General features: G+C 48.2%; 2 protein-coding genes across 2 annotated transcripts; both read left to right on the top strand.

The window, feature by feature from the left end:
- The first annotated feature begins 12,887 nt into the window (after positions 1 to 12,887).
- LOC148454493 (ficolin-2-like) lies at positions 12,888 to 28,943 on the top strand. Its single transcript, XM_088460915.1, has 9 exons — positions 12,888 to 12,957; positions 14,062 to 14,154; positions 14,799 to 14,843; positions 17,755 to 17,790; positions 19,709 to 19,747; positions 21,761 to 21,888; positions 23,871 to 24,000; positions 26,271 to 26,405; positions 28,628 to 28,943. Exons 1-9 carry the CDS (start codon positions 12,888 to 12,890, stop codon positions 28,882 to 28,884), a joined length of 933 nt encoding a protein of 310 aa, XP_088317041.1. The 3' UTR covers positions 28,885 to 28,943.
- A 14,249-nt stretch (positions 28,944 to 43,192) lies between these two features.
- On the top strand, positions 43,193 to 70,199 carry LOC148454492 (uncharacterized). Its single transcript, XM_088460913.1, has 12 exons — positions 43,193 to 43,229; positions 46,728 to 46,807; positions 47,248 to 47,472; positions 52,114 to 52,321; positions 54,352 to 54,535; positions 55,618 to 55,718; positions 55,844 to 56,038; positions 58,822 to 59,061; positions 61,304 to 61,411; positions 64,231 to 64,403; positions 66,632 to 66,855; positions 69,665 to 70,199. The coding sequence occupies exons 1-12, from the start codon at positions 43,193 to 43,195 to the stop codon at positions 70,197 to 70,199; spliced, it is 2,310 nt and encodes a 769-aa protein (XP_088317039.1).
- The last annotated feature ends 1,890 nt before the right edge of the window (positions 70,200 to 72,089 follow it).

Here is a 72,089-nt window from a genome sequence, read left to right as displayed (position 1 = left end):
GCCACACCATAACCCATGTCCTATGGCAGTAATATGGAGACCCTCCTCCAGCCATTAGGCAACCGAGACACTTCACCTGCACAAACCCCTCCAGGCTTTACCTATAACAGCCCTCTCCTTTATACTTCTATGCATTTGGGTTCTTCTTACTTATAAATGACAGAGATTTTACCACCCTACCTCAGACACACATTAGCCTCCCATGAAAGGCATTTCCTCGTTTGCACTTACGACTTGTGTTAATTGGATGTTTGAGATGTGAGAAAATACTTTTCTGTAATGAACTGGATTGGATTCTGGGATGCTAGCGTCTCCCTGAGAGGCGGTATGGTCCCCTGACTGGCACGCTGGCAGCCTGCCCGGCGTGTTTACCACTTCCCCAATACAGGCATCCTGAGGTGTAGCCCAAGTGGAGTCTGCTCCCGGCTGATGTACAAGAGATCCAGCTGCCAATTAGGGAAGGTAATCGGGATAATTCAGTGCAGTAGCACATTAAGGTCATTTAGTCAACAATTAGTGATATTTTTCTTATTCATTAGGCTTTAAAAATCCATCTTTATAACATTTGCTGTTTGCTAACAATTTCTTGCCCGGTTCTTCCAGTTTTAGGTGGGTTTAATTGATTGCTTGCACACGCCCTCCTGGTATGTTTGCTGAATTCGTCAATGTTGGCTCTCTGGTTCTGTTCTCTGCCTTTGAGTCACGCCGTTATGTCATCGGGTTTGTTGCACTTGGATATGACACATAGATGTTCTGTGGATAAAGTTTCATCCCATGCAGAGTGCACAGAAGAGCTCTGTCACACAGAAGGGCAGCAAAGATAAACAACTCTGCCTGATGATATAAATACCTGGTGGTAAAGCACAGAGGATAATAAAGGAATGTAAAAGTTGTCTGGTTGAATGTAGAAGTAAAAAAAGTAAATATGCAAGTGTAATATCGTTTCTATATACACAGAGGGGAAGTATTTTATTTAAGGAACACGAATCGGCCTTATGTGCTACCGCATCTCGTGCATGTGCTGAGTTGTACACATTTTACGATGCACCCGCCGCTATCAGTGCACTAGGGGCTCGATTTAGGCCCGCTCGCTAGATGCGTATGCTCGCACCCAGCATATGCAAATTTGGCTAAGTGATGGCATGGCAGGCAATCGCACGGCAAGGCATAAGCACGCCCACAATATCTTGGCGTGCGATCGCTTTGTGTATGTAGATGCCCACCAGCATGTCTTAAGATGCCCACTTGCGGACAACATCTCCAGGAAGTGCATGCAACCATCGGTACATCGTATATCATCGGAAGCGAACGCGCTTGAGGCTAACTATACCCTACCGCAAGCACTGCGATCACTTGGGTGTAAAAATCAGCCAGGTGACTTGTACAATGACGCTGCCTCTTAATTATGCATGCCTCTGAAACGGCGTTGAGACGCTCAGACACGCCTGCGCTCGCATCTCTACCCCCCCGTTTATAGTGGCCAGGCCCAGTCACCACCCACAAACAGCTTCTCCTGTCACTCACTCTGCTGGGCTGTCTACGAGCAGCGAGCGAACAGTTCCCGATCTCTAGCAGCGAGTCGCACATGCGCAGAAAGTGACAATCGGCCAGCTACGAGCGAACGTAACATGGCGAGCGGGTCTGAATCGGGACCTAGATTCCTACCAGTCATCATTATTAAACATTTGCACTGCTAGGTGCAAATTACACTGCTGTATTTGAATTAATACATTTTACATAGTCAAGAAAGTCTATAGCGAGGAACTGAGGAATCTTATGGAAATTACATTTTGGCCCAGGACATTATGTTATAGTTAATGAGAGGTTCAGGAGCTGAGTTCCTGCTGAAAAATAGCCCTGGCACAAATCATCTTGGTTTTGCAGCAGTTATATGGTTCTCCCAGCTCAAAACCAGAGTCCTATAGGTTTATTTACTAAAGTGAAAGTATTTAGAAGTGGAGATATTGCCCATAGCAACCAATCAGATTCTACGTATCATTTATCTATCACCTTCTAGAAGATAATAGCTAGAATCTGATTGGTTGCTACATACTTGCCTACCCTCCCGATTTGGTCGGGAGCCTCCCGAATATCGGGTGCCGCTCCCGACCTCCCGGGAAGGCAGGCAATCCTCCCGGCTCCCAGCGATGTGCCCGCACCCCCCGCGCTTTTAAGTACAAACCCCGGCAGCAGGGGGGCCGGTGACGCGATTCATGCTGAATCGCGTCATCGTGGCTCCACCCCTGGCTGCGCAATGCAATTAATCACGGCATTGTGAAGAGGGGGCGGGGCCACAATGACGTGATCACGCCCACATGCTCCGCCCCCAACGCTGCGTCATGTCCCGGGGCCCGCCCCCTTTGGCCGCGTCACGCCCCCAGCCCTTTAAGCCCGACAGCTCGCTCCCGGAAGGAGGGAGCCAAATGTCGGCAAGCATGGGTTGCTATGGGCAACAACTCCACTTAAAAAAACAGCACTTTAGTAAATATACCCCCTATAGTTACCATATGTTTCCTTCTCTCGGTCGTTCTTCTCGCCAGATCCTTCCTTTTACCATAAAGAGAGTTTGTACATATTTTCACCTCTAAGGGTAGAATTTAATTAGCCGCAGGATTATTCTCACAGCCTCAGCAGATTCTGCATTTTAAGAGAAACCCATTGATTCCGCATTTTACACAGAATCAATGGGTTACCGCATGTTATTCCAGTGCTTACCGCGCGAGGAAATGGCTAATTAATTGAATACATATTCCCTGCACGGTGTGATCAGTTAGCTGTGGGGCAGGCTGGGTAGAGAAGAGAGGGTGCCGGCGGCAGCCATTTTCCCTGCGATTTCCCTACTGCGCATGTGCAAAACTCCGGGAAAATGGCCCCATTTTGCTGGTGATTTGCACAGCGCTGCTACTGCCAACGTGGGACTCCGGAGAGGTAAGTATTGAATGAAAGGGGGACAGGGTGCATTATTACAGAAAGGTTTGTTATATAAATACAGCATTTATCAATGTCATCCTTGAAAGGCGTCTGTTAGGTGTATTAATATACACTAAAATATATATATATATATATATATACACCATAGTGTAGTGATTTAAAAGTAGAATGTTTTACTCAAAGGAATAAATCAACTCACGTCGGTGTATGTAATATTATATATATTATAAAAATAACAAGCGCCGAGTAACACAAAGTCCCGTCCGCAGCAGCCGCCGGCGCCCCAGGTGTCGTTTCGCGTTTCCATGCCTTGTTCTGGACTATGACATCAACGCGTCCGCATCTCAGTTAGCTCCGCCCAAACATGTTTCGTCATATGTGGACCTCGAAGTCCACCCGTGACGAAGGCTGCAGGTGTACTTCAGGGTCCAGTCTTCAACCCGAGCAATGCCAGGTATCCCAGGTAGTATATATTATATATATTTGTATAGATGCAAATCACATTGCCACTTGTATTGTTTAGAGAAATGACCAGTCCTGGACCACTCCCCCCAATCCCCTAGTGCCTAGGTTTAGGTACACTCCCCGCCCCCGTCCTTATTGTCCTCTTCTACCAATACCTTCTTGTAAAGCAGGGGTGGGGAACCTTTTTTTCGGACAAGAGCCATTTTGCTATATATAATATTATTTGTGGTCCTGGTGTAGGCCACGCCCCCTCCATGTGATGTCACAGAGGGGTGGGGCCACAATCGCCGGTGATTACAGCAATGCCTGGAGTATCCTGAGGATGTTCCGGGGAGCTGTAAGGGCAGCTGTGTGACCATCTGAAGCGTCCTAAGGACACTCCAGGTGGCACTGCTGTATAGATTCTGGCTGCAGGGTGCCATTCTAGGCACCCTGCTGGCCAGATGAGGCTAGCAGAAACAAGCTCCAAGGGCCAGACCAGATGATTCCGGGGGCCTGAGGTTCCCCATCCCTGTTGTAAAGGAACATTTATGATCTGACAAACCTTCTGGGCGATAAAGCGATGCGTTAGACATTACAGTTGCTGCTATTGCTGATCATAGTGTACTCTCATGTAATGTTCTGTAGCTGGTGCCAGATCCATGTGACTGCAGTGTCTGACTCTTGTCATCCTGCAGTTAATGTTTGGAAGAGAAATAAACAGGAGATAAATGTCTCTTGGTGTCAGGTCTCATTCACACCTTGTCCTGAGTGGGATGTTTGTGCTCCTTGGTGACGTACACCCCTAACTATTCCTGGTCTGTACCCAAGGCTCTGCTATGTCACAGCATCACTAAGCTTTCCTGTACTCCGTCTATTTTACTGCACTCTCTTCTGCACCCAGCCTGTCACTCTGCTGTCAGCGTCCTCTCTTCTCTACCCAGCCTGTCACTGTACTGTTAGTGTCCTCTCTTCTCTACCCAGCATGTCACTCTACTGTCTGTGTGCTCTCTTCTGCACCCAGCCTGTCACTGTACTGTCGGTGTGCTCTCTTCTGCACCCAGCCTATCACTCTACTCTCTGTGTGCTCTCTTCTGCACCCAGCCTGTCACTGTATTGTCTGTGTGCTCTCTTCTGCACCCAGCCTGTCACTGTATTGTCTGTGTGCTCTCTTCTGCACCTAGCCTATCACTGTACTCTCTTCTGCACCCAGCCTGTCACTCTACTGTCTGTGTGCTCTCTTCTGCACCCAGCCTGTCACTGTACTGTCTGTGTGCTCTCTTCTGCACCCAGCCTATTACTTTACTGTCTGTGTGCTCTCTTCTGCACCCAGCATGTCGCTGTACTGTCAGTGTGCTCTCTTCTGCACCCAGCCTGTCGCTGTACTGTCCGTGTGCTCTCTTCTGCACCCAGCCTGTCACTGTACTGTCCGTGTGCTCTCTTCTGCACCCAGCCTTTCACTGTACTGTCTGTGTGCTCTCTTCTGCACCCAGCCTGTCACTGTACTGTCCGTGTGCTCTCTTCTCTACCCAGCCTGTCACTGTACTGTCCGTGTGCTCTCTTCTGCACCCAGCCTGTCACTGTACTGTCTGGGTGCTCTCTTCTGCACCCAGCCTGTCACTCTACTGTCTGTGTGCTCTCTTCTGCACCCAGCCTGTCACTGTACTGTCTGTGTACTCTCTTCTGCACCCAGCCTGTCACTGTACTGTCTGTGTGCTCTCTTCTGCACCCAGCCTTTCACTGTACTGTGTGCTCTCTTCTGCACCCAGCCTGTCACTGTACTGTCTGTGTGCTCTCTTCTCTACCCAGCCTGTCACTATACTGTCCGTGTGCTCTCTTCTGCACCCAGCCTGTCACTCTACTGTCTGTGTGCTCTCTTCTGCACCCAGCCTGTCACTGTACTGTCCGTGTGCTCTCTTCTGCACCCAGCCTATCACTGTACTGTCTGTGTGCTCTCTTCTGCACCCAGCCTGTCACTGTACTGTCTGTGTGCTCTCTTCTGCACCCAGCCTGTCACTGTACTCTCTTCTGCACCCAGCCTGTCACTCTACTGTCTGTGTGCTCTCTTCTGCACCCAGCCTGTCACTGTACTGTCCGTGTGCTCTCTTCTGCACCCAGCCTGTCACTGTATTCTCTTCTGCACCCAGCCTGTCACTGTATTGTCTGTGTGCTCTCTTCTGCACCCAGCCTGTCACTGTACTGTCTGTGTGCTCTCTTCTGCACCCAGCCTATTACTTTACTGTCTGTGTGCTCTCTTCTGCACCCAGCCTGTCACTGTACTGTCTGTGTGCTCTCTTCTGCACCCAGCCTGTCACTGTACTGTCTGTGTGCTCTCTTCTGCACCCAGCATGTCGCTGTACTGTCAGTGTGCTCCCTTCTGCACCCAGCCTGTCGCTGTACTGTCCGTGCGCTCTCTTCTGCACCCAGCCTGTCACTGTACTGTCCGTGTGCTCTCTTCTGCACCCAGCCTTTCACTGTACTGTCTGTGTGCTCTCTTCTGCACCCAGCCTGTCACTGTACTGTCCGTGTGCTCTCTTCTCTACCCAGCCTGTCACTGTACTGTCCGTGTGCTCTCTTCTGCACCCAGCCTGTCACTGTACTGTCTGGGTGCTCTCTTCTGCACCCAGCCTGTCACTGTACTGTCTGTGTGCTCTCTTCTGCACCCAGCCTGTCACTGTACTGTCCGTGTACTCTCTTCTGCACCCAGCCTGTCACTGTACTGTCTGTGTGCTCTCTTCTGCACCCAGCCTTTCACTGTACTGTGTGCTCTCTTCTGCACCCAGCCTGTCACTGTACTGTCTGTGTGCTCTCTTCTCTACCCAGCCTGTCACTATACTGTCCGTGTGCTCTCTTCTGCACCCAGCCTGTCACTGTACTCTCTTCTGCACCCAGCCTGTCACTCTACTGTCTGTGTGCTCTCTTCTGCACCCAGCCTGTCACTGTACTGTCCGTGTGCTCTCTTCTGCACCCAGCCTATCACTGTACTGTCTGTGTGCTCTCTTCTGCACCCAGCCTGTCACTGTACTGTCTGTGTGCTCTCTTCTGCACCCAGCCTGTCACTGTACTCTCTTCTGCACCCAGCCTGTCACTCTACTGTCTGTGTGCTCTCTTCTGCACCCAGCCTGTCACTGTACTGTCCGTGTGCTCTCTTCTGCACCCAGCCTGTCACTGTATTCTCTTCTGCACCCAGCCTGTCACTCTACTGTCTGTGTGCTCTCTTCTGCACCCAGCCTGTCACTGTACTGTCCGTGTGCTCTCCTCTGCACCCAGCATGTCACTGTACTGTCTGTGTGCTCTCTTCTGCACCCAGCCTGTCACTCTACTCTCAGCATACTCTGTTCTGTGCCCAGCATGTCACTGTTGTCATTGTACTCTTTTCTGCATCCACTCTGTCACTCTACTACCAGTGTACTTTGTCCCGGATCCTACCTGTCACTCTACTATCAGTGTACTCTGTTGTGCAACCCCAACCCAATATGTCACTCTACTGTCAGTATACTCTGTGCTGTACTATTTTCTGCATCCACACTGTCACTCTACAACCAGTGTACTTTGTTCTGGATTCTAACTGGCACCCTTCTGTCAGTATACGCTGTTCTGAATCTAGCATGTCCGTGTGCTGTCAGTGTACTCTGTTCTGCACCCAGCATGTCACTGTGCTGTCAGTGTACTCTGTTCTGCACCCAGCCTGTCATTGTACTGTCAGTGTACTCTGTTCTGCACCCAGCCTGTCAGTGTACTCTGTTCTGCACCCAGCCTGTCACTGTACTGTCAGTGTACTCTGTTCTGCACCCAGCCTGTCACTGTACTGTCAGTGTACTCTTTTCTGCACCCAGCCTGTCACTGTACTGTCTGTGTACTCTGTTCTGCACCCAGCTTGTCATTGTACTGTCAGTGTACTCTGTTCTGCACCCAGCCTGACACTGTACTGTCCTGCACCCAGCCTGTCATTGTACTGTCAGTTTACTCTGTTCTGCACCCAGCCTGTCATTGTAATGTCTGTGTACTCTGTTCTGCACCCAGCCTGTCACTGTACTGTCAGTGTACTCTGTTCTGCACCCAGCCTGTCACTGTACTGTCTGTGTACTCTGTTCTGCACCCAGCCTGTCACTGTTCTATCAGAGTACTCTGTTGTGCACCCAGCCTGTCAGTGTACTCTGTTCTGCAGTTAGTCTTTTCTGCACCTCTTAGTAGTTTCTGTTCCATTCCACTCAAAGTGCGATAATTTATCACTAAAACATTTTCTAATTAACAGATCTGAAAAGACATCACATTTTTATATGAAAACAGAAGGTAATTAAAAAAAAAACCCAGCATAGGGCAGTGATAAACGGCAGATGTGTGCGACAAGCTAAAAGTATTTCCATTAGGAATGCATAAAATAACATTTAAGGGGGAAAAAAAGGAAACACTGATTGTTACATTTTCCTGTAAACAACTCCAGCTTTATATAAATGTTATTCAAACAATGCAATCATTATATTTGCACTGATACAATCATTTTTCATTTTAGGTGAGTTGTGTGATGAGATGGGGTGTCAGGGGAGGGCGTTTCACATCCTCCTCATCCAAACTCTGCTTTATATTGTTTCTTTGTACCGTTGTCCATGTGTCTATGTATTTTTTGTCCATTGTATAATTATGTTGCCAGGTGGGGTTGCCCACTCTACTCCTATTGTATAAACATGGGATTTTTTTTTGTGTACAGTAATATACCTCCTGGTCATTGGGTCTATACGCAGGAAGCAGCCAGCCCACTAAGCCTCATCCAGCTTTAGCAAACCTGCTGGAGCCACTACCCGCAGGGGGCCTGTATGTGATGTAACAGCCAAGCCAGGTTCATGGACAGGGAATGGGAAATGAGAACATGAGTGGTGCAAGGCAGGGGAGTCTCCATATCTCTCCTAGACAGTTCTCATGCACGGTTTAGGCACCTGTTAGAATGATCGCATGGTTGCAAAATTTATGCTGAAAGAGGATTATGAAGCCTCCAATGAGTTTGCTACTGTGTGTAAGGGGCATATTTATCAATATTTGTTTAACTAAAATAATTAAATAACATACCCTTTTCACATTATTTTAGTATCGCCTAAATGTATAAAAGGGCTTTTGGAGGACATTTCAGAAAATACTCCTCCAAGCAGAGGCGTCACAAGGGGGGTGCGGCCCGCCCCCGGGTGTCACCCACTGAGGGGTGACACCAAAGTGCCAATTCCTCCTCAATAACAGGAGCCGGGTGCTGCACTGTAGCATTACGGCAGCACTCGGGTCCTGACACAGTAAGGGAACCGGCACTTTGAAACAGACTTGTCTATAATGGGTGCAGCCATATAGTGTTGTCCGTAATCTCTAGAGTGCAGCGGCCATTTTCCCGGTGACTCGTGCATTCGCAGTACTGCTGTCCCCGGGAAAAGAGCGTAGAAAAATAAATCAAGTAGAGACCACTGAATCTGCAGCTTCCAATCCAGCATCACAGTGAGATTTACAGCGGATCCTCTTTACCACCTATTGGATATTTATTATTATTATATTATAATATTATTATTTAATGACAATGACATTCGTTTGTAGGAGTTTTATATGCAGCAGTCACAAACTTAATATCTTCAGTATAAAAACATATGAGAGAGGGTGCCCTACCCACGAGTCTGCACCCTGTCCTGCCCGCATTCTAGCGGGAACACTAAAAAGCATTTCAATCTTGATGCGTTTACTTTTCAAAATTATATTATAACTAGGATCAAGTACCGCACCTCCACTTAAATAGAATCCGTCCATTACATAACAATAACCCATGTAATAAACACAAAAACTGCAGCTAAATGATACAGATATGATCACATTACCACAGCATCTACCAACCCCTACAAAGCAGGCATGCACTTCATCAGATGACTCCTCCCTGACAGATTAACTTACTCAAGAACAAACATATTCCTAGGAGATCCCTGGCTACCGGGTCTCCCATCCTACACTCAGCATCCCTCCACAGCACAGTGATTAGCATTGCTATCTCACAGCACTGAGGTCACTGGATTCCAACCAGGTCCCTATCTGTGTGAGGTTTGTATGTTCTCCCGTGCATGTGTGAGTTTTTCCGGGTACTCCAGTTCTCTCACATACTCTCACATACTCCATACACGTACTGGTAGGTTAATTGTTGCTCTGATAATAATTAACCGTGGTGTGTTTTTTGTTCTCTCCTCAGATGTGCCGGATTGTGTGCCTGATTCAGCACTGCTGGACGCAGATTCACGATGGGGAATCTGCCCGTGCGCAGGACCCATTCTGCGAGTGTCCTGAATGGGTCTTGCTAAGATGCACGCAAGCCCTTGAATGCCTCTGCTTGATTGACAAGCAGAGGCATTTAAGGGGCGGCGCGGGGGCTTTCCCGGAAACGTGGCGTGTCCGCCCCATTTTATGGGAGTGGCCAGCCCAGGGACTGCGTGAACGTACTCAGTCTGCTGGGTTCGCAAGCCGGCCAGCCTGAGTAAGCTGAGGCTTACTCAGCGGGCCGTCCCCCATCGCGAGCACTGTGTAAGAATCCAAATATTGGTGCAAATAACTTAATCAAAGCATGTAGAGCCTTATCGCTAGTGAATGTGCCTTTTACGGCAATAAGACTCATTTTCACTTAGTACATAAACCCCTTAGTGACACCATGTGAGTTATCCAGCCCTAATATATATATATTTTTTTAATATTTAATTTTTATTGAAACACCATTAAGTCAACATATACATAATGTACTTGATGCAAAAACAACTGATCAATGAATAAAATGAAGTCACAGTAATTTTCATTATATGCTTGAGTCCATTTATACAATTTTTGTATAATAGGAGAGAAAAAAGAAAAAAAAAAGAAAAAAACTGGATATATAAATATACAAATATTTTCCAGTCAAACAAATAGCCTAATATTTTTTTATATGAACTGTCCTATCTTGGGCTATCATCCAAACTCAAAGTATCTCTTTATTTTTCTATTGTACTTTTGATTTACTTTCAACAATGAACTTCAACATTCTTTTTCTTTGTACAGAAAATGATGTAATATAAGATAGTTCTAGATCTGTATCAGAATAGTCACAGATACCATCTGTGTAAATGTCACACCTGCAAAACATTTTCCCTATACAAGCCCAAAGCAAACACCTCACCCCCCTTTCTGTTACCCAACTTACGCTCTTCTCTTTGCCTCGTTGCCTTCCGTCCCCAGCAGTCACAAATGAAACATGATAAGTAATTGTCTTGCACTAACATGAAAAATGATAACATAATAACTTATATTATCACTAGTTAAACATTTTTTCTCCGGGAGAGGGCAGCCAGGTGGGAGTAGCGTGTGGGTAAGGGTGTTGTGGCGCAGCGATTGTGTCCTCGTGGTCCTGCCCCCACCGTCATTGCAAGAGACTGGCCTACTCTCTCCGAAATCCGGTAGAGCCACCGGAAATCTGGGAGTCACCCAGACATTAGAGGAGAGTAGATAGGTATAGTACGTGCATAACTGCAGAGCTACATCTTACAGCTCCGGAGCCAGTACCTGGAGGCATCTTAGCATCGTTAAGCTGTCTCGGTGATAGTGTTTGTTATATTGTGGCATATCCTTAAAATAAAAAAAGAATAATCTGTGTGGGTGTTGCAAATATAAATATAAAAAAACTCCCGATATTGATGTTAATGTGACCCTTTGGCCAAGTACCTAAATAGTCTCAGCACAGGGGTGAGAAAAGTCTCAGCGGCAATGATGTTAAGAGCGCTCACCTGAATTTTGATTCTCTGCCGTTGATTCAGGAGTCTTGTTCTGTTTACTTGTTTTGGCTTCACCACACTCATGGTTTTACCTTATCCACCCCATCGACTACAGCTTTGTCAGCGCAACCTGTCCTTCGATGCCTAGGCAGCTTGGTAGGTTGCGGCCTGTCTTGGAAGCTTCCCCAACCAGCATTGTGACCTTTCCACACATTTAATGGTGGTCACCTTCCGATACAAGTGACTCTCTCCACCCAGATCCCAGATGCTGGCTTCCACACCATCCCCCATTGGGGTGCCTGGAGTAGGACCAGGCATTGTAGTTTATGTATGAAATTACTTTCAGAAATGGAATTGCAGAAGTTCAGGCACAGATTTGGGTCTTCCTACAGTTTCTAAGTGCATCCTATTAACATTTACAGTATATGTCCAACATTAGTTAAAACAAAGTTAATATTTCGATGATCGCTAGGGAGATTATTATAGATGGGAGAGTACACTTTCTTTTGTAAATTATATGGATATTAGAAGTCATCAAGGGGTTCTGTAACCATACAAAGCACATGTCTGTATCCATAATCCTTTACAGTATCAATTAAATAGCTGCAGTGGCACAGTCTCCCAGCTTTTGGCAGGCACACCCTACATCAGAGTGCATGGAGGATAGTAGTCCCAAGAACTGACACTTTCCATGATCAATCCAACAGGATCTGTAATTCCTAGTCAGTTCTTTCCAGGTGAGCACCAACGTAGATGGTGTGATGACCCCCTGTTTACCGCCAACAAGGATCCCACCTGGTGTGGCTTTATCGCGGCTAATTTAATATACCGATTCCTCACTGGATTGGGACTGGCTTACATCAGGGGTAGTAACCGAGCCTCCCCTGTACTACACATTGTCTGCATGCCCCCTGCTGTGCTGGGCTCCTGCCAGTCTATGTGTTCTTGTTATTACGTAGTAGCTACCCACGTTACCAGATGAAAGAGCATGTTTGCCCTACTATCTGGGCATCCCCCACCCATTATAGGAGTCTATTCACTAAGCCTTGGAGAGAGATAAAATGGAGAAAGATAAATCCCAGCTAATCAGTTCCTGGCTATGTGAATAGACCTCATTATCATTCTGGGTCATTTCATGTTATGTATCAACTGGGACTTACGAGACAAAATGGCCGCCCGTTATTAATGGAAGTCCTCTGATGTTTCGTCAGTAGCCGGTGCTAACAATCATGGTTCTCCGGCCAGCTGGGTACCCTGGTGACTAGAAATGCGATACGGAATATATTACAGCCCTGTCAACATTTAAGAGCAGCGTTCAACAATCATGAGCTCATATATAGATGACAGTCAGTATAACCTATGCTGGAGATACGTGATGCTTAGTGGGCCTAACCTTTACTCTACAAGTAAGCTCCGCACCCTGCCCTCACCACAGCCTTGTGCTGACCTAAGATCCTGTTGGCAGCCATCTTGCTATTATGAAACCTTAACAATGGCAGCTGGCATCTATGTGTGTTTGTCCACACCAGGAAAGAACGGTAAGGGATATTCTTGTCACAGGGTGTAGATATCTCAGTTAGCAGGAATTGTGTCATTTTTTTATGATTAGGTAATAATAAATTATAATCTCCATTGTGAGATTATTATTCAGAAAAGACCTTACCAGCCTATAAATAGCGATAACGTTCCTCACAGAAACCAGAATACGATAGGAAGGTTCCAGTACAAGGCTGAAGGAGCAGAGTCTCCGAAGCCACAATGTCGTCCTCATCGCTTGTTCTCTTCTTCCTGGTCATCACCCTCGGTAACGCCGAGGACACCTGTTCAGGTGTGTTGAGGTTCCCAGGTGTTCCCATTGTCTATTTTCCCCTATGGAGATGTCTGAGAAATTGCCTGAAATGTGGAAGATGGTGCTTATTATCTTTTGTAATTAAGTCAGACAGGCCTTTTGCCCGTCAAAGGGCGGTATTCAATTGTTTTCGCGGTCCAGATCTCCCGTCTAAAGTGACAGGAGATCGTGGGGCGCTATGCAATTGATGCCCATTTTTGCGGTGATCGCGCCGATAGAGGTCGGGTTTAGCCGCGTAAAACGGCTACCTCCGACCAAAGTGCTGGGCGCGATCGCGAAAAGTGCTGTTTGTGCGCCCAAACAGGTCACTTTTCGCCCATTTCAGCTCGCACCCTCCTGGGGCTGCGAGCTGAAATGGTGTGCAGGCAGCTGATCGCGCCCAACAGGAGCAACAATTGAATAGCTCCTGTCAGGCGCAAAAGGGGGTGAAACAATTGAATACCGCCCAAAGTGTTTAATATCGAAAAATATTTGATGAGCCCCATTTAATGGGAAACTGCTACACCATGTAGGATCAATATAGTCTATGCTTAAGATATTTTCCTATCGTAACGTTACTTTAAATTACTAGCTTTTAAATATCCCCTTTCAAATATTGCAAAATATATTTCTTTATTATTCTGTCTTCCTTCTGTGCTTTTCAGTCATGCATTTGTATGATCAGAGTTGTTTATTTCCGCTGTGCCTGGATGCATCACCTCGGCTGCACCCTCTGCATTTGGACACAGTTATTGTCAGAGGGCAGCTTTTGTTTTGTAATTTACGAGCACAAATAAACAACTCTGACTGGTTCGATGAAAACAACACTGGAAAGCACAGAAATAAGAAAGAAAACCAAACCGGTTTGGTAAAAGTTGCAGAAGGGTATGTACAAACTAATATATAAAAAGGTGAAATTTTTTTAAAAGTTTTGTAATCGAAAATTAAATGGAAAATTTGCTGAATAAAAAAATAATCAAAAAAATGGATTAACAACATTAAAAAATAATAATAATAATTTGTAGAATATTTTAGCAAATATATAAAACCACTGTTATCCACAGTTCTCATTTTGCTTTTCCTTTCTTTTTTTACATTTATTAGGTGGCTTAGAACAGATGACTATCCTGAAAGGATGTCCTGGGACACCGGGTGCTCAAGGTGATAAAGGGGAACGTGGAGCTCCTGGAGAGAGAGGTTGGTATTAGCAGTTCCTGCTTCTGCTATAGGGACACCTATGGCAATTAGACTGTTCTACTGAGGACATAGGGAGCGTATATATATAGTTCTGTTACTGGATATATACATCGGGTGCAGTAATATTCAGACAACTGTATCAGATTGGTAATTAGGGCAGTAATTTCGCCTATCAGCTTCTGTGTGTCCATCCGGCAGAGCTCAGTATAATTCTCCAGGCTATGAACCCTGAGGATGGAATTGTTATGGGTGTGGGCAGGCTGAGTATCTCTCCCAACCTATGGGATTCCCGTTCATGGCAATACTGGTGTCTGTTACTATTTATAGAGATGGGATTTAGCATTAAATGATAGCTTAAATTTTATTTTAAAGATAACTTTTATTTACAATTAATGCAGTCAACGCTGACATTCATATCTATATTATCATAACTTGTATCCAGCTTGCCTATAATGTGACAATATAATGTTTAGTTTATGGGAATCTTATGAAAAAAGGAAAATTAACTAATATCTATAGCTCACGCTATAATATATCCACATAGACGGTAGCTGATATAGTCAGTCAGTGGTTATATCATGTACTATATGTACATTACTCATTATTATCATATATATGTGTTATGCATTATGTATTATTCGCAGGACCCCCGGGCGTTGCAGGAATAGCTGGGCCACCCGGACAGAAAGGTTGGTGACAATTTGTAATCTCCCATATTTACATATTTTTGGGTATGATTGTAATTAACACATCTGGGATATCTGCTATAGCATGTCTAAATAATACGTATATACAGGTACATAAATATGTCATTGACAGTGAATTAAGGGCCTGACTCAGGGCCTGATTCTGACCCGCTCGCGAGCGCTGTACGCTCGCAAGCGGGTCGATGGTGCCTAAGTGCGCATGCGCACGATGGAGGGAGCTCCGTCGTGCGCATGCGTGAGACCCGGCGAGCGACGGGGAATCCGTCGCTCGGGGTCTCGCACCAAAGGGGGCGTGCTGTCGATGGTGAGTGACAGCACGCCCCCTTTGGTGGGCGTGCCGCGGGCGTGGCTGCCAGACGGACGTGTTCCCATGGGAATGCCTACCGTCTGGGTCCGGCCCCACTGACATCACTAGTGATGTCACTAGTGATGTCAGTGGGAGTGATTTTGGCTCTGATAGAGTCAAAATCACTCCAGGGCTTGCATCAGCGAGACCCTACCGCAGGGTCTCGTCTCAAGCCCGATGGTCGCGATGGTCTTGACCATTGCGACCATCATCATGGACGCTCGCTATAGCTGTGGGTGGTAACCCACAGCTATGCGAGCGTCCAAGAGGCCGCTCCAAGTTTAGGTAGGAGGGCCCTGATTCAGAGCGAGCGCTCTGGTCAGAGCGTCCGGCTCTGAATCAGGCCCTTAGAGCAGAAAAGGAATTGTCTTTTTTTGTTGACCTGAAAACTACCTTTGTGAGTAGCTAATTAATAAGCCATAAATATATATAATAGAAATATATAATAAATGGTTATTAGCATATTTGCTTCGCTATTAGTCTCCAGGGATTTTAGAAGATCCTTTTATAGACATTTACACACATGCACAAAGCGTACCTCCAGGTTATCCAGCATTTCCGCCAGGTGCACTAATAATTAGTTGAGGCATCTACCGATAGTAGTAGGGCAGCAACGCACCTCGATGTGCATAAGGGGGACCGTGCAAAACCAAGCTCCAAGCTGTGCACAGCAATGGATGACTGACTTCGTCAAATGTAAAAGTTGCCCATTGTTTTATGTACAAACGTACATTAAATCTAGCATATACTGTAGATGCACCAGAAGTACCAAATCATAATCATCATGTCATTAAATATTCAACAAATGGCATGTCCTGTAGGTTTATTGCATTGTAATGAGGTGGGGACTTGGGTACGTATTGTATTGGCCCAGTGTGACCTGGCATACTCATTGCTCCAAGTGCATTAACCTAATAGTAATATTCCCCTGTTACTGGTCCTTGTGTTAGCCACCTTGTTTCTGTCTGTGTCTCACATGCTGGATGTGCGATCCCCTAGGAACAGGCAAAGCTAGAACGTAGGGCCCGATTCAGACCCGCTCACTAGATGCGATCGCACGCAGCGAAAGTATGTAAATCCCGCGATCGCACAGCAAGACAATAGCACTCCCACTATGGGCCATATTCAATTAGAGGCGAAAAGTCAGAGGTCGCAGGTCGTCCTGGGGATAAAGTATCGGGTGCATGCCCGCGTATCCCCGTATTCAATTAGGATTCAGCGAAAACGGGACACGGCGGAAATGTAAGTAGCGAAAAGTCTTGTCACTTTTTGAGGAAATCAGCCTGTCATCCCCCCAAAAGATGTACTACCATGGGGGATCACTATAGATACCCCTATAAGGCCCTGCTAAAGGTATTTAGGGCTTTTAAACTGTGTCGGCAGGTGCTTTAATGCTTCTTTGAACAAGTGGTGAAGAATAGCATTTAGCAACATTTAAAAAAAAAAAATAACTAGTCCCATCAAATTTGGGGTACATGAAAATGGGTACAGGCATATTTTTCAGTCCCTAAAGTGAAGTTTTAAAATTCTTCAAAAATCCACCTGTCACATTCTAGAAACCACCTGCCGAATACTTGGGGACCCCCCCTGAGTCTATTTCGATAGTTTTTAAGTTTGTCCCCAAACTTTTTTTTTTTCGCCCCCAAAACAAAAACCACTTTTTTGGGGGTGTCCTGTTGAACTTTTTTAATTTTTTTGACACAGATAACTTTAAGGGGACATTCCAAGGGGCTGCAGGCTACTTTTTTAAAGTTTGCACCCCAAAACACCAATTCTGAACTTTTTTCCGCCACCTATTCTATGGTGAAAACTTATCCCCGTTTTTTTTACAAAGACTTTTCGCACCTGCGAAAAGTCTTTGAAATTGAATACGGGGATAAGTGAAAATGGCGAAAATGACGTCATCAGACTTTTAGTTTCTAATTGAATATGTCCCTTTGTCTTGGCGTGCGATCGCGGTGTGTGTGCAGACGGCCACAAGTCTGTCTTAAGACGCCCACTTTCCCTTCGCTAGGCACGTCAACTCCAGGAAGTGTATGCAACCATCGGTACCATCGAGGACCATCGGATGCATACGCAGCACTTGTGGTTGACCCTACCCTACCGCAAGCACTGCGAGTGCTTCAGTGTAAAAATCAGCCAAGTGACGTGTACTATGACGCTGCGTCTTAATTATGCACGCCTCTGAAACGGCGTTAAGACGCTCAGGCACGCCTGCGTTCGAACCACCAATCCCGTTTCCATCGACCAACCCGTCACCACCCAGAAATGTCTTGTCCTGTTGCTCATTCTAGCGAGACGTCTATACACAAGGGGCGGGCGCTTCGCGATCGCACAGACTGTTTCGCACATGCACTGTGATGCGTACGCATGCACAGAATGCAAACATCGGCAGGCTGCGTGCGAACGCTTCCTAGCGAGGGGGTCTGAATCGGGCCCATAGTACAATAGATTGTTTGGCAGTGTGATGTGAGGATGATCCCCTCATATACAGCAGCACAGGGATGCAAGTGTTACTTCTCATTGTTATATGTCATTGTGACGCAGGAGATCCCGGTACTCCAGGGACGCCAGGACAAAAAGGTACTGTAAGCTGCCATGTAATACAGTTTGCTGTTGTGAGTTTGTGGTCTAATAAGATTCTTAGCTGCTATGAGCAGTAATCTTGTATCACTGTTTTTCCAGGCACTGTAACAGTGATTCCTGTAATCAGTGCGTGTTTGTGTCACCTCCACATTGTACAATGTTGTGGGATATGTTGGGGCTTTATAAATAACTAATTTTTTTTTTTTTATTATTATTATTATTTATTAACATTATTATTATTATTATTATTATCATCATTGCTATTTATAACCTGGAAATGTTATTTATTTATTAACATTCATTTAGTAACATTTATTCATGTACCACCAGAATATTCAGTTGTGCATTACAATTGAGAACAAACACAGTAATGAAATGATACTGGGTATTAACAACCCTTCTCACAAGCTCTATAGGATAAATGAGTTTGAAATAAGTACTATACGTATATTGTATATTGAACCAGCCATATTGCAATAGTATAAAAGTGCTCGGTTTGCTCTATAATCAAACATCAATGTTGGTCAGGGGTCAGATGGATGTTTGAGTATATAAGGAGAACACAAGTGAAGTTTGTGTGAACTGTGTAGAGGGTTGAGTAGAATAGCCTATGAAGATTAGTAGGGTGGTTTATGAATGTGATAAGCTGCCCCTATAGGTGAGTTTCCAGGGAACGCTTGAAGGTTTGGGGACTTGGAAAGTCTTGTTGTGCAAGGGAGGGCATTCCAAAGAGCAGGACTAGCCCAAAAAATGTCCTGCAGCCGTGACAGGGAGCAGGTACTGAGCGTGGATGAGAGACACAGATCTTACACACAGCGGAGGAGGTAAGATGGGAGACTTTGTAAGACAGATGAAGAGGTGTATGTTGGTGCAGTGTTGCTGATGGCCAGCTATGTTAATAGAACAATTTTATATTGGTTTCAGTAAAAAACAGACAGTCAGTGTAGGGACTAACAGAGCAGGGCAGCAGGAGAAGAATGTAATTAGGAAAAATTAACCTAGTCGCTGTATTCAAAATAGATTGTACTGGTGAAAATCTGGATAGGGGAAGACCAGTAAGGAGGGTATTGCTATAGCCAATGCAGTTAGGGGAAGACCAGTAAGGGGGTCCGTAAGGGGCCCACAGCCTATCCCCGCAGCCTATCCCTAACCCCCCTCCCCGCAGTCTAACCCTCCCCCCCACAGCCTATCCCTCACCCCCCCCGCAGCCTAAAACTAACCCTCCCCCCCGCAGCCTATCCCTAACCCTCCCTCCCCGCAGCCTATCCCTAACCCTCCCCCCCGCAGCCTATCCCTCCCCCCGCAGCCTATCCCTAACCCTCCCCCCCACAGCCTATCCCTCACCCTCCCCCCCGCAGCCTATCCCTAACACCCCCCCTGCAGCCTATCCCTAACCCTCCCTACCCGCAGCCTAACCCTCCCCCCTGCAACCTAACCCTCCCCCCCGCAGACTAAATCTAACCCTCCCCCTGCAGCCAATCCCTAACCCTCCCCCCCGCAGCCTATCCCTAACCCTCCCCCCCACAGCCTAACCCTCCCCCCCGCTGCCTGAACATAACCCTCCCCCTCGCAGCCTATCCCTAACCCTTCCTCTAGTGCCTAACCCCTACCCTGACCCTCCCCCTATCCCCAATACTTACCATTGCAATGCCGGTGGTCGGGATTCTGGAGCATTCTGAACGCCGGCATCCCAACAGCTACACCCCCCCCCCAAGAGACGTGGTATAAATAGAGAAGAGCAGAGGACCTAGGACTGAGCCTTGTGGTCTCCAATGATAGATGGATCCAGAGAAACAAGCTATCTGCTAAGAAGGATATAATGATATAAATGTAAATGTATAAATGTGGTTTTGAAATGTTGTCAGCTTTATACTTTGGCCTATTTATCGCTGTGAATTATGTTTCATGTCTACAGGGGAAAAGGGAGACTCAGCCTTTCCGGAATCTGTGTACGGTGAGGTTTCCTCGCACCTATTTCTGTGACCATAAATGTAGGATTTAATGAATAGTTACAGCAGGAAATGTATAGTAGCTATTTAAGTTGTAGTTTTCTGTATGAAAATGCTGTAGAAAGCAGGGCCGTAACTAGGGTAGTGCGACCAGTGCCATGGTGCAGGGCACCGCAGGGCATAGACAGTGTCATCTGCTCCTAGCATAGACAGTGTCACCTGCTCCCAGCATAGACAGTGTCACCTGCTCCCAGCATAGACAGTGTCACCTGCACCTAGCATAGACAGTGTCACCTGCTCCCAGCATAGACAGTGTCACCTGCTCCTAGCATAGACAGTGTCACCTGCACCTAGTATAGACAGTGTCACCTGCTCCTAGCATAGACAGTGTCACCTGCACCTAGCATAGACAGTGTCACCTGCTCCCAGCATAGACAGTGTCACCTGCTCCCAGCGTAGACAGTGTCACCTGCTCCCAGGGGAAACAGTGTCATCTGCTCCCAGCGTAGACAGTGTCACCTGCTCCCAGCGTAGACAGTGTCACCTGCTCCCAGCATAGACAGTGTCACCTGCACCCAGCGTAGACAGTGTCACCTGCTCCTAGCATAGACAGTGTCACCTGCTCCCAGCATAGACAGTGTCACCTGCTCCCAGCATAGACAGTGTCACCTGCACCTAGCATAGACAGTGTCACCTGCTCCCAGCATAGACAGTGTCACCTGCTCCCAGCGTAGACAGTGTCACCTGCTCCCAGGGGAAACAGTGTCATCTGCTCCCAGCATAGACAGTGTCACCTGCTCCCAGCGTAGACAGTGTCACCTGCTCCCAGCGTAGACAGTGTCACCTGCACCCAGCGTAGACAGTGTCACCTGCTCCCAGCATAGACAGTGTCACCTGCACCCAGCATAGACAGTGTCACCTGCACCCAGCATAGACAGTGTCACCTGCTCCCAGCATAGACAGTGTCACCTGCTCCCAGCATAGGCAGTGTCACCTGCTCCCAGCATAGGCAGTGTCACCTGCACCCAGCATAGGCAGTGTCACCTGCTCCTAGCATAGGCAGTGTCACCTGCTCCTAGCATAGACAGTGTCACCTGCACCTAGCAGACAGTGTCACCTGCACCTAGCATAGACAGTGTCACCTGCTCCCAGCATAGACAGTGTCACCTGCTCCCAGCATAGACAGTGTCACCTGCTCCCAGCATAGACAGTGTCACCTGCTCCCAGCATAGACAGTGTCACCTGCACCTAGCATAGACAGTGTCACCTGCTCCCAGCATAGACAGTGTCACCTGCTCCTAGCAGACAGTGTCACCTGCTCCCAGCATAGACAGTGTCACCTGCTCCCAGCATAGACAGTGTCACCTGCTCCCAGCATAGACAGTGTCACCTGCTCCCAGCATAGACAGTGTCACCTGCTCCTAGCAGACAGTGTCACCTGCTCCCAGCATAGACAGTGTCACCTGCTCCCAGCATAGACAGTGTCACCTGCTCCTAGCATAGACAGTGTCACCTGCTCCTAGCATAGACAGTGTCACCTGCACCTAGCATAGACAGTGTCACCTGCTCCCAGCATAGACAGTGTCACCTGCTCAAGGCATAGACAGTCTCACCTGCTCCTAGCATAGACAGTGTCACCTGCTCCTAGCATAGACAGTGTCACCTGCTCCTAGCATAGACAGTGTCACCTGCTCCTAGCATAGACAGTGTCACCTGCACCCAGCATAGACAGTGTCACCTGCTCCCAGCATAGACAGTGTCACCTGTTCCCAGCATAGACAGTGTCACCTGCTCCCAGCATAGACAGTGTCACCTGCACCTAGCATAGACAGTGTCACCTGCTCCCAGCATAGACAGTGTCACCTGCTCCTAGCATAGACAGTGTCACCTGCTCCCAGCATAGACAGTGTCACCTGCTCCTAGCATAGACAGTGTCATCTCACAGCATAGTCAGACAGTGTAACCCGCTACCAGCATGGACAGACATTATATATAACTTTCTCCTTCCCATCTCTCAGCTGCCAAGAACTGTAAGGAGCTGCGGGATCTTGGAGTGATACTTAGTGACTGGTACATCATATACCCGAATGGCAGCGCCCCCCTGCGGGTCCTGTGTGACATGCACACTGATGGCGGAGGCTGGATTGTAAGTCTTTCTGCAGAAACTGCTACATTTCCTAAAAAATGCCGGTCACACATTCAGGGAATTTAATTTTTTTATCAAATACCCATTGCCGACATTACATCCCTGATCGCTAGATGATATTAAGTTACAAGTGACACTAATAATATGTATTATAGCGATACAGATGTTGGAACCACAGTAAACCTAATAACAAATCCATAACATTTTCCCAGTAATCTCCAACAGTTAATGGGGTGAATGTAACACATAGCGAATTCTCTGCAACTTTACAATTTACTCTCCAATACATCTGGCCAGGCCGTAACTAAGGGTGGGCAAGGGGTGCCCTGTGAGCAGCGTCCGTAGGTGTTCAGCTTCTTCCTGTGCCCGGCAGCCCCACCCATCATGATGTCACATGTTCAGGGGTGGGGCTGGCACAGGGAGGAAGATCCTACCACTTAGGCCCTACATCTGTCAACTTATATCTTTAACAATTAAGTAAATTGGGACGTCGATTTGCGAGGCACTGAGGTTGATTCGGCCCGTTCTTGGCGGAATTAGAATTTTGCCGGAATTGCGCCTGTTTTGCAAAATCTGAGGTTTCTACTTCAGGGTCCATAGGGGTCCACAGGGATGCCATGGGGATAATGTAGTTGGAGAGATCCAGGCACCAAACCATTAGAGCTTTAGCTCCCAGGACGGTTATTGTCGGCAAATCAGCTTATGTTGTGTCTGCAGGTCATTTTATGGTGCACAGCTGGGGCTATTATCCATAGGACATGTTATACCATATAAACAGTAGTTACACAAAGTAGTTCACAATATATACACTATAATGCACCCATAAATCTCAACTAATTAGATCATTTGTTTGTGGATGGGAGAACAGCTGAGATATACACATCCCATCAGGCTTAGGGGTATATTTACTAAGATGGGAGTTCTATTAAAAAGTGATGTTGCCCATAGCAACCAGATTCCAGGTGTTATCTTCTAGAAGGTGCTAGATAAATGAGAAGTAGAATCTGATTGGTTGCTATGGGCAACATCACTTTTAAAAGAACTCCCATCTTAGTAAATATACCCCTTAGAATGTAAAGTCCATCAACACTTTGATTAAATGGAAAGGCTGGAAGCATGAAGTGACATCTATATATAAGTGGGTATCTCAGTCCTTGCACATTCATACGCACGTGTGCACACCAGCTGTGCAGCGGCTTTGGCACATAATCATGCGTGCGTCCGACAAAACCCGCAGACACGGACGCGTCCGACTAAGAGTTCAGGCCCTGATTCAGAGCCGGACGCTCTGACAGAGCGCTCGCTCTGAATCAGGGCCGTCCCTCTGAATTTAAGAGAGGCCTCCTGGCCGCTCGCATAGCTGTGGGTGACCACCCACAGCTATAGCGAACGGCCAAAATGATGGTCGCGATGGTCAAGACCATCGCGACCATCGGGCTTGCGACGAGACCCTTGCGGTAGGGTCTCGCTGCCGCAAGCCCTGGAGTGCTTTCGGCTCTATCAGAGCCGAGAGCACTCCCACTGACATCACTAGTGATGTCAGTGGGGCCGGCCCCAGGCGGTAGGCGTTCCCGTGGGAACGCCTCCGTCTGGGCAGCCACGCCCCCGGCACGCCCACCAAAGGGGGCGTGCTGTCACTCACCATCGACAGCACGGCCCCTTTGGTGCGAGACCCATAACGACGGCTTGGCCGTCATTATTCGGGTCTCACGCATGCGCACGACGGAGCCGCCTCCATCGTGCGCATGCGCACTTGGCCAACATCGACATGCGCTCGCGAGCGGGTCTGAATTCGGCCCTCAGTTCCCAAATAAGTAAAGGAACAGCAGGTTTGGAGTAACGACGTAGAACCTAACAAGACAAGTTCTGTTCCCCCGGGGACAGTCAGTGATGAGAGCTGGAACCGCAGGGTTCCCGGACCTGAGTCCTGACAAAAATGGTCCCTCTGCAGCTTTCAGCCTCGTCTCCTATATCATTTCCAGGTATTTCAGAAACGCTTTGATGGTTCCGTTACGTTCCACCGTGACTGGAAGTCCTACAGGACGGGGTTTGGCGGACGCCTGACCGAGTTCTGGCTGGGGAATGAGAATCTGCACAAGATCACATCGTCAGGTAATGAGCACTAGGAGGTCACATGACCCACGCGCTCCGTGATAAATATACGAGGAACGAGGAACGCGATGTACAGCATAAAGATAAAATATAATCAGTGAGGTCTAATTTAGGAGCGGCTTGGTGGAGTATAATTACATCTTAATGGAAACGGACAAATTCACTTTGTATATAAAAACTCATGAACAAAACTAACTATAATAATACAGATATGGCGCCTGACTCAGCAGGGAACGGGATTGCAGAGCCGCACACAAGCAGCTTTGCAGTTCCATCCTTGCTAAAATGCAAATTCGACAGGAGGTGCCTGACACTTCCTGCTGCATCTGATGTCGGGGTCGCAGCCTGGGCCTTGGCACGCTCGGAAAATGGGGGTAGCACAAGCGGCATGCTCGGAAAATGGGGGTAGCACAAGCCCCCATTTCCTTGAATGCAAGGCGTCCCCGCACCACCCCGTAAACACCTCTGCCTGTCAATCAGACAGAGGCATAGCAGGGGCTACATGCGATCTCGCTGGACCCGTTCTGCACATGCGATAATCGGGAATCTGCGTCCAACTTCAGTTCAGCACCCTCTGGTGAAATCGGGTCCATAGAGACAGTCAGCAGGTTCCCCTATACAATAATAACAATGACCACGTGGTAACATTAGACGCTGATCAGCTAGATGCATTTCATATAGAGATGTGCACCAGACTATTTTTTGCTGGTTTCGTTGCTAATTCGTCGTCCAGTTTTGGTTTAGTCAAAATGCCATGACTGTTTTTTTTTTTTTTTTTAAAGTTACAAAAAAGCTAAAATCAGATAGTTTGAGCCTTTTTTTGATTCTAGAGCATTATAAACCTCAATAACATAATTTTCCAGTCAATTTTGACAACCTCACAGCTAACAATATTGTTTTTACCCAGGCCAAAAGGTTGCACCGAGCTAGCTGGCTGACTAAGCTAAGCGACAGCAGTGGGCGGCACAAACACGTGGCAGTTCAACTTCAAACATAGCACATGGCTCACACTGCGTGGAGTCACAAGGCTTATATATGCACGTGAACAAAGTGCACTAGGGTAAAGCGCACCAAACAGTACAAACAATAGAATTTAACTATTTTTTTTTTCATTTTGATTTTTTTTTTAGGTCGCAGCTGAATTAAAAGTGAGTGGAGTCACAGGGCTTATATATGAAACATAAACATTCTCTTTAGATGGACACAGCACAGCAAATATACAGCAGAGTACAGCGCAGCATAAAGCAGCGTGCCTCCCTATACACAATGACTAAGAGCAGCACAGCCACTTGTGAGTCTGGGCACAGAACAACCTATACAGCAGAGTACAGTGCAGCATAAAGCAGTGTACCCCCCTTATACACATTGACTAAAAGCAGCACAGCCACTTGTGATTCTTGACACAGCCCAGCCTATACAGCAGAGTACAGCACAGCATACAGCAGCGTGCCCCCCCTGTACACATTGACTAAGAGCAGCACAGCCACTTGTGAGTCTGGGCACAGCACAGCCTTAACAGCAGAGTACAGTGCAGCATACAGCAGCGTGCCCCCCCTGTACACATTGACTAAGAGCAGCACAGCCACTTGTGAGTCTGGGCACAGCACAGCCTTAACAGCAGAGTACAGTGCAGCATACAGCAGCGTGCCCCCCCTGTACACATTGAATAAGAGCAGCACAGCCACTTGTGAGTCTGGGCACAGCACAGCCTTAACAGCAGAGTACAAGAGTACAGACGGCACTTGCTCTCGTAGCCCGGCTCCTTCCTATGGGAAGGAGTTCCTGGGATGCGAAGAGGGATCCAAGCAGATCCCTAGGCCACCTTCTCACAAACTCCCTGGCGGCTGTGTGCATGCGTGACCCAAGGTTACACATGCATACCCGGGCCGAGAGGGAGGAGGTAAGTAACATCTGTAGCTGCAATACTAACCGAGGGGACAGCTGCTTTTCAGAGCAGCTGTCCCCGCACCGGAGCAATGATGAATTTAACTTGACAATGGGAAAACATCTGGATGAGAGTTTAAATCATGAGTTTTTTAGTCTAAACAAAGGTGAGTTTGCACGTTCTCGGACTCTATTACATTGGCCGAGTTAAAAAAGTTTTTTAAACTTAGATAGTGGAAAGAGCAGGGTCCTCCAACAGTGAAGTGATATGAGCCTCCATCACACTGATGCGGACACATTGTGCTGTCAGATACATTGAATCTAATTGTATTTATTTTTTACCAGACAGAACATTAACAAAGTTAATTATCTTGCTCTCATTGCAGGCACTTGGGAACTACGAGTGGACCTACAAGACTTTGAGGCTGTAAACTCTTTTGCTAAATACAAAACTTTTAAAATTATGGGAGAGTCTGAGAAATACAAATTGATACTTGGAGACTTTGTTAATGGTAGTGCAGGTAAGGAATGGCAGCGTTATATAAAGGAACAGCAGCATTATATAAAGAAATGACAGTGTTATATAAAGGAATTACAGTTTTATATAAAAGAACAGTGTTATATAAAGGAATTACAGTGTTATATTAATTAATTACAGTCTTATATAGAGGAATGACAGTGCTATATAAAGGAATTACAGTATTATATAAAGTAATGCCAGTGTTATATAAAGGAATTACAGTGTTATATAAAGGAAGGACAGTATTATACAAAGGAATGACAGTCTTATATAAAGGAATGACAGTGTCCTATAAAGGAATGACAGTGTCATATAAAGAAATATAATGCTATATAAAGGAATTACAGTCTTATATAAAGGAATTAGTTTTATATAAAGGAATGACAGTGTTATATAAATGAATGACAGTGTTACATGAAGGAATTACAGTCTTACATAGAGGAATTACAGTGTTATAGAAAGGAATTACAGTCTTATAGAAAGGAATGACAGTGTTACAGAAAGGAATGAAAGTGTTATATAAAGGAAGGACAGTGTTATATAAAGGAATTACAGTCTTACATAAAGGAATAACTGTGTTATATAAAGGAATGACAGTGTTACATGAAGGAATTACAGTCTTACTTAAAGGAATGACAGTGTTATATAAAGGAATGACAGTGTTATATAAAGGAATGACAGTCTTATAGAAAGGAATGACAGTGTTATAGAAAGGAATGAAAGTGTTATATAAAGGAATGACAGTGTTATATCAAGGAATTACAGTCTTACATAAAGGAAGGACAGTGTTATAGAAATAAATGACAGTGTTATATAAAGGAATTACAGTCTTATAGAAAGGAATGACAGTGTTATAGAAAGGAATGAAAGTGTTATATAAAGGAAGGACAGTGTTATATAAAGGAATTACAGTTTTATATAAAGGAACAACAGTGTTATATAAAGGAAGGAGAGTATTATATACAGAAGAACCCATACGCTGTTGGGCATGATCTGGCGCCTTACGTCTGACGGCCACTCCCTGCGGTCACAGAGTCACTCTGAAGTTTGATGGATCGATGTGCGACTGTTGGTTCATCTTTGTACGCAAGCGGCTGGAATTGAGACTCCTCTAGCGGGCGCCTCAACACCAGTCTCAACGGCTGAGACATTTAGATATTTTCACACCTCGGCTGCGTTTGGGATTTACAGAGAATATTTGTCCATTCACAGCAGTCCCTGCCCCGGTGGAGCTTACACTCTATGGGCCTGATTCAGACCCGCTCGCAAGCGGGTCGATGGTGGGGCATTGCGCATGTGTGGCGTGCGCAGTGCGCGAGCCCATTAGCGAGTGAGAAATTCACTCGCTCCGCGGCTCGCTACAAACGCGGCGACTGTCGATGTTGATCGACAGCTCGCCCTGTTTTGTAGGTGGCTGGACAAACGGAGGCGTTCCTGAATGAACGCCTGCCGTTTGTGGGCTGCCCTACTGAAATCACGAGTGATGTCAGTAGTGAGCTTCTGGCTATATGAAAGCCGTTAGCTCACTAGGGCCCTACCACAAGGGTCTCGTCGACAAGCTCTATGATCGCGAGGCCGGGTTTTTTAAACAAAGCGGCCGCCGTGATTCAGAGCAAGCGCTCGCTTTTTGCGAGCGGCTCTGAATCAGGCCCTCTATTCCCTACCACATGTACACGCACACACTTACACACTAGGGATAATTTTTAGGAACCAATTAACCTACCAGTATATTTTTTGGAGTGTGGGGGGGAAACTGCAGTACGTGGAAGAAACCTAGTCAAACAAAGGGGAGAATATACAAACTCCACACAGTTAGGGCCATGGTGGGAATCGAACTCATGACCTTGGGGCTGTGAGGCAGTAATGCTAAACAGTACACCATCCATGCTGCCCAATGGATTCATCGTAAGTGCCCTCAAGAGCTACAATATCAAAGCCTATATTGGCCAAATGGCTTTGTACTTCCACATGGCCCAAACACCCACCATGCCCGTTAATGATGCTATAATAACTCTTCACGATCACTATTAGGCATGTCGGATATGTGGTCGTAAGGTGACGGCTATCACCCTCAGTGTGAAGACATTACACATTATCTCCAACAGAACCTGATGTCTTCCAGAACAGGCTTATTCTCATAAAAACTGGTGCAAACGCCAACTGCGACGCAGAAGCGTTACTTTTACACGTTCACTCGTAACCCTGGTTGTATTTTCTGTTTAGGAGATTCTCTGAAACACCACAATGCTACGATGTTCTCCACCGTGGACCAGGACAACGACGCAAATAGGATACGAAATTATGCCCTGGACTTCAAGGGGGCCTGGTGGTGGCCCAATACAACTCACTGGGCAAACCTGAACGGAGGGTACCTTCTCGGGAAAGATCTGACCCACACGTGTAATGGCATTAACTGGTTTACCGGCAAGCAGTGCAGTAACTCCTACAAACAGTCTGAGATGAAGATTAGACCCGTCTGACGACATGGAAGAGGCTTCCTACAATCACACTGATTGCATCTGACATATAACTGCTGTGATTGGCTGTTATTGTGCTGCCGCATGTTGTAATGAGAATAAATCATATAGTGATATACGCATCTATATAAGTGTCCTTGTATTTTTAGTATAACATCCTGGTGTTCTGCCCGTTCGGTGAGGTCACTGTCACCTGTACACCACAGGCGGACATCGCCGCTCTACACTGTCAGAGCTTAATATTAGTGAGGTTGTTGCCTGATAGAGCCTCCCATAAATTATTATACAACACACATAATTACTGCACTTCTCAATGACAGTGATATGGAAGAGAAACCACATTTAGGGGCAGATTTATTAAACTAATTTTGTAGAAAATCCCCCAGAAAACACCTGCAAATGTATGCATCCCCAGGATGGAATCGGTATGGAATCCCGGCTGCCGCATGGCCGGCAGTTCGATTCCCGGCAGCGGCAGCCCGACAGAACAGCAGAGCCCGGCAGCGGAAGCCCGACAGCGCTGGAAATCCCGATCGTCCCTAAGGTAAGTATAAACTAACCTAACCCCCTAACGCTAACCCTCCTTAGGGGTGCCTTACCCTAACCTCCCCCCCAAGTGCCTAACCCTAATCCCCCCCTTCCCCGCTGCCTAAACCTGGGGGGGGTGCCTAACCCTAAGTCCCCCCCGGGGGTGCCTAGCCCTAACCCTCCCTCCCCCTAGCCTAACCCTCCCGGGGGGGTGCTTAACACTAAGTCCCCCCCGGGTGCCCTAAACCTAACCCCCCCCCTCGCGGCTATCCGCTCGCGGCGCCCGGCATACCTTCAATCAGGATGCCGGGCGCCTGTCTCCCGGCATCGGGGGAAATGACAGGCGTCTAGATATAGACGCCCGGCGTTTCACCCTCGCCGGGATATGACAGTCGGGCAGCCGGTTTCCCGATTGTATACCCCAGGATGTATGCAGGGGGGGATGTAGTTGGAATCCCAATGGTAAATATTAGGGTTTAGGGGAGGTTTAGGGTTAGGCTGCGGGAGGGAGGGTTAGGTTGCAGGAAAGGTGCCCTGCTGGCACTGAGGCCTATGGGGGGTGGGAGGGGGAGAGCAGTGGTGCTACGGTGACTATAACGGCGACTGCTGCTCTGTGAATGTTTCAGGCCCTTGTTAGGATCTTTGTGAAGAATCACCAATGAGAACACCCGGAGAGGGGCTTTAATGTTTGGATCCTAACAAGGGACTGAAGCATCGGCTGTATCCTGATTGGTAAGCACCGCTTGTTTTCCAGATTGCATCTGGATGTTCTGGGGCAAGGGTTTACGTGGACATATAAAAGCAGCACCCCTACGGGTGATCTCACACGCAGGCAATGGGAATATGTATTATATAGAGCGGCCAGTGGTGCAGGGTGTGAGAGAAGGGTCCCAGTACAGCTTATCATAAACAGCCTAACCCGCTCTCATGCCAGTACCTTACATCTACACCGTCTTCTGGGGAGCTGTAAGGGCAGGGTGTAAATGACTGAAGGATCCTAAGGATGCTCCGGGGCGCTGTAAGGGCAGGGTGTAAATGACTGAAGGATCCTAAGGATGCTCCAGGGAGCTGGAAGGGCAGGGTGTAAATGACTGAAGGATCCTAAGGATGCTCCAGGGAGCTGTAAGGGCAGGGTGTAAATGACTGAAGGATCCTATGGACGCTCCGGGGAGCTGTAAGGGCAAGGTGTAAATGACTGAAGGATCCTAAGGACGCTCCGAGGAGCTGTAAGGGCAGGGTGTAAATGACTGAAGGATCCTAAGGATGCTCCGGGGAGATGTAAGGGCAGGGTGTAAATGACTGAAGGATCCTAAGGACGCTCCGGGGAGCTGTAAGGGCAGGGTGTAAATGACTGAAGGATCCTAAGGATGCTCCGGGGAGCTGTAAGGGCAAGGTGTAAATGACTGAAGGATCCTAAGGACGCTCCGAGGAGCTGTAAGGGCAGGGTGTAAATGACTGAAGGATCCTAAGGACGCTCCGGGGAGCTGTAAGGGCAGGGTGTAAATGACTGAAGGTTCCTAAGGACACTCCGGGGAGCTGTAAGGGCAGGGTGTAAATGACTGAAGGATCCTAAGGACGCTCCGGGGAGCTGTAAGGGCAGGGTGTAAATGACTGAAGGATCCTAAGGACGCTCCGGGGAGCTGTAAGGACAGGGTGTAAATGACTGAAGGATCCTAAGGACGCTCCGGGGAGCTGTAAGGACAGGGTGTAAATGACTGAAGGATCCTATGGACGCTCCGGGGCGCTGTAAGGGCAGGGTGTAAATGACTGAAGGATCCTAAGGACGCTCCAGGGAGCTGTAAGTGCAGGGTGTAAATGACTGAAGGATCCTAAGGACGCTCCGGGGCGCTGTAAGGGCAGGGTGTAAATGACTGAAGGATCCTAAGGATGCTCCGGGGAGCTGTAAGGGCAGGGTGTAAATGACTGAAGGATCCTAAGGATGCTCCGGCGAGCTGTAAGGGCAGGGTGTAAATGACTGAAGGATCCTAAGGATGCTCCGGGGAGCTGTAAGGGCAGGGTGTAAATGACTGAAGGATCCTAAGGACGCTCCGGGGAGCTGTAAGGGCAGGGTGTAAATGACTGAAGGATCCTAAGGACGCTCCGGGGAGCTGTAAGGGCAGGGTGTAAATGACTGAAGGATCCTAAGGACGCTCCGGGGAGCTGCAAGGGCAGGGTGTAAATGACTGAAGGATCCTAAGGACGCTCCGGGGAGCTGTAAGGGCAGGATGTAAATGACTGAAGGATCCTAAGGACGCTCCGGGGAGCTGTAAGGGCAGGGTGTAAATGACTGAAGGATCCTAAGGACGCTCCGGGGAGCTGTAAGGGCAGGGTGTAAATGACTGAAGGATCCTAAGGACGCTCCGGGGCGCTGTAAGGGCAGGGTGTAAATGACTGAAGCATCCTAAGGACGCTCCGGGGAGCTGTAAGTGCAGGGTGTAAATGACTGAAGGATCCTAAGGATGCTCCGGGGCGCTGTAAGGGCAGGGTGTAAATGACTGAAGGATCCTAAGGATGCTCCGGGGATCTGTTAGGGGAGGGTGTAAATGACTGAAGGATCCTAAGGATGCTCCGGGGAGCTGTAAGGGCAGGGTGTAAATGACTGAAGGATCCTAAGGATGCTCCGGGGCGCTGTAAGGGCAGGGTGTAAATGACTGAAGGATCCTAAGGATGCTCCGGGGAGCTGTAAGGGCAGGGTGTAAATGACTGAAGGATCCTAAGGATGCTCCGGGGAGCTGTAAGGGCAGGGTGTAAATGACTGAAGGATCCTAAGGATGCTCCGGGGAGCTGTAAGGGCAGGGTGTAAATGACTGAAGGATCCTAAGGATGCTCCGGGGAGCTGTAAGGGCAGGGTGTAAATGACTGAAGGATCCTAAGGATGCTCCGGGGAGCTGTAAGGGCAGGGTGTAAATGACTGAAGGATCCTAAGGATGCTCCGGGGAGCTGTAAGGGCAGGGTGTAAATGACTGAAGGATCCTAAGGATGCTCCGGTGAGCTGTAAGGGCAGGGTGTAAATGACTGAAGGATCCTAAGGACGCTCCGGGGCGCTGTAAGGGCAGGGTGTAAATGACTGAAGCATCCTAAGGACGCTCCGGGGAGCTGTAAGTGCAGGGTGTAAATGACTGAAGGATCCTAAGGACGCTCCGGGGCGCTGTAAGGGCAGGGTGTAAATGACTGAAGGATCCTAAGGATGCTCCGGGGATCTGTAAGGGCAGGGTGTAAATGACTGAAGGATCCTAAGGATGCTCCGGGGAGCTGTAAGGGCAGGGTGTAAATGACTGAAGGATCCTAAGGATGCTCCGGGGCGCTGTAAGGGCAGGGTGTAAATGACTGAAGGATCCTAAGGATGCTCCGGGGAGCTGTAAGGGCAGGGTGTAAATGACTGAAGGATCCTAAGGATGCTCCGGGGAGCTGTAAGGGCAGGGTGTAAATGACTGAAGGATCCTAAGGATGCTCCGGGGAGCTGTAAGGGCAGGGTGTAAATGACTGAAGGATCCTAAGGATGCTCCGGGGAGCTGTAAGGGCAGGGTGTAAATGACTGAAGGATCCTAAGGATGCTCCGGGGATCTGTAAGGGCAGGGTGTAAATGACTGAAGGATCCTAAGGATGCTCCGGGGAGCTGTAAGGGCAGGGTGTAAATGACTGAAGGATCCTAAGGATGCTCCGGGGCGCTGTAAGGGCAGGGTGTAAATGACTGAAGGATCCTAAGGATGCTCCGGGGAGCTGTAAGGGCAGGGTGTAAATGACTGAAGGATCCTAAGGACGCTCCGGGGAGCTGTAAGGACAGGGTGTAAATGACTGAAGGATCCTAAGGACGCTCCGGGGAGCTGTAAGGACAGGGTGTAAATGACTGAAGGATCCTAAGGACGCTCCGGGGAGCTGTAAGGACAGGGTGTAAATGACTGAAGGATCCTAAGGATGCTCCGGGGAGCTGTAAGGGCAGGGTGTAAATGACTGAAGGATCCTAAGGATGCTCCGGGGAGCTGTAAGGGCAGGGTGTAAATGACTGAAGGATCCTAAGGACGCTCCGGGGAGCTGTAAGGACAGGGTGTAAATGACTGAAGGATCCTAAGGACGCTCCGGGGAGCTGTAAGGACAGGGTGTAAATGACTGAAGGATCCTAAGGACGCTCCGGGGAGCTGTAAGGGCAGGGTGTAAATGACTGAAGGATCCTAAGGACGCTCCGGGGAGCTGTAAGGGCAGGGTGTAAATGACTGAAGGATCCTAAGGACGCTCCGGGGAGCTGTAAGGACAGGGTGTAAATGACTGAAGGATCCTAAGGACGCTCCGGGGATCTGTAAGGGCAGGGTGTAAATGACTGAAGGATCCTAAGGATGCTCCGGGGAGCTGTAAGGGCAGGGTGTAAATGACTGAAGGATCCTAAGGATGCTCCGGGGCGCTGTAAGGGCAGGGTGTAAATGACTGAAGGATCCTAAGGATGCTCCGGGGAGCTGTAAGGGCAGGGTGTAAATGACTGAAGGATCCTAAGGACGCTCCGGGGAGCTGTAAGGACAGGGTGTAAATGACTGAAGGATCCTAAGGACGCTCCGGGGAGCTGTAAGGACAGGGTGTAAATGACTGAAGGATCCTAAGGACGCTCCGGGGAGCTGTAAGGACAGGGTGTAAATGACTGAAGGATCCTAAGGATGCTCCGGGGAGCTGTAAGGGCAGGGTGTAAATGACTGAAGGATCCTAAGGACGCTCCGGGGAGCTGTAAGGGCAGGGTGTAAATGACTGAAGGATCCTAAGGACGCTCCGGGGAGCTGTAAGGGCAGGGTGTAAATGACTGAAGGATCCTAAGGATGCTCCGGGGAGCTGGAAGGGCAGGGTGTAAATGACTGAAGGATCCTAAGGATGCTCCGGGGAGCTGTAAGGGCAGGGTGTAAATGACTGAAGGATCCTAAGGATGCTCCGGGGAGCTGTAAGGGCAGGGTGTAAATGACTGAAGGATCCTAAGGATGCTCCGGGGAGCTGTAAGGGCAGGGTGTAAATGACTGAAGGATCCTAAGGATGCTCCGGGGAGCTGTAAGGGCAGGGTGTAAATGACTGAAGGATCCTAAGGATGCTCCGGGGAGCTGTAAGGGCAGGGTGTAAATGACTGAAGGATCCTAAGGATGCTCCGGGGAGCTGTAAGGGCAGGGTGTAAATGACTGAAGGATCCTAAGGACGCTCCGGGGAGCTGTAAGGGCAGGGTGTAAATGACTGAAGGATCCTAAGGACGCTCCGGGGAGCTGTAAGGACAGGGTGTAAATGACTGAAGGATCCTAAGGACGCTCCGGGGAGCTGTAAGGACAGGGTGTAAATGACTGAAGGATCCTATGGACGCTCCGGGGCGCTGTAAGGGCAGGGTGTAAATGACTGAAGGATCCTAAGGATGCTCCGGTGAGCTGTAAGGGCAGGGTGTAAATGACTGAAGGATCCTAAGGACGCTCCGGGGCGCTGTAAGGGCAGGGTGTAAATGACTGAAGCATCCTAAGGACGCTCCGGGGAGCTGTAAGTGCAGGGTGTAAATGACTGAAGGATCCTAAGGACGCTCCGGGGCGCTGTAAGGGCAGGGTGTAAATGACTGAAGGATCCTAAGGATGCTCCGGGGATCTGTAAGGGCAGGGTGTAAATGACTGAAGGATCCTAAGGATGCTCCGGGGAGCTGTAAGGGCAGGGTGTAAATGACTGAAGGATCCTAAGGATGCTCCGGGGCGCTGTAAGGGCAGGGTGTAAATGACTGAAGGATCCTAAGGATGCTCCGGGGAGCTGTAAGGGCAGGGTGTAAATGACTGAAGGATCCTAAGGATGCTCCGGGGAGCTGTAAGGGCAGGGTGTAAATGACTGAAGGATCCTAAGGATGCTCCGGGGAGCTGTAAGGGCAGGGTGTAAATGACTGAAGGATCCTAAGGATGCTCCGGGGAGCTGTAAGGGCAGGGTGTAAATGACTGAAGGATCCTAAGGATGCTCCGGGGATCTGTAAGGGCAGGGTGTAAATGACTGAAGGATCCTAAGGATGCTCCGGGGAGCTGTAAGGGCAGGGTGTAAATGACTGAAGGATCCTAAGGATGCTCCGGGGCGCTGTAAGGGCAGGGTGTAAATGACTGAAGGATCCTAAGGATGCTCCGGGGAGCTGTAAGGGCAGGGTGTAAATGACTGAAGGATCCTAAGGACGCTCCGGGGAGCTGTAAGGACAGGGTGTAAATGACTGAAGGATCCTAAGGACGCTCCGGGGAGCTGTAAGGACAGGGTGTAAATGACTGAAGGATCCTAAGGACGCTCCGGGGAGCTGTAAGGACAGGGTGTAAATGACTGAAGGATCCTAAGGACGCTCCGGGGAGCTGTAAGGGCAGGGTGTAAATGACTGAAGGATCCTAAGGACGCTCCGGGGAGCTGTAAGGGCAGGGTGTAAATGACTGAAGGATCCTAAGGACGCTCCGGGGAGCTGTAAGGACAGGGTGTAAATGACTGAAGGATCCTAAGGATGCTCCGGGGAGCTGTAAGGGCAGGGTGTAAATGACTGAAGGATCCTAAGGACGCTCCGGGGAGCTGTAAGGGCAGGGTGTAAATGACTGAAGGATCCTAAGGACGCTCCGGGGAGCTGTAAGGACAGGGTGTAAATGACTGAAGGATCCTAAGGATGCTCCGGGGATCTGTAAGGGCAGGGTGTAAATGACTGAAGGATCCTAAGGATGCTCCGGGGAGCTGTAAGGGCAGGGTGTAAATGACTGAAGGATCCTAAGGATGCTCCGGGGCGCTGTAAGGGCAGGGTGTAAATGACTGAAGGATCCTAAGGATGCTCCGGGGAGCTGTAAGGGCAGGGTGTAAATGACTGAAGGATCCTAAGGACGCTCCGGGGAGCTGTAAGGACAGGGTGTAAATGACTGAAGGATCCTAAGGACGCTCCGGGGAGCTGTAAGGACAGGGTGTAAATGACTGAAGGATCCTAAGGACGCTCCGGGGAGCTGTAAGGACAGGGTGTAAATGACTGAAGGATCCTAAGGATGCTCCGGGGAGCTGTAAGGGCAGGGTGTAAATGACTGAAGGATCCTAAGGACGCTCCGGGGAGCTGTAAGGGCAGGGTGTAAATGACTGAAGGATCCTAAGGACGCTCCGGGGAGCTGTAAGGACAGGGTGTAAATGACTGAAGGATCCTAAGGATGCTCCGGGGAGCTGTAAGGGCAGGGTGTAAATGACTGAAGGATCCTAAGGATGCTCCGGGGAGCTGTAAGGGCAGGGTGTAAATGACTGAAGGATCCTAAGGATGCTCCGGGGAGATGTAAGGGCAGGGTGTAAATGACTGAAGGATCCTAAGGATGCTCCGGGGATCTGTAAGGGCAGGGTGTAAATGACTGAAGGATCCTAAGGATGCTCCGGGGAGCTGTAAGGGCAGGGTGTAAATGACTGAAGGATCCTAAGGATGCTCCGGGGCGCTGTAAGGGCAGGGTGTAAATGACTGAAGGATCCTAAGGATGCTCCGGGGAGCTGTAAGGGCAGGGTGTAAATGACTGAAGGATCCTAAGGACGCTCCGGGGAGCTGTAAGGACAGGGTGTAAATGACTGAAGGATCCTAAGGACGCTCCGGGGAGCTGTAAGGACAGGGTGTAAATGACTGAAGGATCCTAAGGACGCTCCGGGGAGCTGTAAGGACAGGGTGTAAATGACTGAAGGATCCTAAGGACGCTCCGGGGAGCTGTAAGGGCAGGGTGTAAATGACTGAAGGATCCTAAGGACGCTCCGGGGAGCTGTAAGGGCAGGGTGTAAATGACTGAAGGATCCTAAGGACGCTCCGGGGAGCTGTAAGGACAGGGTGTAAATGACTGAAGGATCCTTAGGATGCTCCGGGGAGCTGTAAGGGCAGGGTGTAAATGACTGAAGGATCCTAAGGACGCTCCGGGGAGCTGTAAGGGCAGGGTGTAAATGACTGAAGGATCCTAAGGACGCTCCGGGGAGCTGTAAGGACAGGGTGTAAATGACTGAAGGATCCTAAGGATGCTCCGGGGATCTGTAAGGGCAGGGTGTAAATGACTGAAGGATCCTAAGGATGCTCCGGGGAGCTGTAAGGGCAGGGTGTAAATGACTGAAGGATCCTAAGGATGCTCCGGGGCGCTGTAAGGGCAGGGTGTAAATGACTGAAGGATCCTAAGGATGCTCCGGGGAGCTGTAAGGGCAGGGTGTAAATGACTGAAGGATCCTAAGGACGCTCCGGGGAGCTGTAAGGACAGGGTGTAAATGACTGAAGGATCCTAAGGACGCTCCGGGGAGCTGTAAGGACAGGGTGTAAATGACTGAAGGATCCTAAGGACGCTCCGGGGAGCTGTAAGGACAGGGTGTAAATGACTGAAGGATCCTAAGGATGCTCCGGGGAGCTGTAAGGGCAGGGTGTAAATGACTGAAGGATCCTAAGGACGCTCCGGGGAGCTGTAAGGGCAGGGTGTAAATGACTGAAGGATCCTAAGGACGCTCCGGGGAGCTGTAAGGGCAGGGTGTAAATGACTGAAGGATCCTAAGGACGCTCCGGGGAGCTGTAAGGGCAGGGTGTAAATGACTGAAGGATCCTAAGGATGCTCCGGGGAGCTGTAAGGGCAGGGTGTAAATGACTGAAGGATCCTAAGGATGCTCCAGGGAGCTGTAAGGGCAGGGTGTAAATGACTGAAGGATCCTAAGGATGCTCCGGGGAGCTGTAAGGGCAGGGTGTAAATGACTGAAGGATCCTAAGGATGCTCCTGGGAGCTGTAAGGGCAGGGTGTAAATGACTGAAGGATCCTAAGGACGCTCCGGGGAGCTGTAAGGGCAGGGTGTAAATGACTGAAGGATCCTAAGGATGCTCCGGGGATCTGTAAGGGCAGGGTGTAAATGACTGAAGGATCCTAAGGATGCTCCGGGGAGCTGTAAGGGCAGGGTGTAAATGACTGAAGGATCCTAAGGACGCTCCGGGGAGCTGTAAGGGCAGGGTGTAAATGACTGAAGGATCCTAAGGATGCTCCGGGGAGCTGTAAGGGCAGGGTGTAAATGACTGAAGGATCCTAAGGATGCTCCGGGGAGCTGTAAGGGCAGGGTGTAAATGACTGAAGGATCCTAAGGATGCTCCGGGGAGCTGTAAGGGCAGGGTGTAAATGACTGAAGGATCCTAAGGACGCTCCGGGGAGCTGTAAGGGCAGGGTGTAAATGACTGAAGGATCCTAAGGACGCTCCGGGGAGCTGTAAGGACAGGGTGTAAATGACTGAAGGATCCTAAGGACGCTCCGGGGAGCTGTAAGGACAGGGTGTAAATGACTGAAGGATCCTATGGACGCTCCGGGGCGCTGTAAGGGCAGGGTGTAAATGACTGAAGGATCCTAAGGATGCTCCGGTGAGCTGTAAGGGCAGGGTGTAAATGACTGAAGGATCCTAAGGACGCTCCGGGGCGCTGTAAGGGCAGGGTGTAAATGACTGAAGCATCCTAAGGACGCTCCGGGGAGCTGTAAGGGCAGGGTGTAAATGACTGAAGGATCCTAAGGATGCTCCGGGGAGCTGTAAGGGCAGGGTGTAAATGACTGAAGGATCCTAAGGATGCTCCTGGGAGCTGTAAGGGCAGGGTGTAAATGACTGAAGGATCCTAAGGATGCTCCGGGGAGCTGTAAGGGCAGGGTGTAAATGACTGAAGGATCCTAAGGACGCTCCGGGGAGCTGTAAGGACAGGGTGTAAATGACTGAAGGATCCTAAGGACGCTCCGGGGAGCTGTAAGGACAGGGTGTAAATGACTGAAGGATCCTAAGGACGCTCCGGGGAGCTGTAAGGACAGGGTGTAAATGACTGAAGGATCCTAAGGACGCTCCGGGGAGCTGTAAGGACAGGGTGTAAATGACTGAAGGATCCTATGGACGCTCCGGGGCGCTGTAAGGGCAGGGTGTAAATGACTGAAGGATCCTAAGGATGCTCCGGTGAGCTGTAAGGGCAGGGTGTAAATGACTGAAGGATCCTAAGGACGCTCCGGGGCGCTGTAAGGGCAGGGTGTAAATGACTGAAGCATCCTAAGGACGCTCCGGGGAGCTGTAAGTGCAGGGTGTAAATGACTGAAGGATCCTAAGGACGCTCCGGGGCGCTGTAAGGGCAGGGTGTAAATGACTGAAGGATCCTAAGGATGCTCCGGGGAGCTGTAAGGGCAGGGTGTAAATGACTGAAGGATCCTAAGGATGCTCCGGGGAGCTGTAAGGGCAGGGTGTAAATGACTGAAGGATCCTAAGGATGCTCCGGGGAGCTGTAAGGGCAGGGTGTAAATGACTGAAGGATCCTAAGGATGCTCCGGGGAGCTGTAAGGGCAGGGTGTAAATGACTGAAGGATCCTAAGGACGCTCCGGGGAGCTGTAAGGGCAGGGTGTAAATGACTGAAGGATCCTAAGGACGCTCCGGGGAGCTGTAAGGACAGGGTGTAAATGACTGAAGGATCCTAAGGACGCTCCGGGGAGCTGTAAGGACAGGGTGTAAATGACTGAAGGATCCTATGGACGCTCCGGGGCGCTGTAAGGGCAGGGTGTAAATGACTGAAGGATCCTAAGGATGCTCCGGTGAGCTGTAAGGGCAGGGTGTAAATGACTGAAGGATCCTAAGGACGCTCCGGGGCGCTGTAAGGGCAGGGTGTAAATGACTGAAGCATCCTAAGGACGCTCCGGGGAGCTGTAAGGGCAGGGTGTAAATGACTGAAGGATCCTAAGGATGCTCCGGGGAGCTGTAAGGGCAGGGTGTAAATGACTGAAGGATCCTAAGGATGCTCCTGGGAGCTGTAAGGGCAGGGTGTAAATGACTGAAGGATCCTAAGGATGCTCCGGGGAGCTGTAAGGGCAGGGTGTAAATGACTGAAGGATCCTAAGGACGCTCCGGGGAGCTGTAAGGACAGGGTGTAAATGACTGAAGGATCCTAAGGACGCTCCGGGGAGCTGTAAGGACAGGGTGTAAATGACTGAAGGATCCTAAGGACGCTCCGGGGAGCTGTAAGGACAGGGTGTAAATGACTGAAGGATCCTAAGGACGCTCCGGGGAGCTGTAAGGACAGGGTGTAAATGACTGAAGGATCCTATGGACGCTCCGGGGCGCTGTAAGGGCAGGGTGTAAATGACTGAAGGATCCTAAGGATGCTCCGGTGAGCTGTAAGGGCAGGGTGTAAATGACTGAAGGATCCTAAGGACGCTCCGGGGCGCTGTAAGGGCAGGGTGTAAATGACTGAAGCATCCTAAGGACGCTCCGGGGAGCTGTAAGTGCAGGGTGTAAATGACTGAAGGATCCTAAGGACGCTCCGGGGCGCTGTAAGGGCAGGGTGTAAATGACTGAAGGATCCTAAGGATGCTCCGGGGAGCTGTAAGGGCAGGGTGTAAATGACTGAAGGATCCTAAGGATGCTCCGGGGAGCTGTAAGGGCAGGGTGTAAATGACTGAAGGATCCTAAGGATGCTCCGGGGAGCTGTAAGGGCAGGGTGTAAATGACTGAAGCATCATAAGGACGTTCCAGGAGGCTGTAAGGGCAGGGTGTAAATGACTGAAGGATCCTAAGGATGCTCCGGGGAGCTGTAAGGGCAGGGTGTAAATGACTGAAGGATCCTAAGGATGCTCCGGGGAGCTGTAAGGGCAGGGTGTAAATGACTGAAGCATCATAAGGACGTTCCAGGAGGCACTGCTGCATAGATTCTGGCTGCAGGGTGACATTCTAGGCACCCTGCTAGCCAGATGAGGCTAGTAGAAAAAGCTCCGAGGGCCAGACCAAATGATTCCGGGGGCTTTATACAAGGTTCCCCATAAATGGTTTAATTCAAGCCAAACATTGAGCACATTGAATAGTTAATTTACGTCATTGTGCATAACAGCAGGGACAACTGTTAGGTCTCTTACTGGATGACGTCAGAAATCATACTATCACTATACTATTACCATGTGCTAGTATAGGCTTCAGAACACAGCAGTACTGTAGCATCATTTTTGATGTCTTGCTAAGACCTGGGGATGCTGCCATGTTATTTCTATACAAGCGTTCACATTGAAACAGCAAAAATGATCAAGAAGAAAATGCATTATCATTTCCGAGTGCGTAGAATCCTGCTTCCTGCAATTTTGGAGGGGTGCATTAATGCCAGCGCAAGAACCACAAAGAATATCTTCGTAGAGTTTAGAAAAAAAAGCCAAACACTTTTTTGACTGTTTTGCTTGCACTTTATTTGTGTGGGTACTGTACATAAATATCAGTACTAATGATGTTGGTCTGGAAAGTGATGAGAACAAACGTAACAAAATGGGCTCAGCACAGGACTGAGAAAGAACTCAGTAGCCGGTTAATTAGAATGTTTTTTTTTTTAAATCTAAAGTCCGCTCACATACTGGGGCTGATTTGTGAGCAGATAAAGCACTGCAAGGGGTACAAATACATTTATTATGTTTGCATGCAGGGTAAATACCGTCTGCTTTTGCATGTAGCCCATAAATGCTGGACAGCTTTATTCTTGCACAGCAATTTAGATTAGAGTTTGAACACATCCCTCCCAAATCTAAATCTCTCTGCACATCTTACATCTGCCCCCCCTGCAGTGCAGCCTGGTGTTACCACGGTGCAAAGTTACCGGCTCTTTTTTTGCTTTGCTCCCAACTCAGACACAGCCCCACCGTGAGGGCAAAGGTCGTATCCGCAGTCACACTGTGTCTGCTACACTGTAAGGTATACCTAGACCTTAGAGAAATGGATCAGGTCAACCTTATACCTGTCAGGAACAATGTATGTAGTGAAGCAGAGAAGCAGCAACTCTAAGGATCAACTCTCTGGGCTCTTAGCAACGCTGCGTCTCACCAGATGACCGTGCTACTAGTGAGGAGCCAGAGATGAAGCTCGGACCTTGGAAGGACATCGGTCCCCCCAGGAAAGTTCCAAGTGACGTAAGTAATGGTCGCCGGGGAACTGTGTACAATATTCTGCTGTCACTAAGGGCTGATCGCTAGACTGTGTGATAGGGAAATGTGTCGCTGTTCAGGACCCAACATGATCTTAATTGTTTTATTTGTGCGAATCGGCTCCGCACGTCATTGTTTCATTTTAAATTCCCTCGAATTCGAATGAAATGACCACACAAGTGATTATTAAACACATTACTTAGGAAATTGGGCACAGGTTCAAAATGATATCACGAGATTTGCGGTGACCTAGTTTTTGGATTGTGACCTATGGGTCAAGAATACTAGCGATAGGGGATTTAAGCATAAGAAACCTACCGGACGCAAGTATTAACCTCTGACACGGAATTCTGATTCTCTATCAATGTGTCCCGTCAGTGTAATACCTGCTATGTCACGTCAGTACAGTACGTAGCTATATATTATTTTTCACCTAGTTTTGTAGCAATAAGGTACCGGGGCCATTCACCATATAGGTAACGCATGAGATATCACTGATGATAACACCGTGCAGCGCAGACGCTGTCCGCAATGCGCACACAATAAAACGGGGCCCTACACCCAAAAGTTATAGGGGCCTGTTTACTAAGCAGTGTTAGGAGACAGAGTGAAAAGTGATAAGAAAGTGATAAGGTGCCAGCCAATCAGCTCCCAACTGTCATTTTTCAAACACAGCCTGTGAGATGACAGTTGGGAGCTGATTGGCTGGTACCTTATCACTTTCTCATCACTTGTCACTCTGTCTCCTAACACTGCTTAGTAAATAGACCCCTCAGTTTTCTTAGTTTCACAGCGTTAAGGCGATCTGGGTTGCGAAGAGGGATCCATATCTACTATCCTCTTGCCCTGCGCCCCGCCCCCAGCAGTGAGCATGCGTGAACCAGTGAGGCCAGCGATGGCGCTCCGATTTGCGTTGGATGGCATATATAAAGGTAAGTAACGCCTTCTCAGGGTGGCGGCAGTTTGCTGCTAGCATTGATGATTCGAAGACTGTTAGGGGACTATGGAAACTGCGTTAACCTGCGGTAAATAGGTTAAAGTTACAACAATAACAGAAGAGAGGGAAAATGAAATGTCCTGGGATGGTGCACTAAACTGATATATAACTTTTATTGGATAATAATAAAATTCAAATATTCTTAGATTATAACACAAAAAAAGACAGCGAAAATAGGTTAAAATACAGATAAGTAGTGACAAAAGAATTAGAAAATATGTGATGTTTGTTCTCAAAAGAACATTTGAAGCAGCACTCCTACATATTATTACAATATTTAGTGCTGTTAGTAATATTCGTGGTATATACTTTATTTGATATATGAGTATAGTGTTCCCACACTTTTTATACAACACCACACAAAAATAATAATAATAGTCCCTGCAGTTAGTATAATGTTCTGGCAATCAGTACATCTCAAATGTTTGAGAAAATTCTTGAGAAGATTCTGTCTATCTGACTATGGGCCTGATTCAGAGCCTCTTGTAAGCGCTGAACGCTCGCAACCGGGTCGATGGTGGCCCACTGTCCATGCGCGCGACGGAGCCGGGCAATCTGTCGCTCCGGGTCTCGCACCAAAGGGGACGTGCTGTCGATGTTGAGTGACAGTTCGCCCCCTTTGGTGGGCGGGCAGCGGAGGCGTTCCCATGAGAACGCCTACCGTTTGTGGCCGGCCCCACTGACATCACAAGTGATGTCAGTGGGAGAGATTTCGGCTCCGTTTGAACCGAAAGCTCTCTGGGGCTTGCGGCCACGAGACCCTACCACAAGGGTCTCGTCGCAAGCCCGATGGTCGCGATGGTCTTGACCATCGCGACCATCATCCTAGCCGCTCGCATTAGCTGTGGGTGGCCACAGCTATGCGAGCGTCCAGGAGGCCGCTCCAAAAAAACAACAACCCCGGCCTTGATTCAGAGCGAGCGGCTCTGAATCAGGCCCAATGTCCCATGTAATTTCTCATAGGGTTATTATATAGGCATTATGTCATATTTTGACATATACTGTATCATTAGTTAAATCTATTTTGTACAAGTCATTTAGTTCCCCACAGTTGTTTTTTAGAAATGCTTGTATTATTAAAGTCACTTAAATATTAGTGAGATGGTGGCATTACTATTGTACATGGGTGAATTTTATATCATAATAGATATGGTCAGATAATACGCATGGTACATTCACTAATATCTGATTAGCCAGAGTGTGCCTGGGAAGATTATGCAGATCAGTAAGCTGCGCGGTGTCACATAAGTGTTTAAACTGTGCTTCTTCCGACCGGATAAAAATAAATTGTCGATGAAAGTCCATTCGACCAATCGACCGGATACCGTATAGTATAGTTCATCACTCGAGGTGGAACTAGGCTATTGTGAAAGTTCTGTCCACATTTCCAATGCAAAGGGTTCATTATGCAGGAGTATTAAACATAACATCACATTGGTATAACAAATGACACTACTTATCTGTATTTTAACCTATTTTCGCTGTCTTTTTTTGTGTTATAATCTAAGAATATTTGAATTTTATTATTATCCAATAAAAGTTATATTTTAATATATCAGTTTAGTGCACCATCCCAGGACATTTAATTTTCCCTCTCTTCTGTTATTGTTGTAACTTTAATAATATGTCCATGGTAGCACCCCCTTAACTTAACTAATTTAAAGGGGTGATTTATTGTCCCCACAATTTGGGAGACATATATATCCTGTGCAACTAGAAAACCATTGGTTAAAGCCAGGACATGTCTGATTTCTCCCTTGTTAACCCTTCGATGAATTATATAGTGCTTTTTGGCTCATTAAAGTTTCATAAATAGAAACTGATACAATCCCTAAAAGTCATTGGTGTGTACAATTCAGAAAAGGGAGTTAAGAAATAAGAGTAATACGGATACTATATAGTCTATACCAGGGGTACAGCAAAATCTGGCACTCCAACTGCTTGTGGAACTACACATCCCAGCATGCCCTGCTGCAATTTTAGCTTCCCTAACAGCAAAACTGCGACAGGGAATGCTGGGATGTGTAGTTCTACAGCGGCTTGAGTGCAGCGCATTGCCTACCCCTGGTCTATATGTAATCAATACAAGTCTCAGAAAGTGTCATCAACACAAGTAACATTTGCTGGAGTGTATCTACCTAAGTCAGCGTAATTAGAGGGGTAACATGTAGCCTTGCCATAATATCTCTTTAATACGGGACACGTATGAATTACACAGGTTCTATGGCTGATTAAAGCCAGGCGAAATCCTGGCGGCAATTTAGCCACAGAACCTGTGTAATTCGCACTGTAGGTGTCCCGGATTAAAGGGATATTATGGCGAGCCTAAATGTACAGAAGTAGAGATTACAGAGACTCATTACTCAGCAGGTCTCACACAAGGTGCATTCACATGTCAAGGTGAGCTGGTAACATCATGCATAATTCATCTGTACATTAGCCGTGTGTATGAGCGGCAGGTCTCAGTGTCAGGCCCAGCCTGTGTCAGGTTTCTCCGATTAGTTGGAACATCACATACAATTCAGACGTATTCTTTTGACTTATTGATTTATCCTTACACATCTTTTCTTTACACTTCACTATCACCTTTTTCCCTTTTTTCGTGTGATGCCCTGGGGATGGTCCTTGGCTGGAATTTTTTTGGGGTGCCTTGCTTCTCGGACGTGAACCCCTTAATGTTAGGGACGCCAGTATAGAAGAGCCTTGACGATTGGCCTGGCGCTTATTCATATATTTGCAAATGTATGTAACTAATACCTCTAAATCTCTATTATCATGTAGGATTTAAGTATTGTTTTTGCTGCAGTGTGCTGAGGGGCAAATCTCATTTTTCTATGGCTGTGCCATTCCCTGATCCCTGCGGTTATTGCAATGGATTATATGTCAAAAGAGGGGTCTCGGACCACTCCCCTCTGATTCTCACCCTGAATCCTGATTGTTGTAGGGGTTTCTCCTTTTGGAGATGAACAATGCCTGGATCTGATGAGTTTGTACGGATTGTGTATATTGCTTTAGTATTCTGTCGTTCCCCAAGTATGTGTCATGTCTTCCAGACATTAACTATAAAGTCCAGTGTAACCTATGTAGTGCTCCCAAGATGGCTGCTTCGCTTGGTACTTACTTGGGTAGGATGAATAAATCTTGGAATTTATGACTAAAAATGGCTGCTTCAACCCTGTATTATGTTCAAAATGGCTGCTTCAACCCTGTATTACGTTCAAAATGGCTGCTTCAACCCTGTATTACTGTACGTTCAAAATGGCTGCTTCAACCCTATATTACGTTCAAAATGGCTGCTTCAACCCTGTATTACTGTATGTTAAAAATGGCTGCTTCAACCCTGTATTATGTTCAAGATTTCTGTATTTTCTGCAAATCTAAACCTCATAATTATGTTCATGATTTCTGTAAAATGCCTCGAGTCCTCTTGCAGTAAAGCGTGATATCAATACAATTCTAATTATTACTATTGTTGAAGTGGAATGCAAGCTATTGTCCTCCTTTATCAGCCATGTAAGCTCTCAAACATTCCCAGCAGTTTATGAAACCCATTACATATTATATAAACATATTTCCCCTACAATAATGGCCTTATCACGCATATGATACCATTCGACAAGTGCTCTTTATATATAAGTGACTATTGTATTATTTGCACAGCCTCAATGTGCGTTTGGGTATACACCGTATCTATTACTAGTAAGCTTGCTTTTCATCCATAACTTAATCCTGGATGGAGAATGAGCCCCTGACAGTACATAAGAGCCATGACGGAATAGTTTGATATTAATATTGTATTATTTAATTGGTTCAAAGCGATCGTTATGTAGGTTTATTTGACGTACGTTTATCTCCTTTTGTACTGATGCATGGCTATAAAACGTACAAAGCTGGGAAGTTGGGCTTTATAAACCTATATTGCCGTCATTTACGTCAGTCGATATGAATTGCAGACTTGCGCCTGGCTGGATCGCGTCATCAGCAAAGGTCCCGAGATCATGACGCCCTTACCGTGTGTCTATCTGAAATGTACATCGATGATCATGAACACAATGAACTTCAGCATAGACTACTCAGCACCCGCCATTCCCACCGCCCTTAAAAATTCTTACAAAACTTTAGTGACGCAGCAGTTACTTTCTCCATCACACCAGCGGCTCTCCAAGTCCGGATATCAGGTAAACCACAGGCAATTACACTCTACCGCTTCAATATTTGGAGGACAGGGGGAATAAACACTATAGTTTGGTCCACTTTGAGGACAAAAGACCTCTTCTATATTCGGAGGTGGTGGACAAATTTGAGATAATTCGGGCCTTTCCTATGGGATTTCTGCAGGCACAGCTTTACATTGCTACTGTGATAAGGAATCTGGGGGACTCTGATTGGGATAATCCATTTGATAAATTATTGAGGCGGGTCCTATGTGTAGGAAAGTTATATCTTAATATGTGTCACTGGAAACGCCAATAGACCATACTGCTTCTCAAACAGGGATGGGACAGTGGCTTGTCCGTTTTCCTACTCTTTCCACCCAAGATCTCCTACGATTTCTCAATTTCGCCTGTAAGCTTCTGCCCTCGAGTATGTATCAAGAATTGTTTTACAATGTGATTCACAGAACTTCTCTCTCTCCCAATAGACAGTACCTTAGGGGATTGTCTCCGTCGTATTGCTGCCCAAAACGTTACGATCAGGTGGCAGACCTGTATCATTCCCTCTGGGATTGCCCAATAATTAGAGGATTTTGGTTGAGGGTGAAACGAGAGGCAAGGAATACGCTGCTTAATTATGTCCCCCTCACACCAGAATGGGCTATATTTAGATTCCCCCCTAAATCTCAACGTGTCACTAAGGGTGGTAGAAAGCTTTTGCTGGCTACAAGTTCTGCAGCAAAGGCCCGTATTCAATTTGAAGCGAAAAGTCAGAGGCCGGACTTTTCGCCGTCATCTGAGGTTTTGCCAGCGAAAAAGTATCGCGCGCGTCCCCACGTGTTCCTTCAATTACAAATCGGCGAAAACGGGACCCGGCGAAACGCAAACAGGCGAAAAGTTCTGTAGTTTTTGGGGAAATCAGCCTGACACCCCCCAAAAGATGCTCTGACATAGGGGTTCACTATGGGTACCCCTGATTAGCCCTGCTGAAGGTATTTGGGCCTTTGAATGGACTCAATAGGTGCTATTTAGCGTCTTTGGTGACAGTGGTGAAGAATAGTATTTAGACATTTTTTGGGGGGAAATAAGTAGTTCCATCAAATTTGGGGTACATGAAAATGGGTGCAAGCATTAAATAGCGCCAAAAACGCACCTTCAGCAAACACCTGCAATCAAAAAAAACACCTCCCCCATACTTCCAGACACCCCCAAAGGCTATTTAGCTACTTTTTAATTTTGTACCCCCACTTGATTATTTTTCGCCCATTTTTTCCAAGTGCTTTTTTGGGGTGTCTTTAGTGGGGGTTTTTGCATTTTTTGACGCAATTATCGCCAAGGAGGGTGTACAAAGGGTTTAGGGGGGTTGCCGCAATTTTGCATCCCAAAACCCTGATTCTGCGCTTTTTTCCGCCGGGCATCCATTGCCGATACTTTTCCGCTGGTTACAATGCGCAAACTTTTCGTACCGGCGAAAAGTCGGGGAAATTGAATACGGGGATAAATGAAATCGTCGATAATGACGGAAAAGTTTCGCCAAAACTGACTTTTCGCCTACAAATTGAATACAGCCCTAAGTCTGCAGTCAAGAAAACCATACTTCAGAATTGGGTTAACCCAGGTCCTCCTATATTTAATCTATATAAAGAGAAACTTTACCATATCTTTCGGATGGACTCGGTAGAGACCATGTTTGAGAAAGTGAAACGAGTGGGAGTTTTATTTTATGTCTGGGAGAGTTATATAGGATCTGTGCCCATCACTATGCAGAGAAAGATTCATGATTGCTTACGCCTGACATCTTGGTACGGGAGGAGATTGTTGGAGGGCGACACCCCGATTGACGTATAGGGGTATATGTTTTTATAGATTTTTTCTATGTACTCTGGGAGGCGGGTGACACATTCCGTTCATTGTTCATATTCTAAGTAAAAATGTGCTATAAATATATTGTTATAGTTTGCAAATTACATTTTATAACCGTTGTCGGTGTTTATTACTGTGGCTTGTCTTCCTGGAAAGATGGAGGAAGTATCAATCTCTGTTTTTCTCTTGTCATTATTATGATATTTCTTGTACAAGTCTTTACAATGTACTGATATGTCTTGCTTCAATGGAAAAATAGGCTTATAGGCAACCTGCCAGCATGAGACATAGGGGCCTATTTATCAAAGTGCCCAGGGATGGCATATGTGCAAGTTCCTCCATGTATTGTGCCTATTTATCAACCTGTGGCTGCGGACGCTGTGATTAATCAATTCATGAAGCTCCTAGATCTGAAAAGTTTCGGAGCTTGACTGCAACAACTAAGCCCATCATTAGATGGCGTTAGCCCTGGGAGCCCCATGCCTTTCTATAGGAAGAGGGTCCCGGATAATGTAGTGGGATACATTCGGATCCGTCCGCCTGAAACAAGCCTCACGGCGCGCAAATGCGAATTTAGGGCCTGATTCAGGGATGGATGGGATTGTAGAGCTGCACACGAGCAGCTGCGCAATTCTGTCCATCTAAAATGCAAAATGCAAGGAGGTGTCTGTAGGCAACTGAGGTTGCAGCCTGGGATCACTATCGCCACCATAGGTTACAATGGTTGCACCTTTGGCCAGGCTGCGGAAGCTGAAGCTTACTGCAGTCTGGCCGGGTCCTGGTCACTTGCGAGGACAGGAAATCAGCGACCACCAACACATGCCCTGGTCTTGACCCTCCCGGAAAACGGGGACGACGTGCCCGTTTCTGGGAGCGGTGGCTAGCCACATCGCTGCTCCGCCCCACAAATCCCGCAGTATGTCACTCATGCTGCGGCTTGGGTGGGTCTGCAAGTAAAATCGCAGGACCCGTCCTGTGCACGTGCAGAACGGGTCCTGCGAATGCGCAGACCCCAAAACATCGGAGATGTGCGCAATCCATCGGGTTAGCGTCAGTCTCTGAATGAGGCCCTCAGATCGCGGATGCAAAGTAACACTGCCGAGACAGAACCCAGTGCAAACTTTTGCCGTTTGGCATAAGTATCACTGGGGGTGATTCAACATCGGACAGAATTGCAAAGCTGCACGCAGGCTATAGATATATGATGTATACACGCAGGCTATAGATATGATGTATGCCCGCAGGCTATAGATATATGATGTATACACGCAGACTATAGATATATGATGTATACACGCAGACTATAGATATGATGTATGCATGCAGGCTATAGATATATGATGTATGCACGCAGGCTATAGATATATGATGTATGCACGCAGGCTATAGGTATGATATATACATGCAGGATATAGATATGATGTATACACGCAGGCTATAGATATATGATGTATACACGCAGGCTATAGATATATGATGTATGCACGTAGGCTATAGATATATGATGTATGCACGCAGGCTTAGATATATGATGTATGCATGCAGGCTATAGATATATGATGTATGCACGCAGGCTATAGATATATGATGTATACACGCAGGCTATAGATATATGATGTATGCACGTAGGCTATAGATATATGATGTTTGCATGCAGGCTTAGATATATGATGTATGCACGCAGGCTATAGATATATGATGTATGCACGCAGGCTATAGATATATAATGTATGTACGAAGGCTATAGATATATGATGTATGTACGCAGGCTATAGATATATGATGTATGCACGCAGGCTATAGATATATGATGTATACACGCAGGCTATAGATATATGATGTATGTATACAGGCTATAGATATATGATGTATGCACGCAGGCTATAGATATATGATGTATGCACAAAGGCTATAGATATATGATGTATGCAAGCAGGCTATAGATATATGATGTATACATGCAGGCTATAGATATATGATGTATGCACGCAGGCAGCTTTGCAATTCCGTCATTGCAATAATGCAAATGCAGCAGGAGGTGTATGACACCGCCTGTATGACACCCCCTGCTGCATTAGCGATCCCAGCAGTACGACCGAGGTCACAGACTGGGATCACCATCACAACCATCGGTGGTCAATGGTCGCGATGGTGTCCGGCCAGCTGAGTAAGCCTCAGCTCACTCGGGCTGGCCGGCTTGCAAGGCCAAGAACCTGCGTCCGTCGACGTAACCCTGGCCTTGCCACTCCCGGAAAATGGGACGGACACGCCCCCATTTCCAGGGACGCTGGTCGACCCCGCACCGTACCTTAAATGCCTCTGCATGTCAATCAGGCAGAGGCATTGAAGGGGTTGCGTGCGATTACGCGAGACCCATTCTGCACACTCGCAGAATAAGTCCTGTGCACAAGTAGATTCCCGATAATCGGGGATCTGCGTTCAGCATTGCATTTGCGTGCACTGCTGAATCAGCCCCACTGTTGGGTTTCATCAGGACAGCTGCTTATCGGATAAGGAGCAATGGCAAATTGCTCTGATAGGTTCGAAGTTTTTGTAAATTGCGGTGAGTTTGATTGAAAAGTTTTGCAGACTAATCGCACACTTTGATCAGTAGACCCCACCTTTATATAAAGCTATAATAACATACTTTCCTTCCAGCCACAATAGTCATTTTGTAGTTGGTGTAACTGATCCAAAAACATTTTTTCTTTAAATAACTATAATGATGATGATGACAATAATGATGTCACTACAACAATACCGATCGTGAAACAAGTGTGATGTGTTTGTTGTCTCATTTAGGTTTCACAGTCCGGTTGTGACTCAAACAATAAAATAAACCCTCAAACGTTGAATAAACAATCAAATGTAAAAATGACGCTGCAATACCTGGGGACAGGGTTCTGTGTGACCAAGGAGGTGATAAGGCCGAAAGACGAGCTCAGCCTGTTCCAGCAGATCTGTGGTGGGGAGAGCATCTGCGTGTTTAAGGGTTACTTGTGCCCAGGAGGTAAGTCCTCGCTAGTAACCTGGGTCATTGGCCATGTGCTAATAACCAAATGACACCTGGGCCGTGTACGGATGATAATCCAAAAGTTATTCATGGTATTCAGCGACACAATCAGAAGAGTTACGGTAGGATGGCTCAATGCTCATTCTTTTGTCCTTCTTATTATACCGATTTTTCACCACAATCCAGGATCTAAGCCAGGACCTTGAACACGTGTTTCACTTTCAAGCCGTGTCACGGCGGCTTGAACCCCGTTTACACCGGGGCTTACATCATCTCCAAGTTGTGGGAAATGTGGCTCTCCCTATGTTGTGAACGGGACCTGGGCCCTCATTCAGACCCACTCGCAAGCGGCTGTCCGCTCGCAAGTGGGTCGATGGTGTGCACTGCGCATGCGCACGACGGAGGGAGCTCCGTCGTGCGCATGCGCCACGAAGGACTTTCCTTCGCTCGTTGTGTCTGATCAAAGGGGGCGTGCTGTCGATGTTGATTGACAGCACGCCCCCTTTGGTGGGTGTGCCGGGGGCGTGCCTCCCAGACGGGGGCATTCCCAAGGGAACGCCTACTGTCAGGAGCCGGCCCACTGACATCACTAGTGATGTCAGTGGGAGTGATTTTGGCTCTGATAGAGCCAAAATCACTCCGGGCCTTGCAGTTGAGAAACTCAACCGCAGGCTTCTGTACGCAGTGGCGATGGTCTAGACCATCGCGGCCATCATCCTGCACGCTCGTATATACTGTGGGTGGTGACACACAGCTATACGAGCGTCCAGGAGGACGCTCCATATTTATGGAGGTGGGCCCTGATTCAGAGCGAGCGCTCTGGTCAGAGCGTCCGGCTCTGAATCAGGGCCCTGGTTCTTACCAGCATAAAACCCTGCTCGAGACCTGGGAAGGGATGTTGGATCAGTCGACCCGGGATTTTTTCCTAGGAGCCTTTTCCACTGAGCCGCGACCCGGGTTGACACGGCAATAACCCGTGTTTTAACGGCAGCGGAAAAGGGGTATGTTACCCCTTCACACCCCCATTTCCCTAACTATACGTAGGTCTCCGAATCCTTCCATCAGCTCAATTCAGTATGGCTCCAGTATGCAGGTTCCTAACTACCGATTGCCATGGATGGTCCTCGCCAGTCAAGAAGGGAGGTGCTGACCGGCTCAGCCACCCCCAAATGTTAACTCCATAGGGGTTCTATGCCCCCTGACCCCAGGGAAGGCTCTCTGCAAGTTACCCCAGCTTTGCCTTTTGGTCCGAGCTCCAGGGAGCCTCTGCGATTTTGTGGCCCAAAAGTGCAGCGCTCACATCGACATGTCATCGCGACGCAGCTAGTTTTAGTTAGCCATGTCCTTCACTGCATTGCATTGCAAGAGGTGCCCGGACCCCTAGTTATTGCACTACCAGCGTGTATCGTGATTGGGGGTTACTGGTGACTAGTCTTGAGAGCCATCTCTGGAAACCAAAGGATCCAACACAGGTCTACAACTAATTGTTGTCTGCTGATTAAGTCCATCAGCGAGAAGCCAGCTGTCCCCTCTTGACCTGTACCAGGTCACTATCTCTGCTAGTGCTGGTCCTTAGTTGCAGGGGATGGAGCCAATCCTCTAAGTAGCCAAACCCTGCGGAAGGAAACTCCTTATGCTTTTGTGCCTCTCTGCCATCTCTCGTTCCTTTTCCGGCTCCGTCACTGTATTACCAGCGACATATCTCGTAAACGAGGAGGGAGGGGACAGATTCAGCAGGCTTTCTAGTAGTTTTGTAATAGATGGCACCTGTAAATAAAGGAGTTTTAATGAACGTTTCACATTAATCACAGCTGGGTTTTAGCTGCTTCTGGTGCGCTAGGTGAAACCGAAGCGTTAGACCATTTGGAAACAGCTTGTGCGCCAGCGAAGACCAGATTATAAAGAATATAGGGATATGATATAATATCCGCCTACCTATGTGAGTGCTGTATGGTATGTCCAGCACTCTAACCTGCTATCAATTAGTATGTTGCTAGTTATAACTGTGTTTGTCACCCACGTCTAAGAGACGTTCCAGATCATCTCCAGGCGTCACTACGGATATCCGTTCAGTGCCAGCATCTATATCAATGGGCTCGTCGCGGCACGAATCAGCTGGTGCTGCGAGTACCGGTACCGCCTGGGGCTCCAGCAGGGAAGGCGTGGGTGCTTCCGAGTTATCCAGCTGAGTGGAGGAAAGCCTTGTGACAGGTACACCTCTACCGCAATAACGCACTACAGTAACAAGGAGGCAGGGAGGCGCAATTGTACCCTCTGGTTTCTTAGTTTCATAAATAGGTTCTGGCCCAGGGGGAGATGTATCAAATGGGGAGAGATATCAAATAGGGGAGATGTATCAAACCACCAGGAGAAGCTGATCATAGCAATCAATAAGCTTCTAGCTATCATATATCTAGTATATTCTGTATTATCCTAAGGAAAGTGCTTATTGCCCTTTAATAAACATTGTCATTGTGAAGACACGGGGTGCCATTGCCACCAAACCAGAAAGCTACCAGCAATTGATGGTTGGACACAACAAGTCCAGGCAATCTGTCAGTTTACTATAAGATTAATGTATGGGAAGCCTAAAATAGGGTGAATTCATGGCTCCCAGGGATCGATTCAGACCCGCTCGCTAGATGCGTACGCTCGCTCGTTCCCAGCGTATACAAATCCGGCACACACCCAGCAAGGCAGGTGACCGCACGGCAAGGCATAAGCACGCCCACTATGTCTTGGCGTGCGATCGCTTTGTCTATGCAGACGCCCACTTGCGCACGTCATCTCCAGGAAGTGTATGCAACCATCGGTACATCGGGTACCAATCGGAAACGAACGCAGCGCTTGAGGTTGACTATACCCTACCGCAAGCGCTGCGGGCACTTCAGTGTATAATTCTACCAGGTGACGTGTACAATGACGCTGCCTGTTAATTATGCACGCCTCTGAAACGGCGTTAAGACGCTCAGGCACGCCTGCGTTCGCACCTCCACTCCCCCGTTTCTAGTGGCCAGCCCCTGTTACCACCCACAAACGGCCTCTCCTGCCACTCACTCTGCTGGGCTGTCTATGCCGGGCGAGCGAGCCCTTCCCGATCTTCATACTGGTTCGTGCACGCGCACTGCGATGCATACGTATGCGCAGAATGCGAAAATTGGCCAGCTACGAGCGAACGCTTTTCAGCGACCGGGTCTGAATCAGGCCCTCAGCACTGGGTGATAACACAATACAGATAGTTCTATCCGGGGCACTGTGTATACTAAGAGCTACCTGTTCTCCGCATCTTCCAGGTGTGCAGAGCGCCAAAGCCAAAACAAACATCAGACAACCGCAGGAAGAGACCGCACCGAGGGCCGCCCTTGTGATGGGTCCATCACCAGCCAAGAGAAGGGTATGTCTCCATTTAGATCTTTGGTGTCCCTCCATATCTGGGGTAAAAGCAGCAGCACATTTAGCCCACTGGGTCGATGACTAACACTTGGCGGTATGACCTCGATGTCCATATTTCTGCACTAGAGAAGACGATGGGGGCTATGCAGGTGACCACCTGGAGCACACACAGCGTCTACGTTGCTCCGCCCAGTGCGCAGCCCCCAGCCAGGCGGTGGAAGAGGGTGAAGAAAAAGGCTGCCCCACAGGAGGAGACGGACTCAGAGCAGGAGAATAAACTGCACAACAGATATCAGAGAGCCCGGAAACCCCGCCTGAGAGGTGAGGCTTCGCAATGCTGTCCTGCCTTCTCTGCTCCTATAGGCCGCAGACGACCTGGTGCTGGCAAGTTAAGGAACCCTTCAGAAGTTTCTGCAAAAATGTAACATTAAATATGTCCAGATCTTCAGCTACGTCATAGAAATATAGAGACCCCAATGCATCAAATAACACACAATAGATGATACTATATATCATTCATTTATTGATCTATCTAAATGATCCAACATTACATTTCATTGCAGGGGAGAGTATGTGACCCTCTAGGATTCAGTAACTGGTGAGCCCCCTGGAGCAGCAGGGACTTTAGTTATACGGTAATTGCTGATCAGTCCTACAGATCAGCTCGGGGAATTTTGGCTCATTACTCCTTCTAGAGCTGCTTCATATCCCCCGCAGCAGATTTTTATTAATTAAGGTCTGGTGACTCAGCTGTTGCAAAATGCTTCAACCATTTGTTTTGAAGACTGAATTGTGTGGTTCAGGGTCGCTGTCTTGCTGCAAGGCCCACCTTATGCTGAGCTTCAGTTCACGGACAGATACCTTGACGTTCTCCTGTAGAATTTGCTTGTTAATCCAGAATACAGGGTTTCATCAACAATGGCCAGCTATTCTGGGTCCATGGCTACAAAGTAATCCCAAAACAACGTGTTCCATGGGGAAAATTAGATCCCTATGCTAGGATTCAGTATTTGGTTTTCTCCAAGCATATGTCAAAAAGTTCTACTTTAGACTCATCCGTCCACAGAATATTCTTCCAGTAGTCTTCTCGCTCATACTGGGGAGTGGTGGCTTCCTCTGTGCTGTCCCCCCATGCACAGTATTCTGTCTAAGTAATTGCCTGACAATAGACTTGTGAACACTGATATTAGCCAGTGCAAGAGAGGCTGCAGATCTTCTGACGTTACCCCGGGGGTGTCTGTAATCTCCCGGGATACGTCGTGCTTTGCACTTGGGAGTAATTTGTGTTGGAGTCGGACCACTCCTGGGCAGAGTAACAATGGTGTAGAAGTTTATCCAGGGATGCACTATCTGCCTGACAATGGATTGGTGAAGGCCAAAATCTTCAGGAATCATACTGGAACTTTCTCCAGCCTGAGGGGTGTCCAAAACTCATTCTGAGAGGTCCTCAGTCATCTCCTTTCACCTAGGCCTGTATGTATCCACAGACCTGCGTGGTGAGGACCAGACTCTGGAAGTGAAGACTTCAGCAAAGGTTTTCTAGTTAGTGCTGGGCCACCCAAACTCACATCTGTCATCCCATTGATGGACCCTCTCTCATTATCCCCTTAACTGAACTGATAATTCTAGATCCAAATAAATTTTCAGGCAAAGGAGTTAATCAGTCCGGTTGAATCACTCCAGGCAATAAATGAATGTAATAAGAGATCCTCATTTTGTGTGTTATTTGATGTATTTGGTTCTCTTATACCCCTTTTATACCGGAGCTAAAACCCGGGTTTTTGAAGGGTTAAGCCGGGCAGCCCCCTGGTGTAAAAGGGGAGAGAGTTGGATTGCCGGGTCGAGTGACCCGGCAATCCAACCCAGGTAACTAGCGGGGTTTAACACGGGCGCAGCCCGTGAAACCCTGCTGTGAGAGCGCACTCCGGGTCACGATGACCTGGAGTGCGCTGCTAGCCGGCCGATTGGTCCGGCTTCAGTGGTGTTTGGAGATGACGTCATCTCCAAGTGACCACTTTCACTCCGCAAAAGCCGAGTCTATGCAGACCCGACTGCGGTGTGAGCGGCGCTGACTCGGGAATATCCTGAGTCGGCGCCGGCAAAATTCCGGGTCTGATCCGGATAGGAACTTTGGACCTCATTCAGAGGCGGTCGCTCGGGAGCGATCGGTCGCACCCAAAGTGATTGAGAATATGCAAAACGAGCGCTCAATCGCAACGCACATCGTAAGCGCGGAAACACCCACAACAATGAAAGCACACCTATCTCTACGGCCTAATTCAGAGTCGGTCGCAGGCGGCAACCTACGTCAGCATCGTGCATTGATTAACACCTGTTACATTGTTAATTGCCTACAGACATCGGTTGAGGCAGAAACCATCGCCTGCACTCGCAATGCTTAGGGTAGACCCTGGGCTACCTTTAGCACTGCGAGCAGTAGCGTCGTTATTGCAACGAGATGACGTGTGTGGTGACTCGCTCAGTAATATATGCACGCCCTTAAAACGCCCTTTTTTAAGGTCAACCACATCTGCGTTCACACCACCACACCCCCGTTCACAAGCATCTTCCCCTGTAACCACCCGCAAACGGCACGAAATGTCAATCACAGCTACGACCTCGTAGTGACTAGCGAGCAGGAGGATTGCGGTTGGAAAGACAGGCTTGCGCACGCGCACTGCCATGTGGACGCATGCGCAGTTGAAAAAAACATCGCTTGCTACGACCAATCGCTCTGTGCGACCGCCTCTGAATGAGGTCCTTTGTTCCAACTCCGGGTCAGACCCGGAATTTAGGTGGAAAAGGGGTATTAGATGAAGATCATATTGAAGGTCATATTGATGCAGAAATTAAGAAAACTTTGTAACCCCACTTGAGGTTACAGTATCAGACAGTGTAAAACTAGGTCAGATATACTGTATATCACACCAGGGAGCAAGACTGTAATAAATACACTGAGATTAGAGAATGGGGCTGCAATTAAACTGGACAGGACTATAATAAAGGTAATCACCATCACTTTATAATAAAGGTCATCACCATCACTTTATAATAAAGGTCATCACCAACACTTTATAATAACGGTCATCACCATCACTTTATAGCAATCCCAGATTCCAGAAAAGGCTGCAAAGCCCCCCAACTCCGGCAGTATAAGGACGATGAAGGAAAGCCCCCTGCCGTAGATGAATGGAAGATGCTGGCAGAAACCAGCGTTTCCAGTGAAGCAATCCCAGTACATAAAGGTCAGGAAGATCCATATTCACCGTTATCAGGGAAAGCAAGTCCAGCGCAAGCACAGTGCCCGGGCAATGCCAGTCTCTGTGCGGAGGAATATGACGCTGGTGAGTAACGACACTACGGTCCCTATGTGATAGTCTATGAGATGCAGGCACAGGAGAGAACCCAGCCAGTCTGCCCGTATTTTTAAAGTGGCAATAATTTAAAAGGCAAACACAGGTTGGTTTTGCCTTTTAAGTTATCGCCCCTTTAAAACCAGAAGGATGCAGAATATTGGAGAACTGTACTAAACAGGGGTCCGAGGACCTGATTCAGACCCTTCCGCTAGGATGCAAGCGCTCGTAGCTGCTGATGGGTTTGCATTGTGCGCATGCGTACGCATCGCAGTGCGCGAACCAGTGCGAGAGATCGGGAAGCGTCCGCTCGCTGCGCATAGACTGCCCAGCAGAGTGAGTGACAGGAGTAGTCGTTTGTGGGTGGTGACAAGGGCTGGGCGCTAGAAACGGGGGAGTGCAGATGCGAACGCAGGCGTGCCTGAGCATCTCAACGGCATTTCAGAGGCGTGCATAAGTAAGACGCAGCGTCATAGTATACGTCACTTGGTTGTATTTCACACTGAAGTGCTCGCAGTGCTTGCGGAAGGGTATGGTCAATCACAAGCGCTGCGTTCACTTCCGATGGTCCTCAATGTAACGATGGCTGCATACACGTCCTGGAGATGACGTGCGCAAGTGGGCGTCTTAAGACAAACTGGTGAGCGTCTGCATACACAATGCGATCGCACGTCAAGGCATAGTGACGTGCTTATGCCTTGCCGTGCGGTCGCCTGCCTTGCTGTCACTTAGCCAGATTTGCAAATATGCATCGAGCGAGCGTACGCATCTAGCGAGCGGGTCTGAATGAGGTCCCGAGACCCATCACCAAGCCAGCGTGACTGCATTGGCACTGACAGTGAGTACATCCATTCAACAACTCCTAATCCATTCTGATTACTGAGATTATTAGTATATAGTGCACGCTTATTCCGCAGCGCTTTACAGAGAATACATCCGTCTATTACAACAGTCCCTGCCCCAGTGGGGCCTACAACCTATATTCTCTATGACTAGGGTTCGCTTTTGGTCAGAAGCCAATTAACTGACCAGTATGTTCTTGGGAGGAAACTGGAGCACTAGGAGGAAACCCACAGAAACATGCAGATAACATACAAACTCCACACAGATAGAGCCTTAGGAATTAACTCATATCCCAGGGCTGTAAGACAGTAATGCTAGCCACTACGCTAACCGGGCTGGCCATAAAATAGATTAAGGATGTGATGAGCATGGGAACAGCTCCGTAACACCATTATCCCTATAGAAGTGGTTACTGCTAATGGGTGTTATATGGGGTCCAGAGTGAGATTCAAATTATCAGACAAAGGCCCTCATTCAGAGCCGTACGCTCTGAGCAGAGTGCACGCTCTGAATGAGGGCCGCCCTCCATAATTCTGGAGCGTCCCCCTGGACGCTCGTATAGCTGTGGGTCACCACCCACAGCCTATACGAGCGTGCAGTTTGATGGGCGCGATGGTCGTGACCATCGCGACCATCGAAACTGCGAGCCGGAGCCTGCGGTTGAGGTTTTCAACCGCAAGGCCCGGAGTGATTTTGGCTCTATCAGAGTCAAAATCACTCCCACTGACATCACTAGTGATGTCAGTGGGCCGGCTTCTGACGGTAGGCGTTCCCCCGTCAGGGAGGCACGCCCCCGGCACGCCCACCAAAGGGGGCGTGCTGTCAATCAACATTGACAGCACGCCCCCTTTGATCAAACACAACGAGCGAAGGACTTTCCTTCGCTCGTCGCGTCGTGCGCATGCGCAGTGCACAACATCGACCCACTTGCGAGCGGACAGCCGCTTGCGAGTGGGTCTGAATCAGGCCCAAAGATCAATACATAAAAATAACATTAATGTGGATAAAAGGGATAACAGATGTCTCACTTAACTCATAAATATTAAGATGTGAAATTATATCTACATTATTTAACTAAAAATACAAATGACACACTAAAAATAGAATATAAAAAAAAAAGATTAGTGCCCGTATAATAATAGGAATTCTAGATGCATGGCGCACCCACATCAAATGGATCTCAATGACCTCCCAATCGGATGTGTAACTGCGCTAATTCATGTTCGATCAATTTCAGTCGCCATTATTATAAAACACGATTAACCTGCCTGCGAGCAGACAAACCAGCCACCACTGGCAACGTGATGTTCTGCATATTCTGTGACGTTACAAGGCTTCTTCGTATGTAATGATACAGTAACTCGTCTTCAATACCCACTGCTACATACAGCGCAGTCCATTCACCGGAAACTAGCGATGGCGCTCAGAGAAGGGACCTGGCACTCAGACGTGGAACTGAGCGATTCCAGTGACAGCAGTAAAAGTCGCAGCATTACAGGTACGTTACCTATCGCTGGGGACCCTCCTTCAGCCAAAATGTTGGGTTTTTTTATTTAAAGCCGCGATTTATAAGCAGAGCTGCAAACATATATATTCTCTTCTCTTGTCATCATCGATAATCACTGTGTAATTATGACCACACTGCCTTGCACAAGATCAGCCCGGTCGTCTCCTGAAATAATCTGTGCTGCAGTGAACGTTTTGGCTAAAAGGTTGGTTCATCCCCATCTACTTGAAAACGTTCTGGATGACATGACCACTGAGCTTGAAAGCAGCTCAGACCCTGGTCCAACACAGATATGATGAAATATTTCTGGTGGGCTGTCCAAGAATAAACATTTTCTAATTTAGAAATAATTAGTAATATGGACCCGGCCTATTCCAGGTCACCTCAGCCCGGCCTAGCTCCGTCCCACCCCCCTGTGCTGACTCAGGGTGCCCATCTGTTGGTGGGTTCCCTCTCCATCATGGTGACGAGGGCCATTGGCGTGGATGGAAGGGGTGAGGCATGCCCCCCTCTGAGTACATACATGCCCATCTCAGGACATGCCGGTGTTCTCGATTATTATATAGACTAGTAAAGGGACCTATGCCGGGTCACCTCAGTGTCAGTCCGCTGCTCCGTCCCACCCCCATACAGACCATGTTCCCCCTCTTCTCCTGCCGGGCTAAGGTCTATCCCGCCTGCCTTAGCAGTGGGAGCCATTGGGGTAGGGATCGACATCGAAATCTACTCTACCGCTGCGGGACAGTTTCTTTAGCTGAGCTGCGGACACCACTTCCAGGTATCCGCAGCTGAACAAAAAACAGCCAGCCATCGGACGGACATCGGAAAGCTGTATCCGATGGCTGGCAACCATCGAATTCCCACTATTCGATGGAAAGAGAACTTCCATCGAATCTGAAACAACGATGGTTGCTAACCATCGGCTTCCGATGTCCATTCATACATTGGGGTGCGTGCATGTCGGTGACGGGTCAGGCCTTAGCAAATTATAATATAGATGTGTACAATACAAGCAGAGATACATAACCCTGTTTTCTCTTTGTAAACGTCTATACAACCTACTATTTTGTTTATCAGTACTTGTGTACTTTACGGACGGACTCAGGGCCTGATTCAGACGCGCTCGCAAGCGGGTCGATGTTGCCCAAGTGCACATGCGCACGACGGAGGCTGCTCCGTCGTGCGCATGCGCGAGACCCGAATAACGACGGCCATGCCGTCGTTATGGGTCTCGCACCAAAGGGGGCGTGCTGTCGATGTTGAGTGACAGCACGCCCCCTTTGGTGGGCGTGGCTGCCCAGACAGAGGCGTTCCCATGGGAACGCCTACCGTCTGGGTCCGGCCCCACTGACATCACTAGTGATGTCAGTGGGAGTGTTTTTGGCTCTGATAGACCCAAAAGCACTCCGGGCTTGCGGCCAACGAGACCCTACCGCAAGGGTCTCGTCGCAAGCCCGATGGTCGCGGTGGTCTTGACCATTGGGAACATCTTTTTGGCCGCACGCATAAGCTGTGGGTGGTCACCCACAGCTATGCGAGCGGCCAGGAGGCCGCTCCAATTTTAGGTAGGACGGCCCTGATTCAGAGCGAGCGCTCTTGTCAGAGCGTCCGACTCTGAATCAGGTCCTCATTGCAGAGAGAACCCAAGTGTCCTACACTCATTATTATTATCAATCATGGTAATGTCTAAATCCCCTTCACGGAGAGGACCCTGACGTTCTCAGCCAGTGTCCAGCATCATTCCCAGTGTCCAGCGTCATTCCCTACCATCCAAGTGGACATAGAGGGGGAATATAACCTTGTAGCGAGCCACCGAACCCGAAGCATGGCGAGCACAGCGAGCCCGCGAGGGGACAACTTTCGGTACTTGTGTACGTAAAGTACACAAGTACCATTTAAAACATTCATTGGATTCTCTCTGCAACGAGTCCATAAAGGGCCTGATTCAGAGCTGCTCGTAAGCGGCCGCCCCGGATCGTTAAACGCATGCGCGAACCAGTCAGTGCGGTCGAAATTCATGTGCTCGCATAATAGCGAATGCCTGATAATTTGAGTGACAGGAGGAGGCGTATGTGGGTGGTAACAGGGGAAGGTGCTTGAAAATGGGGAGTGGAGATCCGATCGCAGGCGTGCTTAAAGGTCAAAACGGGCGTTTTATGGGTGTGCATAATTAAAACAGCAGCGTCATTGACCACGTCACTGGGTTATTTTATAGCCAGAACTGCTCGCAAAATTGTGGTAGCAAAAACCAACCACAAGAATAGCGAGCAGTTCATACCCTGGTCGATGTACTCGATTAATCTAATAAATAGCGGACATGACGTAGGATGCGAGCGGCCAGGGGGCGTAGTTTCCCAAAAAACGACCGCAAGTTTTGTTCGCTCGTTCAGACCTAGAGGCGTGAACAGACCGCAAACAGCGAACGGTTCATTTGAATAGCCACCCCTATTTTCTGGACGAGCGAGCGCTAATTGCGTCTGGCTCTGAATCAGGCCCAAAGTACACAAGCACCTGTTTTTCTTAGAGCTATTGGACTTCAGGTCAGTATCCTACATGCATAACCTCTAGTAATATATTACCAGTCCTTTCTATGGGGGAAACACAATGAAATGCAAGTTCTGCCAGGAGGTTACACAAGTGGCTGATGGTTTAAAATGAAAAAACTTCCTTTTTCTTTTAGATGGGAAATAACCTCAAAGACAAATGATCACTTTAAATTCCGCTGCAAAAACCGCAGAAAATTAGCAATTTGGACAAATCCCACTTATCATGAAAGGTCCCAATTAACCAAAGTATTTATTTTTCTCAAGACGCCAACTGGTCAGCGGTCACATGCTCCAGTGATGTGAGTCCAAGCAGTCCACTACCAGTGTCAGAGCAGCAGGTGGCAGCAGAGGACCAGAAACAGGATGACAAGATGGAGGATGGTGACAGCCATAGAACAGAAGTGGAGGAGGCAGGTGAAGACGATCTTCTCTGCCAGGTGAGATAAAACAAAGCCGAAATCATCCCACACATCCCATTTATTAAGATCTGGAAAAAAAAAAAAAAAAGCCCCGTCTCCGGCTGATTTCGCCAGAGATAAGGATTTTATCTAATTATCAAAGTATACAGCTGGCGGTAGCTATTGTCGAATATCGCTGGCACTAATCATCACCGGCCAAAGCATGGGGAAAGCGATCTACCGCCTATGTAATAAGGAAAGCGGTGATAAAAGTATCACACGTAACTACTGTATCCATAGTGTGGGGGCTGTAATGGGAAAAATGCTTTATTACTAACCTAAAGAAGGTTACCTCCCAACATGACCCTCTCCAGGAGGGACACAGTGCTCTGGTCCTGGACTTCCCTGGTAAGAGGTGGGGCTGCAGTACAGTTCAAAATTCTAATAGGGGAGTCACACCAACTGTCATTTCACACACTGCCCAACATCACTGGCTGGGACTCAGTGGCAGTTGGTGTGACTCCCCTATTTGAATATTGGACTGTGCTGCAGCCCCACCTCTGGAGCCTCCACCAATCATAAATTACCAGGGAAGTCCAGGACCGGAGCACTGTGTCCCTCCTGGAGCGGGTCATGTTGGGAGGTATGAAGTAGGTTATCTTTTAATAAATCATTTTTGATCTATTTTTTTAATTGAAACTGCAACTGGAAACCCAAGTTTGGCTTCTAGTCCAGTGCGCAGAGGGGACTACAACTGGCCAGCGAATTGGCAAGCGTACACTTACCGCTGACAGCCAGCAGCGCCGGGGAGCCGAGCAACAAGCAGCTGTCACAGCGATCTGTTCTTGCTTAATTGAGGAAATAAAATATTTTCTATTGTCACATTAAGCAGTGTCAGAAAATCTGTTCCATCACCGTGAAGGTGCCCAATACACTGTCCGATATTTTGCACGATTTGGGCGCATCGGAACAACTAATCGTACAAAACATGTGCAAATCATCAGTGTCCATTCACGTTCACGATGCGCGTACCCGGGGGTCGTACATCGCATCTTCAGATCTTCCCTCCTGCTGGCAATCTCGTTAACAATGCACTGGAAATGGTATCAGTATGATTTATCGCCGGCTGCTTGGCCGGTGGTTCAAATCCCTACAGCGGAAGCTCGGCAGCGGTGAAGATCCCGAAGCTAAAAAGGTAAGTACTAAACTATCCTAATTTTACCCCCTATCCCTCCCTTAGGGGTGCCTAACTCTAACCTCCCCCCAAGTGCCTAACCCTAACCCCCATCTAAGGGCCTAACCCTAAGTCTCCCGGGGGGGGTGCCGATCCCTAACCCCCCTCTAAGGGCCTAACCCTAAGTCTCCCGGGGGGGGTGCCTATCCCTAACCCCCCGTTCCCCTAGCCTAACCCTTAGTCCCCGCCCAGGAGCCCCTAACTGCCCCCCCTGCGCGGCTGTCCGCGCCCGGCTTACCTTCGATCGGTAAGCCAGGTGTCGGGCTCCTGGCGTAGATCTAATGACAGCGGTCGGGATTTCGACACCTGTCACTAGACACTTGCCGGGATTTGACAGTCAGGAAGCCGGCGGTCGACACTGCGACCGTCGGCTTCCTGACTGCATCCCCTGGAAATAGTTAAGGATGCGCGATAGGTCGTTAGTAGATCGCTCATCAAAATGAACACTTTATGCACAATATCGTCAGTCCAGGACTGCCAGGGAGTTCAAGTGAAATCGTTAACGACATTGCATTGTTTGTGAGTCGTTCAGTGTGTGGGCACCTTAAGATGATAAATGGACCCCGAGGGCGCACGTTACCATTTACATTGGGCAACAGTCAATGTCATAAAGGAATGTTGGGACCTATAGTGAAACGGCGAAACATATTTTCGCACCATTTATTGAGTCTACTTTTATATTTTATAAACATCTACTTCTATAGCTCCAACATATTTGATAGCGCTTTACAACAGGGACAAAACAGTGACAAGACGAGACTGGGTAATAACTAACAGATAGTCAATGAGGTAGGAGGGCCCTGCTCGCACGCTTACACTCTATAGGGAATTAGGAATGTGATATATGATGAGGATAAGTGCAGCCTATTGCACAATGGTCCGGCCAGACTGCAGCGGTTCTAGGTGGGCTGCGTGATCCAGTCACACAGCAACGGTGAAGTCATTAGGCGATTAGTAGAGATTTTATGTATAAGCTACGGTAACGTGTTGCGTGATACTGGCCGGGGTTCTCATCCCCTTTCCCTTTATACAGATCACAGACCTCACCGCTGTCCTACAAGAGTGTGATGAGGTGGAGCAGCTGGTCCTCAGGAACACCGGCATGACCGACGTCCTGCTACAGCACCTGGCCCCAGCAATAACATGCAGCAGGTCTGAGCTGGAAAGCATCAACCTGAACCTCAATGACATCGGCCCTGGCGGTGCAGAGACGCTCGTCCACCTGGTGAGGGAGAAACCTTCCATAAAGAGCCTCTTGTGAGTAGCGTGTGATGTCCAGGTCATGTTTCCTCGGCCTTCCCTGCTGCAAACTGCCCCCCCATTGCCTTTACTGCCCCCAAGGATGTGCCAAGATTGCCCAGTTCTCACAGATCCAGCATCAGAGTACACCAGGGATTAGAAGTACTCTCTACAGCTCTTTATTTAGAAAATAATGCACATTTGATTTAACATACCCAACTGTCCCTTCCCCACGAGAGTCAGATAGTACATTATGTGCTACAGGTGATAGTTACTTGCTGCTATTGTAATACATGGGGAGGTTTTAGTTAGCGTCTGACCTGGATCCGTCAGTGGTGAGAAGTTCAGGTTGTAAGAAGGTGCTACCATACCTGTGAGGGCTATCGTTACATAACTCCATGCAATCTAATCTCCAAGTAACAAAGTTTATAGCACTGCAAGTAAAGGGATGTTCACTTTTATATTTATAGTACACTCCCTCACCCTATACACACACCTGTGACGCAGTTATCACCCAGTGTGCACCACGGCTCTCTCATAGATAGCGATACGGTTCTCTGATCGCACTTCTGGGTCACCCCCTCACTGCAAAAGTGGACAGTGGTGCCTGTAATTTACCTGTATGCATGTGATGTGGATAGTGCACAGGTTCTCAAACTCGTTCCTCAGGACCCCAAACAGTGCATGTTTTCCAGGTCTCCTCCCAGAATCGCAAGTGAAATAAATAGCTCCACCTGTGAATCTTTTAAAATGTAATTAATACACCTGTGCACCTGCTGGGTGACCTGGAAAACATGACCAGTGTGGGGGTCCTGAGGACCGAGTTTGAGAACCACTGGGATAGTGGAAAGCGATGTGCATCTGAATTAGCCGTGTACGACACACACCATGCTGAGGGAGAGAGCCCCAGTGTAACGGAAATGGTATTATAAATGTATTATTCCTCGCACACTGCCATATCACAGGCATCGTACTCATATCGCCTCTGCTTAAGACGACTTTGACGTCAGATAATAATTCTATGGAACATGATAGGATCATTTCAAAACATACAAACGTAAAGTCCGCGCTCCTTCTTTGGGAAGATTTGGATATTGCAATGATATCCGGCAGTAAATAGGGTGGGTATTTCAGGTCCTTCAAAACCCTCAATATTGCCTCACAATGTTGTGCATAAAGAATGGGAAAGCAAACACCAATAATATGTATCAATAAATAAGTTATAGCAGCGCCTTTACTCTCCACCCAACACCTAATATTATTATAGAAGGAACAGCGGTATAGGTGAACTCAAGAACGCTCACATGTATGATAACTTGAGCAACATAGGATTAAAAACCCATAGAGGCATCTTTAAAGGCTTCTTAAGGTAAAAGGATCTTCCTGTATATATCACAACTCCTCCTTCACACCTTCCAACTACGAAATTCATTTATAGATCCCAAATGATGATCCTTGCAAGACTGCGCTTAGCAGAGGGTGACCTCAACGGAACCATCTATTTCACCATCTGCTAAGTGCGGTCTTTCAAGGCTCTTGGGAAGCCGGCTGCTGGTATTAAGGCAGCCGGCTTCCCGATTGTATACCTACCGGCTGCCGCATGGCCGGGAGTTCGAATCCCAGCAGCGGCAGCCCGACAAACTAGCAGAGCCCGGCAGCACTGGAAATCCCGATCGTCCTAAGGTAAGTATCTACTAACCTAACCCCCCTAACCCTCCTTAGGGATGCCTAACCCTAACCCCCCCCTTCCCCGCTGCCTAAACCTAAGTCCCCTGGGGGGGTGCCTAACCCTCCCTCCCCCTGGCCTAACCCTCCCGGGGGGGGTGCCTAACCCTATGTCCCCCCCCCCCCCAGGTGCTCTAAACCTAACCCTCCCCTCCCCCGCGCGGCTGTCCGCTCACGGCGCCCAGCATCCCTTCGATCGGGATGCCGGGCGCCTGTCTCCCAGCGTCGGGGAAATGACAGGCGTCTAGATATAGACACGGGCATTTCACCCTCGCCGGGATATGACAGTCGGGAAGCCGGCTGCCGGTATTAAGGCAGCCGGCTTCCCGATGGTATACCTATTCGGGGAACTTTCATTTCTTTGAAGGTGAAGTTATTAACTTTATTGCTGGGCATTAAGGAGACATTCTGTAAACTGCTGAATTGCACTTAATGTATGGGATAGGTTTAATACATCATTATTTGGGATCTAGAAATGAATTGCGTAGTTGGAAGGTGAATCTGAGAAGGTGCAAAATTGCCACTGAGAGAGATACCTTTATGTGTCGACAAAAGACTACTTACAAGTTAAGTATACCTGTGAGCGTTCCTGAGTTCACCTATACCCTGTTCCTAGTAAAATCGCTGCTATAACTTATTTATTGATACATATTATTGGTGTTTGTTTCCCATTCTTTATACACAACATTGTGAGACAATATTGAGGGTTTTGAAAGACCCTATTTACTGCCGGATATCATTGGAATATCCAAATCTTCCCAAAGGAGGAGCGCGGAATTTACGTTTGTATATTTTGATGTTACTTTAGGTTTTCCGGGTAAGATAACACCCGGTGTTTTTTCTTTGGCTGCTCCAGGTTCCAGCGCACTGAGAACTATTGTTTTTATTGTATGATTGGATAATTATTGGACTCGTAGTATAAGCAATCGGATGACGGCCAAATGGGCCCCAATGCGTTCCGGAAATGATCAGATTGAGTGTGGCCACCAGCCGTTTGGGAAATGAAAGAGCAACAATTAAAAAGTAAATCATGACTTTGCTTTTAATTCTTTCCGGACCTATCCACATAAAATATACATTGCGTTTGCTTCTTCCCTTGCAGATTATACGGGAACCAGTTAGGCGATGAAGGCGTAAGAACACTGATGAGAGGGCTCTCGGAGCTCCTGAGAAAGGACGGTCACGCCTCGCATGATGCCTCTTGCTCCCAGTTATCGGAGCTGGACATAGGGGGAAACCAGCTGGGCAGTGAAGGACTTCGTAGCGTTGCAGCCTTTCTCCAGCTTAATCCACCTCTAAAACACCTGGGCCTGGCCCACAGCTGTGGGGAGGCCTGCGACGCCTGGCCGGAGCTGTGTGATGCAGTAAAGATGAACGCAAACCTCACCCACCTACTGCTGGATGAAAACCACCTGGGCGACGCAGGTGCCGGGCTCATTGCGGATGTAATACAGGTGAACCAGAGGCTGGTCTCCATCGACTTGGACAGCAATGATATAGGGGAGGAAGGTGGCCGGGCCATTGCAGGAAGCCTGGCATCCAGCACAGACAGTGCGCTTACAGACATAAGTCTAGATAACAACTCAATCAGTACAGAAACCCGAGAGACCATCGTGAGACTACTGACACTAAAATAAAGGTAAATGTTGTATATGGGTTTCTGCAGCTTATTCGCACTCTCAGAATTTATAGTCCTTTTCCAGAAGACATCTCTCTTGGTGCTGTCTTGGGCTGTCCACTTTTACAGGGACGCTATGGGGACAACAAGAGATATGGTAAGAACTTACCTTTGTTATCTCTGTTTCTACGAAGTCCATAGGGTCCACAGGGCTGACCATGGGGTATAGGTTGGGAACCAAATCCGGGCACCACGCAGTTAAAGCTTTTAGCTCCCAGGATGCACTTGGGTGCACTCTCCCTATAACCCCACCCCCAAGCCAGAGGCACCTCAGTTTGTAAGTAGCCAAAGGCCGGAGGAGGAGAAAAAAAAAAAAAAAAGAGAGAGAAAACTGGAACACTCGATAACCATACTCACAGAAATGGGAGACGGAAAACCGGTGACCAGCCACACAGCCCATTTGAAGCCAGGTGCGTCAGGGCGGGCGCCCTGTGGACCCTATGGACTTCGTAGAAACAGAGATAACAAAGGTAAGTTCTTACCATATCTCTTGTTTTCTACTTAAGGGTCCATAGGGGGTCCACAGGGTTGACCTTGGGGATGTCCCAAAGCAGTTCAACCAAGGGAGGGGACGCTCCTGTGCTGAGAGGAGAATCCGCCGCCAAAAAGGAAGCATCCGGAGAGGCAAAGGAAACCAATGCCTAGAACCTTAAAAAGGTGTGGGCAGAAGACCACGTGGCCATCTAGCAAGGCAAAACAGCCAAGGCGCCACAGCGAGCCACCCACGAGGGTTACATGGCCCGAGAAAAAACAAGCATCAACAACAGAAAGGCCTACCCATGGGTAGGCCCCTGAAGAAGACATACGAGGCCGTCCAGCCAACATTTGGCCATAGGCCGGCCATCCTTTCCTGTTAAAACCAGAAATCTCAGACCACCAATAAGGAGTCCGATTTCCGTCAGGAACTTGAACGGATCACATAAATCCACAGAGGCCGGACCACAGTCAATGAGGCCACACCAGCCGATAAGACCGTGGACTGAATGGCCTCACCATAAGTTCCAGAATAATATGGAACCTAAAAATCACTAAGAAGAAACACAGGGTGAGAGCAACTCACACCCTGACAAGATGCCCTCCAGAAGAGGGAGCCACATGAGAACGCTCCCAATTCCGACACTCACCTGGGTGATATAAACTCCCTGAGAGAAAGAGAGAAAGCCAAAGCAATAGACCATGTAATGGCAATCACAACCAGCGGTTCCATTAACTTTCCCCGGAGTCAACGAAGAACCACTACTAACTCCCAAGGAGTCCCTAGGGAGGACAAATGGAGGCATAATCCAGAAAACACTCCAAAGGATGAACTGGATACCAGAGCGGAGCAATTCCATATCTTAATCATACTGACAGTGTAGAGATCCGCACTGTCAGGAAGGCCAGGCCGAGGGTGAAACCCAAGCCAGCCGGAAGGAATGCCAGAATATCTGGAAATCCTGGACACCAGAGGATCATATCGACAGGTATAATACCATAAGAATTATGGCTGCCACAGTTTGTGGTAGGTCCCAGCAAAAACTGATCCATGTGCTCTAATCATTCCAACGATGACAACGCCAGGGAAGCCGTAAGACCACTGTAGGGACGCAGTCAAAGACAAACGACCCAGGTCCAAGACAAACCCCAGGACCCTGAGACAACAGGTCTGGGCAGTGAAGCATCAGGAATGGAGTATCGATGGAGAGACTCCGAAAAACCAAGTACCCCTGACATCTGGGGCAATCAGGAGCCACCAGCAGGAAAGCATCTCCGTCTCGATTGAAACACTTCCCTCGAGGAAGAATGGAGACCGGAGAACACAGGTACGCAAATTGGAAGAACTACTTCACCGACAAAGAGTCACTGAAGG

The sequence above is a fragment of the Taudactylus pleione genome, unplaced genomic scaffold (genome assembly GCF_031769625.1).
Source record: "Taudactylus pleione unplaced genomic scaffold, aTauple2 ptg000988l, whole genome shotgun sequence".
Taxonomy (NCBI): domain Eukaryota; kingdom Metazoa; phylum Chordata; class Amphibia; order Anura; family Myobatrachidae; genus Taudactylus; species Taudactylus pleione.
The sequence above is the reverse complement of the archived record's forward strand: the minus strand, read 5'-3'. Positions and strand labels throughout refer to the sequence as shown.

Bases quoted from the DNA above. Each gene is read 5' to 3' on its own strand.
- LOC148454492 (XM_088460913.1), top strand. From the start codon at position 43,193: ATGGCGCTCCGATTTGCGTTGGATGGCATATATAAAG. The intron at 56,039-58,821 runs GTGAGGCTTCGC...ATCACTTTATAG, and splicing joins CCGGAAACCCCGCCTGAGAG to CAATCCCAGATTCCAGAAAA. The intron at 61,412-64,230 runs GTACGTTACCTA...ATTTTTCTCAAG, and splicing joins TAAAAGTCGCAGCATTACAG to ACGCCAACTGGTCAGCGGTC.
- LOC148454493 (XM_088460915.1), top strand. From the start codon at position 12,888: ATGTCGTCCTCATCGCTTGTTCTCTTCTTCCTGGTCATCACCCTCGGT. The intron at 12,958-14,061 runs GTGTGTTGAGGT...TACATTTATTAG, and splicing joins CGCCGAGGACACCTGTTCAG to GTGGCTTAGAACAGATGACT. The intron at 21,889-23,870 runs GTAAGTCTTTCT...TATCATTTCCAG, and splicing joins CTGATGGCGGAGGCTGGATT to GTATTTCAGAAACGCTTTGA.